At 40.8% G+C, this 72,089-nt stretch overlaps 1 long non-coding RNA gene across 1 annotated transcript; it reads left to right on the top strand.

Moving 5' to 3' along the window:
* The first annotated feature begins 35,171 nt into the window (after positions 1-35,171).
* On the top strand, positions 35,172-52,557 carry LOC117077665. Its single transcript, XR_004434829.1, has 4 exons — positions 35,172-35,318; positions 40,603-40,608; positions 50,174-50,183; positions 52,529-52,557. It is a non-coding gene; the product is annotated as an uncharacterized LOC117077665 (long non-coding RNA).
* The last annotated feature ends 19,532 nt before the right edge of the window (positions 52,558-72,089 follow it).

Here is a 72,089-nt window from a genome sequence, read left to right as displayed (position 1 = left end):
ATTGTGATATTAAAGTGTCAATTTTAGATCTGTCCTGCTTTCCCTGGTGGGCATTTAGTGCTACAAATTTCCCTCTACACACTGCTTTAAATGTGTCCCAGAGATTCTGGTATGTTGTATCTTGGTTCTCATTGGTTTCAAAGAACATCTTTATTTCTGCTTTCATTTCGTTATGTACCCAGTAGTCATTCAGGAGCAGGTTGTTCAGTTTCCATGTAGTTGAGTGGTTTTGATTGAGTTTCTTAGTCCTAAGTTCTAGTTTGATTGCACTGTGGTCTGAGAGACAGTTTGTTATAATTTCTGTTCTTGTACATTTGCTGAGGAGTGCTTTACTTCCAATTATGTGGTCAATTTTGGAATAAGTGTGATGTGGTGCTGAGAAGAATGTATATACTGTTGATTTGGGGTGGAGAGTTCTATAGATGTCTATTAGGTCCGCTTGGTGCAGAGATGAGTTCAATTCCTGGATAACCTTGTTAACTTTCTGTCTCGTTGATCTGTCTAATGTTGACAGTGGAGTGTTGAAATTTCCCATTATTATTGTATGGGAGTCTAAGTCTCTTTGTAGGTCTCTAAGTACTTGCTTTATGAATCTGGGTGCTCTGTATTGGGTTCATATATTTAGGATAGTTAGCTCTTCCTTTCAATTGATCCCTTTAACATTATGTAATGGCCTTCTTTGTCTCTTTTGATCTTTGATGGTTTAAAGTCTGTTTTGGGGGTTGGAGCAAGATGGCCGAATAGGAACAGCTCCAGTCTTCAACTCTCAGAGGGAGTGACACAGAAGACCGGTGATTTCTGCATTTTCAACTGAGGTACTGGGGTCATCTCTCTAGGGAGTGCCGGACAATCGGTGATGGTCAGCTGCTGCAGCCTGACCAGCGTGAGCTGAAGAGGGTGAGGCATTGCCTCACCTGGAAGCGCAAGGGGGAAGGGAATCCCTTTCCTAGCCAGGGGAACTGAGACCACAACACCTGGAAAATTGGGTAACTCCCACCCTAATACTGCGCTTTAAGGAAACAGGCACACCAGGAGAATATATCCCACACCTGGCCGAGAGGGTCCAAAGCCCACAGAGCCTCCCTCACTGCTAACACAGCCGTCTGCGGCGATCTATCCGCAAGGTAGCAGCGAGGCTGGGGGAGGGGCGCCCGCCATTGCTGAGGCTTAAGTAGGTAAACAAAGCCGCTGGGAAGCTCGAACTGGGTGGAGCTCACAGCAGCTCAAGGAAGTGTGCCTGTCTCTGTAGACTCTACCTCTGCGGACAGCTCACAGCTGAAGTCCAACAGGGGAAAGAGCGGGGGCCGGTGAACGACTCTGTCGGACAGCTTTGGGGAGAGCCGTGGATCTCCTAACACGGAGGTTGAGATCTGAGAACGGACAGACTGCCTGCTCAGGTGGGTCCCTGAACCCTGAGTAGCCTAGATGGGAGACATCCCCCACTAGGGGCAGTCTGACACCCCACACCTCACAGGGTGGAGTCACCCCTGAGAGGAAACTTCCAAAGAAAGAATCAGACAGTACACTCGCTGTTCAGCAATATTCTATCTTCGGCAACCTCTGCTGCTGATACCCAGGCAAACAGGGTCTGGAGTGGACCTCAAGCAATCTCACAGACCACAGACAGTCCTTCTGACTGTCAGACGGAAAACTATCAAACAGGAAGGACACCTATACCAAACCCCATCAATACGTCACCATCATCAAAGACCAGAGACAGATAAAACCACAAAGATGGGGAAGAAAGCAGGGCAGAAAAGCTGGAAATTCAAAAAATAAGAGCGCATCTCCCCCTGCAAAGGAGCACAGCCCATCACCAACAACGGATCAAAGCTGGTCAGAGAATGACTTTGACGAGATGAGAGAAGAAGGCTTCAGTCCATCAACCTCTCAGAGCTAAAGGAGGAATTACGTACCCAGTGCAAAGAAACTAAAAATCTTGAAAAAAAAGTGGAAGAATTGACAGCTAGACTAATTAATGCAGAGAAGATCATAAAAGAAATGACAGAGATGAAAACCATGACACGAGAATACGTGACAAATGCACAAGCTTCAGTAACCGACTGATCACTGGAAGAAAGAGTATCAGCGATTGAGGATCAAATGAATGAAATGAAGCGAGAAGAGAACCAAAAGAAAAAAGAAGAAAAAGAAATGAACAAAGCCTGCAAGAAGTATGGGATTATGTAAAAAGACCAAATCTATGTCTGATTGGGGTGCCTGAAATTGAGGGGGAAAATGGAACCAAGTTGGAAAACACTCTTCAGGATATCATCCAGGAGAACTTCCCCACCTAGTAGGGCAGGCCAACATTCAAATTCAGGAAATACAGAGAACGCCACAAAGATACTCCTCCAGAAGAGCAACTCCAAGACACATAATTGCCAGATTCACCAAAGTTGAAATGAAGGAAAAAATCTTAAGGGCAGCCAGAGAGAAAGGTCGGGTTACCCACAAAGGGAAGCCCATTAGAATAACAGCAGATCTCACGGCAGAAACTCTACAAGCCAGAAGAGAGTGGGGGCCAATATTCAATGTTCTTAAAGAAAAGAATTTTAAACCCAGAATTTCATCCAGCCAAACTAAGCTTCATCAGTGAAGGAGAAATAAAATCCTTTACAGATAAGCAAATGCTTAGAGATTTTGTCACCACCAGGCCTGCCTTACAAGAGACCCTGAAGGAAGCCCTAAACATGGAAAGGAACAAGCGGTACCAGCCATTGCAAAAACGCAAAGCAAACCATCGCTAGGACCATCGAGGCTAGGAAGAAACTGCATCAACTAACGAGCAAAATAACCAGTTAATATCATAATGACAGGATCAAGTTCACACATAACAATATTAACCTTAAATGTCATGGACTAAATGCTCCAATTAAAAGACACAGACTGGCAAACTGGATAAAGAGTCAAGACCCATCAGTCTGCTGTATTCAGGAGACCCATCTCACATGCAGAGACACACATAGGCTCAAAATAAAGGGATGGAGGAAGATCTACCAAGCAAATGGAGAACAAAAAAAAGCAGGGGTTGCAATCCTAGTCTCTGATAAAACAGACTTTAAACCATCAAAGATCAAAAGAGACAAGAAGGCCATTACATAACGGTAAAGGGATCAATTCAACAGGAAGAGCTAACTCTCCTAAATATATATGCACCCAATACAGGAGCACCCAGATTCATAAGCAAGTCCTTAGAGACCTACAAAGAGACTTAGACTCCCATACAATAATAATGGGAGACTTCAACACTCCACTGTCAACATTAGACAGATCAACGAGACAGAAAGTTAACAAGGATATCCAGGAATTGAACTCATCTCTGCACCAAGCGGACCTAATAGACATCTATAGAACTCTCCACCCCAAATCAACAGAATATACATTCTTCTCAGCACCACATCGCACTTATTCCAAAATTGACCACATAATTGGAAGTAAAGCACTCCTCAGCAAATGAAAGAACAGAAATTATAACAAACTGTCTCTCAGACCACAGTGCAATCAAACTAGAACTCAGGACTAAGAAACTCAATCAAAACCGCTCAACTACATGGAAACTGAACAACTGCTCCTGAATGACTACTGGGTACATAACGAAATGAAAGCAGAAATAAAGATGTTCTTTGAAACCAATGAGAACAAAGATACAACATACCAGAATCTCTGGGACACATTTAAAGCAGTGTGTAGAGGGAAATTTATAGCACTAAATGCCCACAAGAGAAAGCAGGAGAGATCTAAAATTGACACTCTAACATCACAATTAAAAGAACTAGAGAGGCAAGAGCAACACATTCAAAAGCTAGCAGAAGGCAAGAAATAACTAAGATCAGAGCAGAACTGAAGGAGATAGAGACACAAAAAACCCTCCAAAAAATCAATGAATCCAGGAGTTGGTTTTTTGAAAAGATCAACAAAATTGACAGACCGCTAGCTAGACTAATAAAGAAGAAAAGAAGAGGAATCAAATAGACGCAATAAAAAATGATAAAGGGGATATCACCACCGACCCCACAGAAATACAAACAACCATCAGAGAATACTATAAATGCCTCTACGCAAATCAACTAGAAAATCTAGAAGAAATGGATAATTTCCTGGACACTTACACTCTCCCAAGACTAAACCAGGAAGAAGTTGAATCCCTGAATAGACCAATAGCAGGCTCTGAAATTGAGGCAACAATTAATAGCCTAACCACCAAAAAAAGTCCAGGACCAGATGGATTCACAGCTGAATTCTACCAGAGGTACAAGGAGGAGCTGGTACCATTCCTTCTGAAACTATTTCAATCAATAGAAAAAGAGGGAATCCTCCCTAACTCTTTTTATGAGGCCAACATCATCCTGATACCAAAGCCTGGCAGAGACACAACAAAAAGAGAATTTTAGACCAATATCCCTGATGAACATCGATGCAAAATTCCTCAATAAAATACTGGCAAACCGGATTCAGCAGCACATCAAAAAGCTTATCCACCATGATCAAGTGGGCTTCATCCCTGGGATGCAAGGCTGGTTCAACATTCGCAAATCAATAAACGTAATCCAGCATATAAACAGAACCAAGGACAAGAACCACATGATTATCTCAATAGATGCAGAAAAGGCTTTTGACACAATTCAACAGCCCTTTATGCTAAAAACGCTCAAGAAATTCGGTATTGATGGAATGTACCTCAAAATAATAAGAGCTATTTATGATAAACCCACGGCTAATATCATACTGAATGGGCAAAAACTGGAAAAATTCCCTTTGAAAACTGGCGCAAGACAGGGATGCCCTCTCTCACCACTCCTATTCAACATCGTGTTGGAAGTTCTGGCTAGGGCAATCAGGCAAGAGAAAGAAATCAAGGGTATCCAGTTAGGAAAAGCAGAAGTCAAATTGTCCCTGTTTGCAGATGACATGATTGTATATTTAGAAAACCCCATTGTCTCAGCTCAAAACTCCTTAAGCTGATAAGCAACTTCAGCAAAGTCTCAGGATACAAAATTAATGTGCAAAAATCACAAGCATTCTTATACACCAGTAACAGAAAAGCAGAGAGCCAAATCAGGAATGAACTGCCATTCACAATTGCTTCAAAGAGAATAAAATACCTAGGAATCCAGCTTACAAGGGATGGAAAGGACCTCTTCAAGGAGAGCTACAAACCACTGCTCAGTGAAATCAAAGAGGACACAAACAAATGGAAGAACATACCATGCTCATGGAAGGAAGAATCAATATCGTGAAAATGGCCATACTGCCCAAGGTGATAGATTCATGCCATCCCCATCAGCTACCAATGACTTTCTTCACAGAATTGGAAAAAACTGCTTTAAGTTCATATGGAACCAAAAAAGAGCCCGCATTGCCAAGACAATCCTAAGTCAAAGGACAAAGCTGGAGGTGTCACGCTACCTGACTTCAAACTATACTACAAGGCTACAGTAACCAAACAGCATGGTACTGATACCACAACAGAGATATAGACCAATGGAACAGAACAGAGTCCGCAGAAATAATACCACACATCTACAGCCATCTGATCTTTGACAAACCTGAGAGAAACAAGAAATGGGGAAAGGATTCCCTATTTAATAAATGGTGCTGGGAAAATTGGCTAGCCATAAGTAGAAAGCTGAAACTGGATCCTTTCCTTACCCCTTATACGAAAATTAATTCAAGATGGATTAGAGACTTAAATGTTAGACCTAATAGCATAAAAACCCTAGAAGAAAATCTAGGTAGTACCATTCAGGACATAGGCATGGGCAAGGACTTCATGTCTAAAACACCAAAAGCAACGGCAGCAAAAGCCAAAATTGACACATGGGATCTAATTAAACTAAAGAGCTTTTGCACAGCTAAAGAAACTACCATCAGAGTGAACAGGCAACTACAGAATGGGAGAAAATTTTTGCAACCTACTCATCTGACAAAGGGCTAATATCCAGAATCCACAAAGAACTCAAACAAATATACAAGAAAAAACAAACAACCCCATCAAAAAGTGGGCAAAGGATATGAACAGACATTTCTCAAAAGAAGACATTCATACAGCCAACAGACACATGAAAAAATGCTCATCATCACTGCCATCAGAGAAATGCAAATCAAAACCACAATGAGATACCATCTCACACCAGTTAGAATGGCAATCATTAAGAAGTCAGGAAACAACAGGTGTTGGAGAGGATGTGGAGAATAGGAACACTTTTACACTGTTGGTGGGGTATGTAAACTAGTTCAACCATTATGGAAAACAGTATGGCGATTCCTCAAGGATCTAGAACTAGATGTACCACATGACCCGCCATCCCACTACTGGTATATACCCAAAGATTATAAATTACTCTACTACAAAGACACATGCACACGTATGTTTATTGCAGCACTATTCACAATAGCAAAGACTTGGAATCAACCCAAATGTCCATCTGTGACAGACTGGATTAGAAAATGTGGCACATATACACCATGGAATACTATGCAGCCATCAAAAAGGATGAGTTTGCGTCCTTTGTAGGGACATGGATGCAGCTGGAAACCATCATTCTTAGCAAACGATCACAAAAGAGAAAACCAAACACCACATGTTCTCACTCATAGGTGGGAACTGAACAATGAGATCACTTGGACTCGGGAAGGGGAACATCACACACTGGGGCCTATCATGGGGAGGGGGGAGGAGGGAGGGATTGCATTGGGGAGTTATACATGATATAAACGTCATGCACATGTACCCTAGAACTTAAAGTATAATAAAAAAAAAATTAATTAAAATAAATAAATAAATAAAGTCTGTTTTATCAGAGAGTAGGATTGCAACCCCTGCTTTTTTTGTTCTCCATTTGCTTGGTAGATCTTCTTCCATCCCTTTATTTTGAGCCTATGTATGCTCTGCATGTGAGATGGGTCTCCTGAATACAGCAGACTGATGGGTCTTGACTCTTTATCCAGTTTGCCAGTCTGTGTCTTTTTATTGAAGCATTTAGTCCATTGACATTTAAGGTTAATATTGTTATGTGTGAACTTGATCCTGTCATTATGATATTAACTGTTATTTTGCTCATAGTTGATGCAGTTTCTTCCTAGCCTCGATGGTGTTTACATTTTGGCATGTTTTTTGCAATGGCTGGTACCGGTTGTTCCTTTCCATGTTTAGGGCTTCCTTCAGGGTCTCTTGTAAGGCAGGCCTGGTGGTGACAAAATCTCTAAGCATTTGCTTATCTGTAAAGGATTTTATATCTCCTTCACTGATGAAACTTAGTTAGGCTGGATATGAAATTCTGGGTTTAAAATTCTTTTCTTTAAGAACGTTGAATATTGGCCCCCACTCTCTTCTGGCTTGCAGAGTTTCTCCCGAGAGATCTGCTGTTAGTCTGATGGGCTTCCTTTTGTGGGTAACCCGACCTTTCTCTCTGGCTGCCCTTAAGATTTTTTCCTTCATTTCAACTTTGGTGAATGTGGCAATTATGTGTCTTGGAGTTGCTCTTCTGGAGGAGTATCTTTGTGGCTTTCTCTGTATTTCCTGAATTTGAATGTTGGCCTGCCCTACTAGGTTGGGGAAGTTCTCCTGGATGATATCCTGAAGAGTGTTTTCCAAGTTGGTTCCATTTTCCCCCTCACTTTCAGGCACCCCAATCAGACGTAGATTTGGTCTTTTTACATCATCCCATACTTCTTACAGGCTTTGTTCATTTCTTTTTCTTCTTTTTACTTTTGGTTTCTCTTCTCGCTTCATTTCATTCATTTGATCCTCAATTGCTGATACTTTCTTTCTTCCAGTTGATCGAGTCGGTTACTGAAGCTTGTGCATTTGTCACGTATTTCTCGTGTCATGGTTTTCATCTCTGTCATTTCGCTTATGATCTTCTCTGCATTAATTAGTCTAGCTGTCAATTCTTCCACTCTTTTTTCAAGATTTTTAGTTTCTTTGCGCTGGGTACGTAATTCCTCCTTTAGCTCTGAGAAGTTTGATGGAGTGAAGCCTTCTTCTCTCATCTCGTCAAAGTCATTCTCTGACCAACTTTGATCCGTTGTTGGCGATGGGCTGTGCTCCTTTGCAGGGGAGATGCGCTCTTTATTTTGAATTTCCAGCTTTTCTGCCCTGCTTCTTCCCCATCTTTGTGGTTTTATCTCTCTCTGGTCTTTGATGACGGTGACGTACTGATGGGGTTTTGGTATAGGTGTCCTTCCTGTTTGATAGTTTTCTGTCTGACAGTCAGAAGGACTGTCTGTTGGTCTGTTGGAGATTGCTTGAGGTCCACTCCAGACCCTGTTTGCCTGGGTATCAGCAGCAGAGGTTGCCGAAGATAGAATATTGCTGAACAGCGAGTGTACCTGTCTGATTCTTCCTTTGGAAGTTTCCTCTCAGGGATGACTCCACCCTGTGAGGTGTTGGGTGTCAGACTGCCCCTAGTGGGGGATGTCTCCCAGCTAGGCTACTCAGGGGTCAGAGACCCACCTGAGCAGGCAGTCTGTCCGTTCTCGGATCTCAACCTCCTCGTTGGGAGATCCACGGCTCTCCCCAAAGCTGTCAGACAGAGTCGTTTGCCTCTGCACCGGCCCCGCTGCTTTCCCTATTGGACCTCAGCTGTGGGCTGTCCCCAGTGGTGGAGTCTACAGAAACAGGCAGGTTTCCTTGAGCTGCTGTGAGCTCCACCCAGTTCGAGCTTCCCAGCGGCTTTGTTTACCTACTTAAGCCTCAGCAATGGCGGGCGCCCCTCCCCCAGCCTCGCTGCTACCTTGCGGATAGATCGCCACAGACTGCTGTGTTAGCAGTGAGGGAGGCTCCGTGGGCGTGGACCCTCCCGGCCAGGTGGGATATATTCTCCTGGTGTGCCTGTTTCCTTTAAGCGCAGTATTGGGGTAGGAGTTACCCGATTTTCCAGGTGTTATGTGTCTCAGTTCCCCTGGCTAGGAAAACGGATTTCCTTCCCCCTTGCGCTTCCAGGTGAGGCGATGCCTCGCCCTGCTTCAGCTCACGCTGGTCAGGCTGCAGCAGCTGACCAGCACCGATTGTCCGGCACTCCCTAGAGAGATGACCACAGTACCTCAGTTGAAAATGCAGAAATCACCGGTCTTCTGTGTCACTCGCGCTGGGAGTTGGAGACTGGAGCTGTTCCTATTCGGCCATCTTGCTCCGCCCCCCGTGTCCAGGAACTTATCCATTTATTTGAGATTTTCTAGTTTATTTATGCAGAGATGTTTATAGTGTTCTCCAATAGAAGATTTTATTTCTGTGGCATCAGTGGTGATATCCCCTTTACCATTTTTTATTTTGCCTATTTGATTCTTCTCTCTTTTCTATTAATCTGGCTAGCAGTCTACATATTTTGTTAATCTTTTCAAAAAAAGAAATATTCATTGAAGTTTGGAATAGCTTTTCATGTCTCTAAGACTTTCAGTTCTGCTTTGATCTTAGCTAATTTTTTGTCTTCTGCCAGCTTTTGAATTTGTTTGCTCTTGCTTCTCTAGTTGTTTTAATTGTGATATTAGGTTGTTGATTTTAGATCTTTCCTGCTTTCTCATGTGGGCATTAAGTGCCATAAATTTCCCTCTAAACACTGCTTTAGTTATGTTGCAGAGATTCTGGTACATTGTGTCTTTGTTCTCATTGGTTTCAAAGAACTTATTTATTTCTGCCTTAATTTCCTTATGTATCCAGTAGTCATTCAGGAGGAGGCTGTTCAGTTTCCATGTAGTTGTGTGGTTTTGGCCGAGTTTCTTAATCCTGAGTTCTAATTTGATTGCACTGTGGTCTGAGAGACTGTCTCTTATGATTTCCATTATGTTACATTTTCTGGGGAGTGTTTTACTTCAAATTATGTGGTCAATTTTAGAATAAGTGCTACGTGGTGCTGACAAGAATGTATATTCTGTTGCTTTGGGGTGGAGAGTGTTGTAGATGTCTATTATGTCCACTTGGTCCAGAGCTGAGTTCAAGTCCTGAATATTCTTGTTAATTTTCTAGGCTGAGTGCAGTGGCTCATGCTTGTAAACCCAGCACTTTGGGAAGCTGAGGCTGGCAGATCATGAGGTCAGGTGTTTGAGGCCGGCCTGACCAACATGGTGAAACCTTGTCTCTACTAAAAATACAAAAATTAGCCAGGTGTGGTGGCACACACCTGTAATCCAAGCTACTCAGGGGGCTGAAGCAGAAGAATCATTTGAACCCAGGAGGCAGAGGTTGCAGTGAGCTGAGATCACACCACTGCACTCCAACCTGGGTGACAGAGCAAGACTTCATCTCAAAAAAAAAAAAATTCTGTCTCGCCAAACTGTCTAATATTAACAGTGAGGTGTTAAACTCTCCCACTATTATTGTGTGGGAGTCTAAGTATCTTTGTAGGTCTCTAAGAACTTGCTTTATGAAACTGGTGCTGCTGTATTGGGTGCATATATATTTAGGATAGTTAGCTCTTCTTGTTGCATTGATCCCTTTACCACTATGCAATGCCCTTCTTGTCTTTTTTGATCTTTGTTGGTTTAAAGTCTGTTTTATCAGAGACTAGGATTGCAACCCCTCCTTTTTTTTTCTTTCCATTTGTTTGGTAAATATTCATCCATCCTTTTGTTTTGAGCCTATGTGTGTCTTTGCACATGAGATGGGTCTCCTGAATACAGCACACTGATGGGTCTTGATTCTTTATCCAATTAGCCAGTCTGTGTCTTTAATTGGGGCATTTAGCCCATTTACATTTAAGGTTAATATTGTTATGTGTGAATTTGATCCTGTCATCATGATGCTAGCTGGTTATTTCACACACTAGTTGATGCAATTGTTTCATAGTGTCATTGGTCTTTATATTTTGGTGTGTTTTTTGAAGTTGCTTGTACCGGTTATTTTGTTTTGTTTTTGTTTTTTCTATATTTAATGTTTCCTTCAGGAGCTCTTGTAAGGCAGGCCTGGTGGAGACAAAATCCCTCAGCATTTGCTTCTCTGTAAATGATTTTATTTCTCCTTCACTTATGAAGCTTAGTTTGGCTGGATATGAAATTCTGGGTTGAAAATTCTTTTCTTTAAGAATGTTGAATATTGGCCCCCACTAACTTCTGACTTGTAGGGTTTCTGCAGAGATATCCACTGTTAGTTCAAAGGGCTTCCCTTTGTGGGTAACTTGACCTTTTCTGTGGCTGCCCTCAAAATTTTTCCTTCATTTCAACTTTGATGAATCTGACATTATGTGTCTTGGGGTTGCTCTTTTTGAGGAGTATCTTAGTTGTGTTCTCTATTTCCTGAATTTGAATGTTGGCCTGTCTTGCTAGATTGAGGAAGTTCTCCTGGATAATATTTTGAAGTGTGTTTTCCAACTTGGTTCCATTCTCCCTGTCACTTTCAGGTACACTTGTCAATCGTAGGTTTGGTCTTTTCACATAATCTCATATTTCTTGGAGGCTTTGATCATTCCTTTTCATTCTTTTTCTCTAATCTTGTCTTTATTCTTTATTTCATGAAGTTGATCTTCAATCTCTGATATTCTTTCTTCTTCTTGATCATTCAGCTATTGATACTTCTGTATGCTTCACAAAGTTGCTGTGCTCTGTTTTTCAGTCACATCTTGTCATTTATGTTCTTTTTTAAGTTGCTTATTCTAGTTAGCAGCTCCTGTAACCTTTTATCAAGGTTCTTAGCTTCCTTGCATTGAGTTAGAACGTGCTTCTTTAGCTCAGAGTTTTTTATTGCTCACCTTCTGAAGCCCACTTATTTCAATTCATCAAACTCATTCTCCATCCAGTTTTGTTCCATTGCTCGTGAAGAGTTGTGATCCTTAGGAGAAGAGGCATTCTGGTTTTTGGAATTTTCAGCTTTTTTGCATGTTTCTTTCTCAACTCCATGGATTTATCTAACTTTGATCTTTGATGCTGGTGATCTTTGGATGGGGTTTTTGTGTGGGCATCCTCATTGTTGATGTTGATATTATTGCTTTCTGTTTGTTAGTTTTTCTTCCAACAGTTAGGCCCCTCTTTTGCATGTCAGCTGGAGTTTGCTGGAGGTCCACTCCAGACCCTGTTTGCCTGGGTATCACCAGCAGATGCTGCAAAACAGCAAAGATTGCTGCCTACTTCTTCCTCTGGAAGCTTTGTCCAAGAGGGGCACCCACCAGATGCCAGCTGGAGCTCTTCTGTGTGAGGTTTCTGTCGATCCCTGCTGAGAGGTGTCTCCCAGTCAGGAGGCACGGGGGTCAGGGACCCACTTGACGAGTCACTGCATCCCTTAGCAGAGCTGAAGTGCTGATCTGGGAGATCCACTGCTCTTTTCAGATTCAGCAGGCAGGGACGTTTAAGTCTGTTGAAGCTGTTCTCACAGCCACCCCTTCCCTCAGATGTTCTGTCCCAGGGAGATGGGAGTTTTATCGATAAGCCCCTGACTGGGTTGCTGCCTTTCTTTCAGAGATGCCCCACCCAGAGAGGAGGAATCTAGAGAGGCAGTCTGGCTACAGTGACTATGCCACCCTGCAGTGGTCTCTGTGCAGTCTGAACTTCCAGGCAGCTTTGTTTACATTGTGAGGGGAAAACTGCCTGCTCATGCTTCAGTAATGGCAAATACCCCTCCTCCCACCAAGCTCAAGCTTCCCAGGTCAACTTCACACTCCTGTGCTGGCTGCAAGAATTTCAAGAAAGTGGATCTTAGCTTGCTGGACTCCATGAGGGTGGGACCTGCTGAGCAAGACCCCTTGGCTCCCTGGCTTCAGCCCCTGTCCAGGGGAGTAAATGGTTCCCTCTCACTAGAGTTCCAGGTGCCACTGGGGTATGGGAAAAAAATATAACTCCTGAAGCTAGCTCAGTGTCTGCCCAAAGAGCCACCCAGTTTTGTCCTTGAAACCCAGTGCCCTGATGGTGTAGCCACCCAAGGGAATATCATGGTCTGCTGGTTGCAAAAATTATTGGAAAAGTGTAGTATTTGGGCTGGATAGCATTGTTCCTCATGGAAGAGTCTCTCAAGAGCCCCTTGGCTAGGGGTGGGAGTTCACCAACCCCTCGCACTTACCGGGTGAGGTGACACCTGATCCTGCTTCTGCTCACCCTCTGTTGGCTTCACCCACTGTCTAACCAGTCCCAGTGAGATGATCCAGGTACTTCACTTAGAAATGCAGAAATCGTCCAACTTCTGTGTTCATCTCACTGGGAGCTACAGACCGGAGCTGTTCCTATTCACCATCTTAAAGACAGAATTTTAAAAGCAGGAAGAGGAAAGTGTCAAGTGACACATAGGGAAATCCTTATTATATTCTAAGCAGATTTCTCAGCAGAAATCCTTATAGGCCAAGAGAGAATAAAATGATAAATTCAAAGTTGTGAAAGATAAACTGACTGCCAAAAACACTATAACCAGCAAAGCTGTTATTCCAAAATAAAGGAGAAATATTCTTTCCCAGGCAACAAAAGTTGAGAGAATTCATCACCACTAGACCTTCTTTACAAGAAATGCTGCAGGAAGTTCTTAAAGTGGAAACAAAAGGATGCTAATTACTAACATGAAAGCACAAAACTATAACATTCATTGATAAAGGTAAATATAGAGTCAAATCTGGAATACTCTAATACTGTTAGGGTGCTCTGTACATCATATAAATCTCTAGTATGAAGGTTAAAATTCAAAACAGTCAAATGTGATAGCTACAATAACTTCTTAAGAAATATATAATACAAGGAGGAGGGGCCAAGATGGCAGACTATAAGCAGCTCATGTGTGTCACTCTCACAGAGAGGAAACAAAATGGCTAAATAACACTGACCCTGCCAGTCAATCATCTGAGAAACCACATCAGAATCCATCAAGGCAGCAGTAGGACAAAGAGAACAGAGAGGAGTGAAGCTGGTCTTCAGCCTCTCTGGGCTCAGCATGGAGCCAGGAGAACTTCTCCAGCATGGGAAAGAGGTGAGTGAGCGAGAGTCCCCTAGGATATTCACACTCTTCAGAGGGACCGGTATAAGACTAGGAATGGGAGACTCCCTCTGCACCCCTGCACCCTCCACACTGCATTTCTAGACTGAGGCAGAGAGCCGCCTGGATGGTTTGCAGAGGCAACTTTCAAGTGCAAGGGGATCTCTACAAGTCTTAGGCCCCAGAGCAGACCAGTACCAGCACCATAGTCCCAACAGAGGCTGCAATCACAGTTCTGGTAGTAGTAAGATTCCTCCACCCACTCCCACTTGCTAGTCAGGCCCTCAGCACCAGCTTCCAGCCCAGTGGTCCAGCTTCTGCCTGAACTCAGCTGGCAGTTGCAGCCTCCTGTTGTCCTGAGAAGTACACAGACAACAGGACAAGTGACTCCACACACCTGCATCACTGGTAGTCAGGTGAGTAACACCTGCTAAAGGATACAGCCCAGTGTTTCCACTTCTGTGTGAACTAAGCAGAAAGGCACAGCCTCCTGTTGTCCCAGAAAACATCTTGATGGCAAGGTGAGTAACCCCACCCACCCCTACCACTGCTAGCCAGGCAGCAATACCTGCTAAAGCTTCCAGTCCAACAGTCCCACTTCTGTGTGGACTCAGTCAGCAGATGCAGCCTCCTGTTGTCCCAGGAAGCACCTGGACAGCAAGGCAGGTGACCCCACCCATTGCCAAAACTGATAGCCAGGTGGGCAATACCCACTAGAGCTCCCAGCCCAGAGATTGAGCTTTTGGAACTCAGAGAGAGGGTTCAGCCTCCTGCTGTACCAGGAAACACCAAGAAGGCAGGGTGGGCAACATTATCCACCCCCACCACTGATAACAAGGAATTGATGCCTTCTAGAGTTTTCATTCCAGTGGGCCCACTTCTGTGTAGACTCATTTGGTGGTCAAAGCCTCCTGTTTTCCTGGGAAGCACTTAGATGTCAAGGCAGGAAATCCCACAACCCCACCCACCCACGCCTCTGGTAGCCAGTAGGACAATATCTGCTACAGCTTCCAGCCTAGCAATCCCACTTCTGTGTAAACTCAGCCAGAGAGTGCAGCCTCTTGCTTTCCCAGGAAATGCCCAGACCGCAGAGCAGGAGACCCCACAGACCCCTGCCCCAGGTAGCCAGGCAAACGACAAATACTAGAGCTTCCAGCCCAGTGGTCCTGCTTCTGTGTGAACTCAGCCAGAGGGTGGAGACTCCTGTTGTCCCAGGAAATACCTAGATGGCAGGTGGTTGGCCCCACCCACCCCACCACTGGTAGCCAGGTGAGCAATGCCTGCTAGAGCTTCCAGCCCAGTGGTCCCATTTCCATGTGAACTCAGGCAGACAGCACAGCCTCCTGTTGTCCAGGGAAGCACCTGGATGGCAGGGCAGGTGATCCCACCCACTGCCAACACTGGTAGCCAGGTGAGCAATGCCTGATAGAGCTTCTGACTCAGCAGTTCCACTTCTGTGTCAACTGAGCCAGAAACACAGCCTCCTGTTGTCCCAGGAAACTGACCCTCACCACTGCTACAGCTTGTGGTCAATGCCTGCTAGAGCTTCTGGCTCAGTGGTCCTATTTCTGTGTAAACTCAGCCAGAGGGTGCAGCCTATTGTTGTCCCAGGAAGCATCCAAATGGTAGGGTGGGAGACCCCAACCACCCGCATCTTTCATAAAAAGATAAACTATTCCTGCTAGAGGTTCCAGACCAGTGGCCACTCTTCTTCCTGAATTTGATGAGGGGTGCAGATTTATATTGCCATGAAAACACCCAGTAGGAAGGGCAGCCAACTCCACTCACCCCTGCCTCTGGTAGCCCAATGGGCCCAAAGCACTAGAGCATTCAACCCAAGTGTACCACTTCTGTCTAAATTCTGCAGGCAGGTGCAACAACATGTTCTTTTGGGAAGCATGTAGACAGCAGATTAGGGCTGAATCAGCAAAGATATAGCCTCTTTGCCAACTGTAACCCCTGCCTGAGGGAGCTCTGTGACCCAAAACATCAAAAAAAAAAAAGAAAAATGAGCATGGAGACATTAATAGAAAGACATTAATAAGAAGGGTCTCCTCCAAGACCCAGTACCTAATTAAAATCAAAGCCTGTTTACTGAACCCACCTTATACCATGATCAAAATCCAAAGGATATCAAAGGTGATAAAAGCAAAAAAAAAAAAAATTCACCAAAAGAATACCAACTGCAGCGATTGAAAAAAAATTCAGCCCACACAGTTGAGGAAAAACCAGTGCAAGAACTCTAGGAACTCAAAAAGTTAGAGTGTAGCCTCACCTGCATATGACAACACTAGTTCCCCAGCAATGGTTCTTAAGGATGGCATGGCTGAAATGTCAGAAATAGAATTCACAACATGAATAGGAATGAAGATCATCGAACTTCAGGAGAAAATCAAAACCAATTCCAAAAATTCTAAGGAATTCAATAAAAACATGGAGATAAAAGACAAAATGAGCAGTATAAAAAAGAACCAAATTGATCTGAAAGAGCTGAAAATCTCATTTCACCCAAGTTCAGGAAAGAATCTCAAAGGTCAAAGACTGATTCTCCAAAATAAATCAGTCAGACAAAAATAAAGAGAAAAACAGGTCAAGTGTGGTGGCTCATGCCTGTAATCCCAGCACTTTGGGAGACCAAGGTGGGAGGATCACAAGGTCAGGAATTTGAGACCATCCTGACCAACATGGTGAAACACCATCTCTACTAAAAATACAATAATTAGCCAGGCATGGTAGCACACACCTGTAATCCCAGCTACTCAGCAGGCTGAGGCAGGCGAATTGCTTGAATCTGAGAGGTGGAGCTTGCAGGGAGCCAAGATTGTGCCACTACACTCCAGCCTGTGTGACAGAGCAAAACTTTATCAAAAAAAAGAAAGAAGAAAGAACTAAAGAGAGAGAGAGAAGAAAGAAGGAAGGAAAGAAAGAAGAAAAGAAAGATAAATAAATAAAGGAAGAAAGAAGAAAGAAAGAAAGAGAAAAAATTAAAAATAAACAAGAATGAAGAAAACCTCTGAGAAGTTTGGGATTATGTAAAGAGACCAAATCTATGACTCTTTGACATCCCAGAAAGAGACAGAGAGAGAGCAAGCAACTTGGAAAACATATTTTAAGATATAATGTAGGAAAACTTCCCCAACCTCACTAGAAGCCAACATGGAAATTCAGGAAATGCAGATAACCGCTGTGAAATACTATAAAAGATCAACATCAGCATCCCCAATATTGGGGGAATCCACCCCCAATATTTCAATGTAGGTTCTTTCTATTTTCCATAAGTGTTGGCTGTCTGAGAAATAAAAAGAGACAGTACAAAGAGAGGAATTTTACAGCTGGGCTGCAGTGGGTGACAGTACATATCAGTAGGACCATGATGCCTGCCTGAATCTCCAACCAGCAAGATTTTATTAAGGATTTCAAAAGGGGAGGGGGTGTAAGAATAGGGAGTAGGTACAAAGATCACATGCTTCAAAGGGTGAAAGTAGAGCCGCTGATAAGGGTCTGTGTTCAGCAGTGCACATATTGTCTTGATAAACACCTTAAACAACAGAAAACAGGATTTGAGAGCAGAGAACCGGTCTGACCACAAATTTACTAGTGTGGTCATATCTCAGTCCTTATCTCAACTGCATAAGACAGACATTCCCAGAGCAGCCGTTTATAGACCACCCCCCAGAAATGCATTCCTTTCCCAGGGCATTAATATTAATATTCCTTGCTAAGAAAAGAATTTAGTGATATCTTTCCTACTTGCACATCCATTTATAGACTCTCTGCAAGAAGAAAACTATGGCTTTTTTTGCCTGACCCCACAGGCAGTCAAGACCTTATGGTTGTCTTCCTTGTTCCCTAAAAATCGCTGTTATTCTGTTCTTTTTCAAGGTGCACTGTTTTCATATTGTTCAAACATACATGTTTTACAATTAATCTGTACAGTTAACACAATTATCACAGTGGTCCTGAGGTGACGTACATCCTCAGCTTACAAAGATAACAGGATTAAGAGATTAAATAAAGACAGGCATAAGGAATTATAAAAGTATTATTTGGGAACTCATAAATGTCCATATTACGATGAAATCTTCACAATTTATGTTTCTCTGCTGTGACTCCAGCCAGTCCCTCCATTTGGGGTCCCTGACTTCCTGCAACACTGAAGACACATAGTCATCAGATTCTCCAAGGAAGAAATAAAAGGAAAAATGTTAAATGCAGCTAGCAAGAAGGAGAAGGTTATGTACAAAGGGAGCTTCATCAGGCTAACAGCAGAACTTTTAGCAGAAACCCGAAAAGCCAGAAGAGACAGGGATCCTATATTCAGCATTGTTGAAGAAAAAAAATTTCAACTAAGAATTTCATATCCAGCAAAACTAAGCTTCATAAGCAAAAGAGAAACAAAATCCTTTTCAGATAAGCAAATGCTAAGAGAATTTGTTACCACCAAACCTGTCTTACAAGAGACCCTGAAGGGAATGCTAAATATGGAAATGAAAGGCCATTACTGGTCACTGCAAATTACACTTAGGTACATAGGTAATTGTCTAAGGTACATTGACAATGGTCTATGTACCTAAGTGTGTTTTTGCAGTGCACATTTAAAGCAACCACACAAACAAGTCTGCGTATTAACCAGCTAACAACATGATGACAGAATCAAACCTCCTAATATTAATATTAACCTTGAATGTAAATGGGCTAGATGCTTTAAATTAAAAGCCATGGAGTGCAAGTTGGTTAAATAATCAAGACCCAAATGTTTAGAAAAGACCCATCTCATGTGTAATTACATGCATAGGCTTAAATTAAAGGAACAGAGAAAAATCTACCAAGCAAACAGAAAGCAGAAAGCAGAAAAAAGCAGGTGTTGCTATTCTAATTTCAGGCCAAACAGACTTTAAACCAACAATGATCAAAAAAGACAAGGAAGGCTGGGCATGGTGGCTCACGCCTGTAATCCAGCACTTTGGGAAGCTGAGATGGGCTGATTACAAGGTCAGGAGATCGAGACCATCCTGGCTAACATGGTGAAGTCCCGTCTGTACTAAAAATACAAAAAAAAAAAAAATTAGCCAGGAGTGGTCGCAGGAGCCTGCAGTCCCAGCTACATGGGAGGCTGAGGCAGAATGGTGTGAACCAGGGAGGCAGAACTTGCAGTGAGTGGAGATTGCACCACTGCACTCCAGCCTGGGTGACAGAGAGAGACTCCATCTCAGAAAAAAAAAAAAAAAAAAAAGGAAAAGACAATGAAGGGCATTACATAATGGTAAAACTTTCAATTCAACAAGAAAACCTAACTATCCTAAATATGTATGCACCAAACACAAGAGCACCCATTTTCATAAAGCAAGTTATTATAGACATACAAACAGACTTAGATGATCACACAGAAATAGTGGGGAACTTCAACTCCTCACTAACAGTATTAGACAGATCATCGAGGAGAAATCCAACAAAAATATCTGGGGCCAGAACTCAACATTAGACCAACTGGGATTAACAGACATCTACAGAACTATCCACGCAAACGTAACAGAAAGTACATTGTTTGCATCTGCATATGGCACATACTCTACAATTGACCACATTATAAGCCATGAAAAAGCCTTCAACAAATTTAAAAATAAAAAAATTGTACCACACTCACTCATGGACTGTAGCACAATAAAAATAAAAACTAATACTAAGAAAATCACTCAGAAGCATACAATTACATGGGAATTAAACAATCTGGTCCTGAGTGATTTTTGAACAAGCAATGAAATTAGAGCAGAAACCAAGAAATTCTTTGAAGCTGATAAGAGCAATGATTCAACATACCAGAATCTCTGCAACTCAGCAAAAGCAGTGTGAAGAGGGAAATTTATAGCAGTAAGCACCAACATCAAAAAGTTAGAAAGATCACAAATTAGAAGCCTAATATCACACTAAAAGGAACTAGAGAAATAAGTGCAAACCAATTCCAAAGCTAGCAGAAGACAAGAAATATCCAAACTCAGAGATGAACTGAAAGAAATTGAGATGAAAAAAAAAAACACACACAAAAGGTCAACATATCTAAGAACTGGTATTCTGAAAGAATACATGAGATCGATAGATTGTTAGCTAGAATAATAAAGAAAAAAAAGAAAATCCAAATAAACACAATCACAAATGACAAGTGTTTCTAATCACACAGAAATACAAAAAAAAAAAAAAAAAAACCTCTTAAAAGTAGTATGACTAGCTTTATGCACACAAACTAGAAAACCTTAAAATTGATACATTTCTTAAAACATAATTTTCCATAATAAAACAAGGGAGAAATTGAATCCCTGGACAGACTAATATCAAGTTCCAAAACTGAATCAATAATAAAAAGCCAACCAACCAGGAAAAGCTCAATACCAGATGGGTTCACAGTCAAATTCTACCAGACATGTAAAGAAAAATGGAAAAAATTCCTACTGAAACTCTTCCATAAAATTGAGGAGGGACTCCTCCCTTACTCATTCTATGAGGCCAGCAGCATCCTGATACCAAAACCTGGCAGAGGCACAACAAAAAATGTTTAGGCCAATATTATTGATGAACATAGGCGCAAAAATCTTCAACAAAATATTAGCAAACCAACTCCAACAACAAAAAATATAATCCTCCAAGATCAGGAAGGCTTTATGCTTGGGATGCAAGGTTCATTCAACATACACAAATAAATAAATGTGACTCACCACATAAACTGAACTAAAAATATAAACATGATTATCTCAATAGATATAGAAAAGGATTTCAATGAAATTCAACATGTATTCATTTTAAAAGCTGTCAACAAACTAGGCATTGAAGAAACATATCTCAAAATAATAAGAGCCATGTGTGACAAACCCATAGTCAACGTCATACTGAATGGGCAAAACACTGGAAGCATTCCCCTTGAGACCTGTAATAAGACAAGGATGCCATTCAACATAGTACTGGAAGCCCTTGCCAGAGCAATCAGACAAAGGGAAAGAAATAAAAGGCACCCAAATAGGAAGAGGGGAAGTCAAACTATCTCTTTTTGCAGACAACATGATTCTATACCAGGTAAGCCACATAGTCTTCACTCAAAAGCTCCTAGATCTGATAACCAACTTCAGCAAAGTTCCAGGTTACAAAATGAATAAGCGAAACTCCGTAGCATTTCTATAAACCAATAACCTCCAAGCTGACAGCCAAATAAAAAATGCAATCCAATTAATAATCATGATAAAATGAATAAAATACCTAGATATAGCTAACCAAGGAGGTGAAAGAACTGTACAATGAGAATTACAAAACAATGTTCAAAGAAATCAGAGATGATGAAAACAAAAGGAAAAACATTCTATATTCATGGATTGGAAGAATCGATATTGTTAAAATGGCCATATTGCCCAAAGCAATCTATGAATTTGACACTGTTCCTATCAAACTACCAATGTCATTTTTAGCAATTAAAAAAACTATTTCAAAATCCATATGGAACTAAAAAAAGAGCCTGAATAGCCCAAGAAATCCTAAGCAAAAACAACAAAGCTGAAAGTATCACATTACCTGACTCCAAATGATATTACAAGGCTAAAGTAACCAAAATAGCACAGTACTAGTACTTAGACACACAGACCAATGGAACAGAATAGAGATCTCAGAAATAAAGCTACACACATAAAACCATCTGAAGTTTCATAAAGTTGACATAAACAAGCAATGAGGAAAGGGCTCACTATTCAATGAATTGCACTGGGATAACTGGCTAGCCACAGGCAGAAGGTTAAAGCTGGACTCCTTCCTTACATCATATATAAAAATCAACTCAAGATGGGTTTAAGACTTAAATGTAAAACCTACAACTATAGAAAGCCTGAAAGATAACCTAGGCAATACTATTCTGGACATAGGACTTGGCAAAGATTTTATAATGGGATGCCAAAAGTAATTTCAACAAAACAAAAATTGACAAATGTGATCTAATTAAACTAAAAAAAATTTTCCTCACAGCAAAATAAGCTATCAACAGAGTAAATAGACAACACACAGAATGGGAGAAAATATTTGCAAACTACAAGTCTGACAAAGGTCTGACATCAAGAATCTATAAGAAACTTAGATGAATTAACAAGCAGAAAACAAACAACCCCACTAAAAAGTGGGCAAAGGACATGAGCAGACACTTTTCAAAAGAAGACATACATGCGGCCAACAAGCATATGAAAAAATGCTTAACATCACTAATCATTAGAGAAATGAAATTCAAAACCACAATTAGATGGTATCTCATACCAGTCAGAATGACTATTATTAAAAGTAAAAAAAATAGCAGATGTTGGTGAGGCTGTAAAAGCATAGGTAGGCTTATACACTGCTGGTGAGAATGTAAATTAATTCAACCATTGTGGATAGCAGGGTGGTGATTTCTCAGAGACGTAAAAACAGAAGTACCATTTGACGACCCAGCAATCCCATTATTGGGTATATATCCAAAGGAATAAACATCTTTCTACCATAAAAATCCTTCTGCCACAAAGACATATGTTCATTGCAGCACTATTCACAATAACAAAGTCATGGAATCAACCTAACTGCCCATCACTGGTGGTCTGGATAAAGAAAATGTGCTACATTTCTTTATCCAACCACAAAAAAGAATAATGAGATCATGTCCTTTGTGGCAACATAGATGGAGCTAAAGGCCATTGTCCTAAACAAACCTATGCAGAAACAGAAAACCAAATACCACAAGTTCTCACTTTTAAGTGGGAGCTAAACATTGAGCACACATGGACACAAAGAGGGAAGAAACAGACACCAGGGCTTACTTGAGGCTGGAATGTCGGAGGAGGAAGTGGATTGAAAAGCTACCTATTGGGTACTATACTTAATACCTGGGTGGTGAATTAATCTGCACACCAAATCTTTATGATATGCAATTTAGTGATACAACAACCCTGCATATGTAGCCCTGAGCCTAAAATAGAAATTAAAAATTAAAATAATAAAATAAAATTTTAAAAAAGAAATATATGATACAAAAAGATATAAACTCTGGCACCAAAATGACAAGTTATCAGGGGGAAGGTAACATTCTAGAATTTTTGTATGCTACTGAAGTTAATTTGTTATTACTGTAAAATATTCTATTATAACTATATTTTATGTAAGCCTCATGGTAACCATAAAGCAAAAACTATAGCATATACACAAAAAAAATAATGAAAGGAATCAAAACAGCACTACAGAAAATAACCAAATCACAAAGATGAACAAGAGAGGAAGAAACAAAGGTTCTACAAAACAAGTAGAAAATCATTAACAAAATGACAGTAGTAAGTCCTTACATGTATGCTGCCTACAAGAGATTCACGTTAGCCTTAAGGACATAGGCTGAAAATGAAGGGATGGAAAAAGATATTCCATGAAAATGATAATCAAATGAGGGTAGAAGTGGCTATAGAAAATAGACTTCAATTCTAAAACTGTCAAAAGAAACAAAGATGGTCATTATTTAATGATACAGGGCTCAATTCATCAAGAAAACATAACAAATGTACATATAGATCCACTCAATGCTAGAACACCTAAGTATATAAAGCAAACATTAATAAATATAAAGAAAAAATAGATAGCAGTACAATAATATTAGGGGGTTTTAATACCTCACTTTCAACAATGAACAGATCAACCAAACATAAAATTAATAAGGAACTACTGAAATTAAACTGCATTTTAGACAAAATGGACCTAATGGATGTATACAAAACCTTCTATCCAAATGCAGCAGAATACATATTTTTCTCTAGTGTACATGTTACATTCTCCTGTATGGACTGTATGGTATGTCACAAAACAAGTCTTAAAAAACTTAAGAAGATCAAAATATATCATATACTGTTTTCCACCACAATGGCATAAAACTAGAAATCAGTAACAATTTTGGAAAATTCACTAATGTGTAAAAATTTAAAAACATGCTCCTGAGTAACAAATGTGTCAAGAAGGAAATCAAAAGGGAAATTTTTAAAATCTTGAGAAAAATGACAGTGGAAACATAACATGCCAAAACCTATAGATGCAGAAAAAGCAGTTCTAGGAGGGAAATTTATAATGATAAATGTCTTCATTTAAAAAAGAGAAGATCTCAACTAAATAATCAAACCTTATGTCTCATGGAAATAGCAAAACAAGAACAAACTAACAGAAAGTGGAGAAATTACAGCAGACAAATTAGAAATAAAAAGGCTCATATGGTCCTTCTGATCTCAACTGGGCAAATGAAAAAGGGTTATATGAAACTGTCATAAATAATTATATGCCAAAAAATCTGATAACGTAGAGAAAACGTATAAATTTCTAGAAAAAATACAACCTATAAAGGTAGAATCGGGAAGAAACAGAAAGCCTGAATAAACCACTAGCAAAGAGATTGTAATATTAATTGTAAATCTCCCCTCAAAGAGAAGCCCTGGACCAGATGATTTCACAGCTGAAATCCACCAACCATTCAGAGTAGAATTAATACAAAATTTCTTAAACTACTCCAAAAAATAGAGGTGGAGAGAATACTTCCTAACACATCTTATAAGGCCAGCATAACATTGAAACCTAAGCCAGACAAAGACACCACAATGAAAGAAAACTAAAGGCCAATATTTCTTATAAACATTGATGCGGAAATCCTTAATACAATATTAGCATATTGAATTAAACAGTACATCAAGAAAATTATACACCATGATCAAGTGGGATTTACCCTGGTATGCACAGTTGGTTTAATATATGCAAATCAATCAATGTGTTGCATCACATCAACAGACTGAAAGACAAAAACCGCATGATCATCAATTGACACAAAAATATTCAACAAAGTTTAATATTCTTTATTGATAAAGACCCTTAACAGTTTAGATATGGAAGGAAATTTCCTCAACATAATAAAGGGCATTTATGAAAAACCCACAGCAAACATCATAATCAATGGGGAGAAACTAAAAGCCTTTCTTTCCTCTGCTACCTGATGCAAAACAAGGATGGCCACTTTTGCCACCTATTCAGCATAGTAGTGGGAGTGCTATCAAGAGCAAATAGACAAAAATAAGACCTAAAAAAAAATCAGAAAGAAAGAAAGAAAATTATCTCCATTTGCAGATGAAATTATCGTATATGTAGAAACCCCCAAAGACACCATCAAAAAGCTATTAGGTCTAATAAATAAATTCAGTAAAGTTGCAGGATATAAAATCAACGTACAAAAATCTATGGCATTTGTATATACATAAGGAATTGACTGAAAAGAAAATCAAGAAACCAATCCCATTTACAATAGCACCAGAGAAAATAGAATACTTACAAATAAATTTATCCAAAGAGGTAAAAGACCTGTACACTGAAAATTACAAAACATTAATAAAATAAATTGAAGAGGACACAATTAGAAGTAAAGATATTCCATGCTCATTGATCAAAAGAAGAAATATTGTTAGAATGTTTATACTACCTAAAGCGATATAAAAATTCAATGCAATCTGTATCAAAATTCCAATGGCATTCTTCACAGAAATAGAAAAAAAAAAACCTAACATTCAAATGGAACCACAACACAAAAGACTTCAAATAGCCAAAACAATTTTAAGAAGAAAAAACAAAGTTGGAGGCATCGTACTTCCTGATTTCAAGTTATATTACAAAATTGTAATAATCAAAACACTATGGTACTTATATAAAAACAGACACATAGATCAGTGGAATAGAATAGAGAGACCATAAATAAATAAAAAGCAATTATCAACTAATTTCAACAAGGGCACCCAAAAGACACAATGAGAAAAGGATAGTCTCTACAATAAATGGTGCTGAGAAAACTGGATTTCCATATGCAAAAAGATGAAATTAAACCTTTATCACTCACCATATACAAAAGTTAATTCAAAATGGATAAAAAACCTAAATGTAAGACCTGAAACCATAAAACTCTTAGAAGAAAACATAGGGGAAAATCTCCTTGACATTGGTATTGGCAACAATTTCTTGGATATCACATCAAAATCTCAAGCTACAAAACAAAAATAAATAAATGGGAGTATATCAAACTAAGCTTCTGCATAGCATCAAAAACAGCCAACAAAAGGAAAGGGCAGCCTATATATTGGGAGAGAAATACTTATAAACCATAAATAAAATGAGATTAATAGTCATTATTTATAAAGAACACAAGCAACTCAATAGACAAAAAATATATAGCCAAATTTTAAAATGGGCAAAGAACTTAAATAGACATTTTTCCAAAGATGACACAGAAATGGCCAACAGGTACATGAAAAGGTGCTCACCATTATTCATTATCAAGGAAATGCAAATAAAAAACACACACCCATAAGGATAGCTATTATCAAAAAGACAAGAGATAACAAGTGTTGGTGAGAATATGGAGAAACGGGAACTCTTGTATACCAATGGTGGGAATGTAAATTGGTGCGGTTATTATGGAAAACAGTATGGAGGTTACTAATAAATAAAATTAGAACTGCTGTATGACTCAGCAATCTTATTCTGGGTACATACCAAAAGGAAGTGAAATCACAACTTCATAAAGATGTTTGCACGTTCATGTTCACTGCAGCATTATTCACAGTAGCCAAGATATAAAAACAACCTAGGTATCCATCAGTGGACAAATGAATAAAGAAACTGTGATATACAGTTATGCATTGCATAATGGCCTTTTGATCAACAATGAACTATATATATAATGGTGGTACCATAAGACTTTAATACCATATTTTTACTGTACTTTTCTATGGTTAGGTACACAAACACCATTGTGTAACAATTGCCTACAGTATTCAGTACACTGCCAGGCTGTACATGTTTATGGCCTAGGAACAATAAGTTATACAATATAGCTTAAGTGTGTAGTAGGTTACACCATCTAGGTTTGTGAAAGTACAGTCCATGATATTCACACAATGATGAAATCACCTAACAACACATGTATCAGAATGAATTCCCGTCATTAAGCAATACATGGCTGTACATATACAATGGGATATATTCAGCCTTAATAAAGGAGGAGATCCTGCCATTCCCACAACATGGATGGAACTGGAGGACATTATGCTAAGTAAAATAAGCCAGACACAGAAATAAGAATATTGCATAATCTCATTTATACATGGGATTTAAAAAATAGGTCAAGTATATAGAGATATAGAATAAAGTATTGGTTACCAGGGTGAGAGAGAAGTAGGAAATAGGGAGATGTAGATCAAAGGATATAAGTAGCAAATATGTAGGATGAACAATTTGAAAGATCTAATGTACAGCATGAGGGCTATAGTTTATAATAATGTATTTTATTCAGTACTTTAGCTAAATGAATAGTTTATAGTTGTTCTTGCCAGGGGTAGAGGAGGGAATGAGTAACCATGTTAGATGATGGGTAGGTTGACTTATTCCACTATAGTAGCCATGTATCTTATTACATCACGCTGTACATCTTAAATAAAAACAATAAATTTATTTTTTTTAAAAAAAGAGGAAGTAAAGAAAAGCAACACAAACGTTTTAGACATCGTTGCCACTGGCCAGAACCTAGTCAAATGGTAACTCCTAGCAGAAAGAGAGGCTTGGAAACACAGTCTTGAGCTGGGCAGCCTTGCATTTGGTTAAAACGTTCATTACTACAGAATAGAAGAACTAATATTGAACAAGTAGCAGGCTATACCTCACACAACAAAGAAAGTAAAAAACTCGTGTGTGGTTTACAAGCAGTCTATAGCCTGACTCTTCCACTACTTATCTTCTAACACACATATAGCTGTGAGAAACAGACCAGCCTCTCTTCCCAGCAAATTATAATAAGCCCAATAAAATTAAATCTTTCCATTTGTGTAGTCTTTTTTAGAATTGAGAAACCTATAAATCCCAGTTCTGTGTTACCTTAGCAAAGTGACACGGTATTTTTGAGCCTGTTTGTTCACCCTCAAATGAATTTCTGAATTTCAAATAAAATAGGAGATATAAAAATGATCTGTAAACTGCATTTCCTTATACAACTGAGAGTCATTATTATAACAAGAGAAATCCTCAGTCAGATCCTCACAGCCAAGCTCTGAGAAAGGCAGCCTTTCCTCTGCAGCTGCCCCCTAAGATAGGATTCAAACATGGAATTTCCATTGTACTAGCCTTTTTTTTCTGACCTGGCCTCTATTACAAATGACTATTTCAGCTGCCAGGAGAAGAGGACTAAGATAAGGCAATGCATAGAAATTTGTTCCATTCTGTAAATCTATGAACTGCTGAAAAGCTATTGCCTTAATGAGTCATTGATAACATCATTATTTAAGTGTTAAACTTTTGTTGGGTATCCTATAATGTAGAGAATAGGGAAGCAGATCTTGTTCTCAAGTAACCATGGTCTGGGTTAGTTCAATACAGCAGGTATGTTTTAGAATCACACAAGGTTAGATTCAAATCCCAGCTTCTGAACTTTACCACTTAAATTCCAGCTTTACCACTTAATGGTTGTGTGGTCTTTGGCAAATGACTTAGCCTCTCTGATCTTCAGTTCCCTAATCCATAAAATAAGGATAATCATAGTTTCCACTGGCATAGGGTAGGTACTAAAGATTTAACTGGTGAATGAATGCATTGTATGTGGATAGTTTAGGGGCATGCCTGGCACACAGCAGATGCCAGGCCCCTTCCTCCAAGATTAAGGTCCTATTACTAGTAAACATGCCCTAAATATTCACTGAGAATGATAACCAGAAGGCTAAATGACTATCTTTATATTCCAATATGTTGCTTCCAAGTAGAAAAAACACTAGGGTGCAGGGTGGGTGACATGGCATTCATCATTCATTTATTCTCACATTTCTTCATGCATTCATTCATCCACTTAATCAAGAAATACCTATAAGCATCCATTTTGCACCATGCCCTATGCAAGGTGCCGGAGACATTGTTGACAGTTAAAATTGACATGATTCTTGATCTTATGGCACTCACAATCTGCTGGAAAATACTTATCAATGGATGATTATAATATCGCATAATAACAGCTATATTAACAAGAAGTTCTGGGTGTCACAGAAGTTCAGAGAAGGGGCACTTAACTCAACTTGGGTAGAAAGAAATCTCAGTGAAAATTTCCCTGAGAAGGCAATGCTGGAGACAAGTCTTGAAGGACAAGTAAAAGGTTGCCAAGTAAAGAGGAGTGGGGAATAGAGTATGGTAGGCAGAGGGAATAGGAAGTGCACAGATAAGAGTAAGAAGAAAGCCAAGAATCTTCAAAAACCTCAAAAATGTCAAAGTTATTGGACAGAAGAATGCAAAGGAGGGGTGGAAAGAGATAGAGATGGAGAGTTAAGCTAGTAAGACCACGTGGAGATGTCTAGGCTCAAGGAAGCCTGCCTGCCTTGTACACTCCACTTCTGGGGTCAGGGCACAGCTGAAGGTTCAAGCATAGGTTCAAGAGATTGTTGTTTATCCTAAGAGCAACTGGAAAGGTAATAAATAGGAAAGTGTCATGACCAGCTTTACATATTAGAAAGACTACTCTGACTGCTGCATAGAAAATAGATTGAAGGGTGGACTGAAGGGCTTGGGGTACAGTGACAATGACAATGCAGGAAAGTGGACTGATCAAGACAAGGTAGGTACACAGTCAGAATAACTATTATTAAAAAGCCAAAAAAAAAAAACAAAAAAAGCAGATGTTGACCAAGATGCAGAGAAAAGGGAACATTTATACACTGTTGGGGGGAACGTAAATTAGTACAACTTCTATGGAAAACTATATGGGAATTTCTCAAAGAACTAAAAATACAACTATCATTTGGTCCAGCAATCCCACTACAGGGTATCTACCCAAAGGAAAATAAATCATTATATCAAAAAGATATCTACATTCACATGTTTATCACAACACTGTTCACAATAGCAAAGATATGAAATCAAACTAAGTGTCCATCAATGGAGGATTAGATAAAGAAAATGTAGTATACGTATAACATGAAATACTATTCAGTAATAAAAGAGAATAAAATAATGGTTTTTGCAGAAATATGGATGGAATTAGTGGCCATTATTTTAAGTGAACAACATAGAAACAGAAAGTCAAATACCACATTTTTTTCACTTATATTCAGGGGCTATATAGGTTGGTGCAAACATAAGTGTGATTTTTGCCATTAATAAATAATGTGCACACATGGACATAGAGTGTGGAATAGTAGACATTGGAGACTTGAAGTGTGAGAAGTGTTGAGGGATAAGAAATTACTAACTGGGTATAATGTACACTATTCATGTGATGGTTACACTAAAAGCCTAGAGGTCACCACTAACAATATATCCCTATATCAAAACTGCATTATACTCCCTAAATTTATACAAAAAAGGAAAAAAACAGAACAACAGAAGAAAGGGAATCACCCAAGACTTGACAGTAGACTGGAAATAGTGGGAAAGGAGGAAAACATGTTGTCCAAACTTGTTCAATTATCAACCTGACAATATCATTTAATAACTAGGGGCTCTTCCCCATCACTTTATCTTGCCAAGTATCAGTATCTTTATGTGTCAAAAAAATATGACAAATCTTGTCCTATTTCTCTCCACAATATTGGACAACTCAAGTGAAAGAAGGGCTATGAATGCTCTTTCCAATGTACAAAGGGCTATGAACCAGGAGGTCAGAAGATAACCCATGGGCTTACTGTCACTGCAAAGGTAAGTGTGTCCTCACCAGAAAATATGAAACCTAGTCCAATAAGACTCTCCCAACTTTTCTTTTCTTTCTTTAAAAAAAAAAAAATCATAAAAGAGTTCTTTAGTGCTGGGGAGGTTCCAAGATGGCTGAATAGGAACAGCTCCGGTCTACAGCTCCCAGCGTCGGCGACGCAGAAGACGGGTGATTTCTGCATTTCCAGCTGAGGTACTGGGTTCATCTCACTGGGACTTGTCAGACAGTGGATGCAGGACAGTGGGTGCAGCCCACCAAGCGTGAGCGGAAGCCGGGTGAGGAATCATCTCAACTGGGAAGCACAAGGGGTCAGAGAATTCCCTTTCCTAGCCAATGGAAGAAGAGATACACAGCACCTGAAAAATCGGGTCATTCTCACTCTAATACTGGCTTTTCCAAGAGTCTTAGCAAATGGCACACCAGGAGATTATATCCCGTGCCTGGCTCGGAGGGTCCCACGCCCACAGAGCATCGCTCATTGCTAGCACAGCAGCTTGAGATTGAACTGCAAGGTGGCAGTGAGCAGGGGGAGGGGCGTCCACCATTGCTGATGCTTCAGTAGGTAAACAAAGTGATCAGGAAACTCGAACTGGGTGGAGCCCACCACAGCTCAAGGAGCCCTGCCTGCCTCTGTAGATTTCACTAGTGGTTCTCCCAGCATGGAGTTTGAGATCTGAGAACGGACAGACTGTCTCCTCAAGTGGGTCCCTGACCCCTGAGTAGCCTAAATGGGAGGCACCTCCCAGTAGGGGCAGACTGACACCTCACATGGTCAGGTCCCCCTCTGAGATGAAGCTTCCAGAGGAATGATCAGGCAGCACCATTTACTGTTCTGCAATATTCGCTGCTCTGCAGCCTCCGCTGGTGATAACCAGGAAAACAAGGTTTGGAGTGGACCTCCAGCAAACTCCAACAAACCTGCAGCTGAGGTTCCTGACTGTTGGAAGGAAAACTAACAAACAGAAAGGACATCCACACCAAAACCCCATCTGTACATCAGCATCATCAAAGACCAAAGGTAGATAAAACCCCAAAGATGAGGAGAAACCAGAGCAGAAAACCTGAAAATTCTAAAAATCAGAGAACCTCTTTTCCTCCAAAGGAACGCAGATCCTCGCCAGCAATGGAACAAAGCTGGACAGAGAATGAATTTGGTGAGTTGAGAGAAGAAGGCTTCAGACAATCAAACTTCTCCGAGCTAAAAGAGGATGTTTGAACCCATCACAAAGAAGCTAAAAACCTTGAAAATGATTAGATGAATGGCTAACTAGAATAATCAGTGTAGAGAAGTTCTTAAACGACCTGATGGAGCTGAAAACCATGGCACGAGAATTACATGACACATGCACAAGCTTCGGTAGCTGATTCAATCAACTGGAATAATGGTTATCAGTGAATGAAGATCAAATTAATGAAATGAAGTGAGAAGAGTAGTTTAGAGAAAAAAGAGTAAAAAGAAATGAACAAAGCTTCCAGGAAATATGGGACTACGTGAAAAGACAAAATCTATGTCCAATTGCTGTACATGAAAGAGACGAGGAGAACGGAACCAAGTTGGAAAACACTGTGCAGGATATTATCCAGGAGAACTTCCTCAACCTAGCAGGGCAGGCCAACATTCAAATTTAGGAAATACAGAGAATGCCACAGAGAAACTGCTTGAGACACATCATTGTCAGATTCATCAAAGTTGTGAAAAAAAGATGTTAAGGGCAGCCAGAGAGAAAGGTCGGGTTACCCACAAAGGGAAGCCCATCAGACTAACAGTGGCTCTCTTGGCTGAAACTCTGCAAGCCAGAAGAGAGTGGGGGCCAATATTCAACATTTGCAAAGAAAGGAATTTTCAACCAAGAATTTCATATCCAACCAAACTAAGTTTCATAAGTGAAGGAGAAATAAAATATTTTACAGACAATCAAATGCTGAGAGATTTTGTCACCACCAGGCCTGCCTTACAAGAGCTCCTGAAGGAAGCACTAAACATGGAATGGATCAACCAGTACCAGCCACTGCAAACACATGCCAAATTGTAAAGACCATCAATGCTAGGAAGAAACCGCAAAAACTAATGAGCCAAATTACCAGCTAACATAATAATGACAGGATCAAATTCACACATAACAATATTAACCTTAAATGTAAATGGGCTAAATGCCCCAATTAAAAGACACAGACTGGCAAATTGGATAAAGAGTCAAGACCCATCAGTGTGCTGTTCAGGAGATCCATCTCATGTGCTGAGACACACATAGGTTCAAAATAAAGGGATGGAGGAAGATCTACCAAGCAAATGGAAAACAAAAAAAAAAAAGGCAAGGCCTGCAATCCTAGTCTCTGATAAAACAGACTTCAAACCAACAAAGATCAAAAGAGACAAAGAAGGCATTTACATAATGGTAAAGGGATCAATTCAACAAGAAGAGCTAACTATCCTAAATATATATGCACCCAATACGGGAGCACCCAGACTCATAAAGTAAGTCCTTAGAGACCTACAAAGAGACCTAGACTCCCACACAATAATAATGGGAGACTTTAACTCCCCACTGGCAACACTAGACAGATCAACGAGAGAGAGAGTTAACAAGGATTTCCAGGAATTGGACTCAACTCTGCACCAAGCAGACCTAATAGACATCTACAGAACTCTCCACCCCAAATCAACAGAATATACATTCTGCTCAGCACCACGTCACACTTATTCCAAAATTGACCGCATAGAAAGTACTCCTCTGCAAACGGAAAAGAACAGAAATTATAACAAACTGTCTCTGAGACCACAGTGCAATAAAATTAGAACTCAGGATTAAGAAACTCACTCAAAACCGCTCAACTACATGGAAACTGAACAACCTGCTCCTGAATGACTACTGGATACATAACGAAATGAAGGCAGAAATAAAGATGTTCCTTAAAACCAATGAGAACAAAGACACAACATACCAAAATGTCTGGGATACATTTAAAGCAGTGTGTAGAGGGAAATTTATAGCATTAAATGCCCACAAGAGAAAGCAGGAAAGATCTAAAATTGAGACCCTAACAGCACAATTAAAAGAACTAAAGGAGCAAGAGCAAACACATTCAAAAACTAGCAGAAGGCAAGAATAACTAAGATCGGAGCAGAACTGAAGGAGATAGACACACACACACACACACACACACACACACACAAACCCTTCAAAAAAACAATGAATCCAGGAGCTGGTATTTTGAAAAGATCAACAAAATTGATAGACCGCTAGCAAGACTAATAGAGAACAGAGAGAAGAATCAAATAGATGCAACAAAAAATGATAAAGGGGATATCACTGCTGATCCCATAGAAATACAAACTACCATCAGGGAATACTAGAAACACTTCTACGCAAATAAACTAGAAAATCTAGAAGAAATGGATAAATTCCTGGACACATAAACCCTCCCAGGACTAAACCAGGAAGAAGTTGAATCCCTGAATAGACCAATAACAGGCTCTGAAATTGAGGCAATAAATGAGGGCCTACCAACGAAAAAAGTCCAGGACCAGATGGATTCACAGCTGAATTCTACCAGAGGTACAAGGATGAGCTGGTACCATTCCTTCTGAACTATTCCAATCAATAGAAAAAGAGGGAATCCTCCCTAACTCATTTTATGAGGCCAGCATCATCCTGATACAAAAGCCTGGCAGAGACACAACAAAAAAAGAGAATTTCAGACCAATATCCCTGATGAACATCGATGCAAAAATCCTCAATAAACTACCGACAAACCGAATCCAGCAGCACATCAAAAAGCTTATCCACCATGATCAAGTGGGCTTCATTCCTGGGATGCAAGGCTGGTACAACATATGCAAATCAATAAACATAATCTGCCATATAGACACAACCAAAGGCAACAACCACATGATTATCTCGATAGATGCAGAAAAGGCCTTTGATAGAATTCAACAGGCCTGCATGATAAAAACTCTCAATAAATTAGGTACTGATGGAACGTATCTTAAAATAATAAGAACTATTCATGGCAAACACACAGTCAATATCATATTGAATGGGCAAAATCTAGAAGCATTCCCTTTGAAAACCAGCAGAAGACAAGGATGCCCTCTCTCACCACTCGTATTCAACGTGGTGTTGGAAGTTCTGGCTAGGGCAATCAGGCAGAAGAAAGGAAAAAAAGGGTATTCAATTAGGAGAAAAGAAAATCAAATTGTCCCTGTTTGCAGATGACACGATTGTATATTTAGAAAACACCATCATCTCAGCCCAAAATCTTCTTAAGCTGATAAGCAGCTTCAGCAAAGTCTCAGGATACAAACTCAATGTGCAAAAATCAAAAGCTTTCCTATACACCAATAACAGACAAACAGAGAAACAAATCATGAGTGAACTCCCATTCACAATTGCCTCAAAGGGAATAAAATACCTAGGAATCCAACTTACAAGGGATGTGAAGGACCTCTTCAAGGAGAACTACAAACCACTGCTCAGTGAAATAGAAGAGGACACAAACAAATGGAAGAACATACCATGCTCATGGATAGGAAGAATCAATATTGTGAAAATGGCCTTACTGCCCAAGGTAATTTATAGATTCAATGCCATCCCCATCAAGCTACTAATGACTTTCTTCACAGAATTGGAAAAAACTACTTTAAAGTTCATATGGAACCAAAAAAGAGTGCGAATTGCCATGACAATCCTAAGCCATGTTTATTGCGACACTATTCACAATAGCAAAGACTTGGAACCAACCCAAATATCCATCAATGACAGACTAGATTAAGAAAATGTGGCACATATACAACATGGAATACTACACAGCCATAAAAAAGAATGAGTTCATGTTTTTTGTAAGGACATGGATGAATCTGGAAACTATCATTCTGAGCAAACTATCACAACGACAGAAAACCAAACACCTCATGTTCTCACTCATAGGTGGAAATTGAACAATGAGAACACTTGGACACAGGGTAAGGAACATCACACACTGGGGCCTGTTGTGGGATGGGGGGAGGAGGGAGGGATAACATTAGGAGATATACCTAATGTAAATGACGAGTTAATGGGTGCAGCACACCAACGTGGTACTTGTATACATATGTAACAAACCTGCACGTTGTGCACATGTACCCTAGAACTTAAAGTATAATAATAAAATTTTAAAAAAGAGTTATTGTAAAGAATAAGCAGCTTACTCTACTCCTGGGTGTATGTGAGCTCTCAGATCTCACAGAAAAGCTGTGCTTTCTTAAGCCATCTGCTATAGATTGAATATTTGACTGATCAAACTCATGTTAAAATTTGATTCCCAATTTTGGAAGTGATGCCTAATGTGAGGTGTTTGGGTCATGGGGGAAGATCCCTCATGAATGGTTTGGTGCTGTCCTCACAATACAAAGAACTTAAACAAATTTACAATTTAAGTTTGTTCTATTCATTCCCATGAAAACTGGTTGTTAAAAAGAGCCTAGAATATCTCACCTCATTTTCTCTTGCTTGTTTTTTCACTATATGATCCCTGAACATACTGGCTCCCCTTCTCTTTCTACCGTGATTGGAAGCAGCCTGAAGCTCTCACCAGAAGCAGATGATGGTACCATGCTTTTTGTACAACCTGCAGAACCATGAGCCAAATAAACCTGTTTTCTTTATAAATCACACAACTTCAGGTATTTCTTTATAGCAACACAGACTAAGAGAGAAAATTGGTACCAAGAGTGGGGTATTACTATAAAGAAAACTGAAAATGGGCAAACAGCTTTGGAACTGGGTAATGGGCAGAGGTTGAAAGAGTTTGGAGGACTCAGAATAAGACAGGAAGACCAGGAACTTCTTTTTCTTTTTTCGCTTCTGAGATTTATTTACGTAAGTATTTTTTTTTATTATTATACTTTAAGTTCTAGGGTACATGTGCATAACGTGCAGGTTTGGTACATATGTATATTTGTGCCATGTTGGTGTGCTGCACCCATAAACTCGTCAGCACCCATGAAGTCATCATTTATATCATGTATAAGTCCCCAATGCAATCCCTCCCCCCTCCCTCCTCCCTATGATGGGCCCCAGTGTGTGATGTTCCCCTTCCCGAGTCCAAGTGATCTCATTGTTCAGTTCCCACCTATGAGTGAGAACATGCGGTGTTTGGTTTTCTCTTCTTGTGATAGTTTGCTAAGAATGATGGTTTCCAGCTGCATCCATGTCCTACAAAGGATGCAAACTCATCCTTTTTGATGGCTGCATAATATTCCATGGTGTATATATGCCACATTTTCTTAATCCAGTCTGTCACAGATGGACATTTGGGTTGATTCCAAGTCTTTGCTATTGTGAATAGTGCTGCAATAAACATACGTGCATGTGTCTTTATAGCAGCATGATTTATAATCCTTTGGGTATATACCCAGTAGTGGGATGGCTGGGTCATATGGTACATCTAGTTCTAGATCCTTGAGGAATCGCTATACTGTTTTCCATAATGGCTGAACTAGTTTACAACCCCACCAACAGTGTAAAAGTGTTCCTATTTCTTCACATCCTCTGCAGCACCTGCTGTTTCCTGACTTTTTAATGATTGCCATTCTAACTGGTGTGAGGTGGTATCTCATTGTGGTTTTTTTTTTTTTTTTTTTTTTATTATACTTAAGTTCTAGGGTACATGTGCATGACGTTTATATCATGTATAACTCCCCAATGCAATCCCTCCCTCCTCCCCCCTCCCCATGATAGGCCCCAGTGTGTGATGTTCCCCTTCCCGAGTCCAGAGATCTCATTGTTCAGTTCCCACCTATGAGTGAGAACATGCGGTGTTTGGTTTTCTCTTCTTGTGATAGTTTGCTAAGAATGATGGTTTCCAGCTGCATCCATGTCCCTACAAAGGACGCAAACTCATCCTTTTTGATGGCTGCATAGTATTCCATGGGTATATGTGCCACATTTTCTAATCCAGTCTGTCACAGATGGACATTTGGGTTGATTCCAAGTCTTTGCTATTGTGAATAGTGCCGCAATAAACAACGTGTGCATGTGTCTTTGTAGTAGAGTAATTTATAATCCTTTGGGTATATACCAGTAGTGGGATGGCTGGGTCATATGTACATCTAGTTCTAGATCCTTGAGGAATCGCCATACTGTTTTCCATAATGGTTGAACTAGTTTACAATCCACCAACAGTGTAAAAGTGTTCCTATTTCTCCACATCCTCTCCAACACCTGTTGTTCCTGACTTCTTAATGATTGCCATTCTAACTGGTGTGAGATGGTATCTCATTGTGGTTTTGATTTGCATTTCTCTGATGGCCAGTGATGATGAGCATTTTTTCATGTGTCTGTTGGCTGTATGGATGTCTTCTTTTGAGAAATGTCTGTTCATATCCTTTCCCCACTTTTTGATGGGGTTGTTTGCTTTTTTCTTGTATATTTGTTTGAGTTCTTGTAGATTCTGGATATTAGCCCTTTGTCAGATGAGTAGGTTGCAAAAATTTTTTCCCATTCTGTAGGTTGCCTGTTCACTCTGATGGTAGTTTCTTTGGCTGTGCAAAAGCTCTTTAGTTAATTAGATCCCATGTGTCAATTTTTGCTTTTGCTGCCGTTGCTTTTGGTGTTTTAGACATGAAGTCCTTGCCCATGCCTATGTCCTGAATGGTACTACCTAGATTTTCTTCTAGGGTTTTTATGGTATTAGTCTAACATTTAAGTCTCTAATCCATCTTGAATTAATTTTCGTATAAGGGGTAAGGAAAGGATCCAGTTTCAGCTTTCTACTTATGGCTAGCCAATTTTCCCAGCACCATTTATTAAATAGGGAATCCTTTCCCCATTTCTTGTTTCTCTCAGGTTTGTCAAAGATCAGATGGCTGTAGATGTGTGGTTTATTCTGAGGACTCTGTTCTGTTCCATTGGTCTATATCTCTGTTGTGGTACCAGTACCATGCTGTTTTGGTTACTGTAGCCTTGTAGTATAGTTTGAAGTCAGGTAGCGTGACGCCTCCAGCTTTGTCCTTTTGACTTAGGATTGTCTTGGCAATGCGGGCTCTTTTTTGGTTCCATATGAACTTTAAAGCAGTTTTTTCCAATTCTGTGAAGAAAGTCATTGGTAGCTTGATGGGGATGGCATTGAATCTATAAATCACCTTGGGCAGTATGGCCATTTTCACAATATTGATTCTTCCTATCCAAGCATGGTATGTTCTTCCATTGTTTGTGTCCTCTTTGATTTCACTGAGCAGTGGTTTGTAGTTCTCCTTGAAGAGGTCCTTTACATCCCTTGTAAGCTGGATTCCTAGGTATTTGATTCTCTTTGAAGCAATTGTGAATGGAAGTGATTCCTGATTGGCTCTCTGCTTGTCTGTTACTGGTGTATAAGAATGCTTGTGATTTTTGCACATTAATTTTGTATCCTGAGACTTTGCTGAAGTTGCTTATCAGCTTAAGGCATTTTGGGCTGAGACCTGGGTTTTTCTAAATATACAATCATGTCATCTGCAAACAGGACAATTTGACTTCTTCTTTTCCTAACTGGATACCCTTGATTTCTTTCTCTTGCCTGATTGCCCTAGCCAGAACTTCCAACACTATGTTGAATAGGAGTGGTGAGAGAGGGCATCCCTGTCTTGTGCCAGTTTTCAAAGGGAATTTTTCCAGTTTTTGCCCATTCAGTATGATATTAGCTGTGGGTTTGTCATAAATCTCTTATTATTTTGAGGTACGTTCCATCAATACCAAATTTATTGAGCGTTTTTAGCATAAAGGGCTGTTGAATTTTGTCAAAAGCCTTTTCTGCATCTATTGAGATAATCATGTGGTTCTTGTCTTTGATTCTGTTTATATGCTGGATTACGTTTATTGATTTGCGAATGTTGAACCAGCCTTGCATCCCAGGGATGAAGCCCACTTGATCATGGTGGATAAGCTTTTTGATGTGCTGCTGAATCCGGTTTGCCAGTATTTTATTGAGGATTTTTGCATCGATGTTCTCAGGGATATTGGTCTAAAATTCTCTCTTTTTGTTGTGTCTCTGCCAGGCTTTGGTATCAGGATGATGTTGGCCTCATAAAAAGAGTTAGGGAGGATTCCCTCTTTTTCTATTGATTGAAATAGTTTCAGAAGGAATGGTACCAGCTCCACCTTGTACCTCTGGTAGAATTCAGCTGTGAATCCATCTGGTCCTGGACTTTTTTTGGTGGGTAGGCTATTAATTGTTGCCTCAATTTCAGAGCCTGTTATTGGTCTATTCAGGGATTCAACTTCTTCCTGGTTTAGTCTTGGAGAGTGTAAGTGTCCAGGAAATTATCCATTTCTTCTAGATTTTCTAGTTGATTTGCGTAGAGGTGTTTATAGTATTCTCTGATGGTAGTTTGTATTTCTGTGGGGTCGGTGGTGATATCCCCTTTATCATTTTTATTGCGTCTATTTGATTCCTCTCTCTTTTCTTCTTTATTAGTCTAGCTAGCGGTCTGTCAATTTTGTTGATCTTTTCAAAAAACCAACTCCTGGATTCATTGATTTTTGGAGGGTTTTTTGTGTCTCTATCTCCTTCAGTTCTGCTCTGATCTTAGTTATTTCTTGCCTTCTGCTAGCTTTTGAATGTTTTGCTCTTGCCTCTCTAGTTCTTTTAATTGTGATGTTAGAGTGTCAATTTTAGATCTCTCCTGCTTTCTCTTGTGGCATTTAGTGCTATAAATTTCCCTCTACACACTGCTTTAAATGTGTCCCAGAGATTCTGTATGTTGTATCTTTGTCTCATTGTTTCAAAGAACATCTTTATTTCTGCTTTCATTTCGTTATGTACCCAGTAGTCATTCAGGAGCAGGTTGTTCAGTTTCCATGTAGTTGAGCGGTTTTGATTGAGTTTCTTAGTCCTGAGTTCTAGTTTGATTGCACTGTGGTCTGAGAGACAGTTTGTTATAATTTCTGTTCTTGTACATTTGCTGAGGAGTGCTTTACTTCCAATTATGTGGTCAATTTTGGAATAAGTGCGATGTGGTGCTGAGAAGAATGTATATTCTGTTGATTTGGGGTGGAGAGTTCTATAGATGTCTATTAGGTCCGCTTGGTGCAGAGATGAGTTCAATTCCTGGATATCCTCGTTAACTTTCTGTCTCGTTGATCTGTCTAATGTTGACAGTGGAGTGTTGAAGTCTCCCATTATTATTGTATGGGAGTCTAAGTCTCTTTGTAGGTCTCTAAGGACTTGCTTTATGAATCTGGTGCTCCTGTATTGGGTGCATATATATTTAGGAGAGTTAGCTCTTCCTGTTGAATTGATCCCTTTACCATGATGTAATGGCCTTCTTTGTCTCTTTTGATCTTTGATGGTTTAAAGTCTGTTTTATCAGAGACTAGGATTGCAACCCCTGCTTTTTTTTGTTCTCCATTTGCTTGGTAGATCTTCCTCCATCCCTTTATTTTGAGCCTATGTATGTCTCTGCATGTGAGATGGTCTCCTGAATACAGCAGACTGATGGGTCTTGACTCTTCATCCAGTTTGCCAGTCTGTGTCTTTTAATTGGAGCATTTAGTCCATTGACATTTAAGGTTAATATTGTTATGTGTGAACTTGATCCTGTCATTATGATATTAACTGGTTATTTTGCTCGTTAGTTGATGCAGTTTCTTCCTAGCCTCGATGGTCTTTACATTTTGGCATGTTTTTGCAATGGCTGGTACCGCTTGTTCCTTTCCATGTTTAGGGCTTCCTTCAGGGTCTCTTGTAAGGCAGGCCTGGTGGTGACAAAATCTCTAAGCATTTGCTTCTGTAAAGGATTTTATTTCTCCTTCACTGATGAAGCTTAGTTTGGCTGGATATGAAATTCTGGGTTGAAAATTCTTTTCTTTAAGAACGTTGAATATTGGCCCCCACTCTCTTCTGGCTTGTAGAGTTTCTGCCGAGAGGTCTGCTGTTATTCTGATGGGCTTCCCTTGTGGGTAACCCGACCTTTCTCTCTGGCTGCCCTTAAGATTTTTTCCTTCATTTCAACTTTGGTGAATGTGGCAATTATGTGTCTTGGAGTTGCTCTTCTGGAGGAGTATTTTGTGGCGTTCTCTGTATTTCCTGAATTTGAATGTTGGCCTGCCCTACTAGGTTGGGGAAGTTCTCCTGGATGATATCCTGAAGAGTGTTCTCCAACTTGGTTCCATTTTCCCCCTCACTTTCAGGCACCCCAATCAGACGTAGATTTGGTCTTTTTACATAATCCCATACTTCTTGCAGGCTTTGTTCATTTCTTTTTCTTTTTCTTCTTTTTTTCTTTTGTTTCTCTTCGCTTCATTTCATTCATTTGATCCTCAATCGCTGATACTCTTTCTTCCAGTTGATCGAGTCGGTTACTGAAGCTTGTGCATTTGTCACGTATTTCTCGTGTCATGGTTTTCATCTCTGTCATTTCGTTTATGATCTTCTCTGCATTAATTAATCTAGCTGTCAATTCTTCCACTTTTTTTTCAAGATTTTTAGTTTCTTTGCGCTGGGTACGTAATTCCTCCTTTAGCTCTGAGAGGTTTGATGGAGTGAAGCTTCTTCTCTCATCTCGTCAAAGTCATTCTCTGACCAGCTTTGATCCGTTGCTGGCGATGGGCTGCGCTCCTTTGCAGGGGGAGATGCGCTCTTATTTTTGAATTTCCAGCTTTTCTGCCCTGCTTTTTCCCCATCTTTCTGGTTTTATCTGTCTCTGGACTTTGATGATGGTGACGTACGGATGGGTTTTGGTATAGGTGTCCTTCCTGTTTGATAGTTTTCCGTCTGACAGTCAGAAGGACTGTCTGTTGGTCTGTTGGAGATTGCTTGAGGTCCACTCCAGACCCTGTTTGCCTGGGTATCAGCAGCAGAGGTTGCAAGATAGAATATTGCTGAACAGCGAGTATACCTGTCTGATTCTTTCTTTGGAAGTTTCCTCTCAGGGATGACGCCACCCTGTGAGGTGTGGGGTGTCAGACTGCCCCTAGTGGGGTATGTCTCCCAGCTAGGCTACTCAGGGGTCAGGGACCCACCTGAGCAGGCAGTCTGTCCGTTCTCGGATCTCAACCTCCGCGTTAGGAGATCCACGGCTCTCCCCAAGCTGTCAGACAGAGTCGTTCGCGTCTGCACCGCCCCCGCTCTTTCCCCTAATGGGCTGCAGCTGTGCGCTGTCCGCAGAGGTAGAGTCTACAGAGACAGGCAGGCTTCCTTGAGCTGCTGTGAGCTCCACCCAGTTCGAGCTTCCCAGCGGCTTTGTTTACCTACTTAAGCCTCAGCAATGGCGGGCGCCCCTCCCCCAGCCTCGCTGCTGCCTTGCGAATAGATCGCCGCAGACGGCTGTGTTAGCAGTGAGGGAGGCTCCGTGGCGTGGGACCCTCCCGGCCAGGTGTGGGATATATTCTCCTGGTGTGCCTGTTTCCTTAAAGCGCAGTATTGGGGTGGGAGTTACCCGATTTTCCGGGTGTTGTGTGTCTCAGTTCCCCTGGCTAGGAAAAAGGGAATCCTTTCCCCCTTGCGCTTCCAGGTGAGGCGATGCCTCGCCCTGCTTCAGCTCACGCTGGTCAGGCTGCAGCAGCTGTCCAGCACCGATTGTCCGGCACTCCCTAGCGAGATGACCCCAGTACCTCAGTTGAAAACGCAGAAATCACCGGTCTTCTGTGTGCTCGCTCGCGCTGGGAGTTGGAGACTGGAGCTGCTCCTATTCGGCCATCTTGCTCCGCCCCTTCATTGTGGTTTTGATTTGCATTTTTCTGATGGCCAGTGATGATGAGCATCTTTTCACATGTCTATTGGCTGTATGCATGTCTTCTTTTGAGAAATGTCTGTTCTATCCTTTGCCCACTTTTTGATGGGGTTGTTGTTTTTTTTTCTTGTATATTTGTTTGAGTGCTTTGTAGGTCCTGGATATTAGCACTTAGTCAGATGAGTAGATTGCAAAAATTTCTCCCATTCTGTAGGTTGCCTGTTCACTCTGATGGTAGTTTCTTTTGCTGTGCAGAAGCTCTTTAGTTTAATCATATCCCATTTGTCAATTTGGCTTTTGCTGCCGTTGCTTTTGGTGTTTTAGACATGAAGTCCTTGCCCATGCCTATGTCCTGAATGGTACTACCTAGATTTTCTTCTAGGGTTTTTATGGTATTAGGTCTAACATTTAAGTCTCTAAAGGAACTTCTTTTAGATTGGTTATGTAGTTGTGACCAAAATGCTAATGGAAATACAGATAGTAAAGGTCATGCTGACAAGGTCTCAGATGAAAATGAGGAACTTATTTGGATCTAGAGCAAAGGTTATCCATGCTACACATTAGCAAAGAACTTGGCTGCATTGTGTCCATGCCCTAAGGCTTTGTGGAAGGACAAACAAGAGTAATGACCTAGGAGATCTGTCAAAAGATATTTCTAAGCATTCTAAGTGTTCAAGAAAGTGTATGGTTGCTTTTAGCAGCTTACAATCAGATATAGAAGCAAGAGGATAATCTAAAATTGGAATTTATAATTAAAATGCTAGCAGAATCTTAAAATTAAAAAAATTGCAGCCTGGCCATTTGGTGGAGATGGAAAGAGCATTCTCTCTCTCTCTCTCTTTCTCTCTCTCTCTCTCTCTCTCTCTCTCTCTCTCTTTTGAGATGGAGTTTCACTCTTTCACCCAGGCTGTAGCTCACCGCAACCTCTGCCTTCAGGGTTCAAGCAATTCTCCTATCTCAGCTTCCCGAGTAGCTGAGATTTCAGATACCCACCACCACACCCGTCTAATACTTGTATTTTTAGTAGAGATGGGATTTTACCATGTTGGCCAAGGTGGTCTCAAACTCCTCACCTCAAATGATCCACCCATCTCAGCCTCCTGAAGTGTTAAGATTATGGGCATGAGCACTGTGCCTGGCCAGAAAAAGCATTTTCAAGAGACAAATCCAAAGGTGCTGCTGAGTAACCACTTACTATAAGATTATCACAGATAAAAGGGAGCCAGATGCTGATAGTTAAGACAATGGGGGAAAGGTCCAAAAGGCATTTCAGATATCTTCAAAGCCACTGCTCCAATCACAGACCCAGATATCATAGAGGAAGAATGGCTTCAGGAGAAGAGCCTGGGACACTACTGACCTGTACCACCTTTGGACACTGCTCCCCAAATCCCAACCACTGGGTCTTTAATCACTGTGTAAATGGTCTCAGGTACTGCTTGGGTCGCTGCTTCAGAGGGCACATAGAGTAAGTCTTGGTGCCATCCACATGGTGCTAAGTCTTTAAGTGCTCAGAATGCAAGAGTGGTGGGAACTTGGCAGCACTCTCCACCTTCCTGGTGGATAATAAGATTTTCGGGTATCCTCACTTTCATTCCAAGTTATGTTACCACTTTTACAACCATTTTTCCCCTTGCCTTCAGATTCTAAATCCCTGGAGACTTTCCCATACCCTGCTGTCTTAGTTCACTTTTCATTGCTGGAAAGGAATACTTGAGACTGGGTAATTTATTTTTAAAAAGAGGTTTATCTGTCTCACACTTCGGCAGGCTGTAGAAGAAGAATGCACAGCATCTGCTTCTGGTGAGGGCCTCAGAATCTTCCACTTATATTGAGGGAGGGGTCCGGACTGGAAATAAGAGAAATGTGGTCTCCTTGCTTTGTCCTTCAAAGGACCTCAACCTGGGCCATGTCTGAAACCTGAAGGAAGAGCAGAGAGAAGCAAGCATGTTACATGGTGAGAGGAAGGAAGAGAAGAGGAGGGAGGTGCCAGTCTTTTTTAACATCAGTTCTTGCAGGAACTAATAGAGTAAGAACTCATTTATTAGTGCAAGGTGGCACAAGCCCTTCATAAAGGATCTATCCCTATGACTCAAATATTTCCCACTAGGCCCCACCTCCAACACTGGGGATCAAATTTCAACATGAGATTTTGAGGGGAAAAATATCTAAATTATGTCACCTGACATTCTGCCAACACCATGGGACAGTGTGAAAGGAAAGAAGTACAACTAGTTTAGTTCCCTGGGTCAGACGAGAAGTAAGAATAAATTCTTAGTATTCCTTCATTTCCTCTAGCACATTCATCAATGTCCCTCACACCCTATTCTTACTCCATATATGTGAACAGCAGGTATTAGTATTTCCACTTTAAAGGGAAGAAGCTGAAATACAGAGAGGTGATGGCTGACTTTCCTGAAGCCAAAATGCAAGTTGATGGCAGATCCGAGACCTAACCCCAGTTCTCTTGCAACCTAGCCAGTTAGAGTTTCTGTCCAAGGAAATCTGCTTCTTCATCAGAAGATGACTTCTTCCTATTGGAAGGCAATCAATTAAAGAAATACAACCAGCTGCAAGCAGAGATCCACCAGCAGGGTCCTGTTCCATGAGCCCCTCTTCGCTACCTCTGACCCCAACCACAGAGTTCCAATTCCAGGCCTGAAAAATGTAATCACCACCCAGGCTTGGAGACGGTGGCAGTACAGAATCTGGTCCTCTCCTCCTTTTCCCCTCCAAATCCCTGGAGCTTGAGCCTTGGAATAGTCATGCACTGCAGGGAGGGGGCTGCCCCGTGACAGCTGCAAGCAGGTTATTCCAGAGAATGTTGAGATGGCAGGAATTTTCCAGTTGAAATCAACTCAATTCCCTTTGCATTTGAGTCTTGGGAACATTCATGATGAAAATCTAGACAGCATGACATTGTATGAACTCTGAAAGGCAGGCTGATGCTACTTGGTTAGTGTTGCCTTTGGCTCACACTGAAGACACAGTCAGAGTCCTAGAAAAGACCAGCCAAAGCAGCTTAAGCCAAAGACCCTGTGCCATCCATATTTTAAAAGCTGTCTGTATGTAGTGCTGATCTGGTCTCTGAGGTAACGCCTGACTATTGTACTGCCCAAGGAAGATCTGGGATTGTGAGCCTCACCATTAGAGTACCCCAAGGAAGGGGGGGGCCTTCGCTGCACCCTTGCCCCAGAGACCCAAAGCAAGGGGAAAAATGGTAAAAAGGAAACTGCAGACTAAGGTGACACATTCTCACCTAGAGTATCACTGGCATCAGACAGGGGGAAGGCACAGGGATGTGGGCAGGCAGGGCCAGGGATTTTCCCACCAGGGTCGAGGGAGGCAATATGATATTGAGGGAAAGGGCCTGGATTGGAAGTAAAGAGAAATCTTGTCTCCTGACTTTTTCCTTCCATGCCCTGTCAGAAATCTGAGACAACTTTTGGTATGCTCATAAAAATGACCACCACAACCCCAACAACACAAAAGGATGCATGGAATGTTGCCTGGAAGGCAGAAGAAGTGAGCTGTGCCACTCACTGGGCTGCTTGACAATTTACTTTGCCGACCCCTGTATTCAGTTTCATTCCATTAAATTATGAGTATAAGTCTTGCCCACCTCACAATGCTGTTGTGAAAACCAAATGAAATAATGAGTATAGATGAGCCTTAGAAGCTGTAAACTATAAGGCCCTTTGTTGTAGCTAGGGTCTCTTGGAGCAGACTGGGTGATGAAACTGGCATGGTGACATGTACAAGCAGTTTCCTAGAGCCTGGGGCTTTGTGAGAGAAGTAAAGGGTGGAGCTGGGTACTCCCTAAACTCTGGCCCCTGGACTCATAGCACATAGAAACTTAAGTGCAAAGTGAAATCAGAGAGCAGCACTGAGCTTTAGCAAGGGCTGGTCTAAGTGTAGTTCAGGGAGGAGACATCCACAGCATTATGTTCCAGGGCAGGAAGGCTCAAACTCCCAAATATCCCCATCACTAATGGCTGAAATCCCAGAAGAAAAGCTGGATTTTTCAGCTAAATCATTTCTTCCATTAAAAATACAAATGAACACATGACATGGAAAAGGGGAGCAGGTCTGTGGCATTTCCACCCACATCTGGGGCTACTTATTAGTTGCTTTACTCCCTCGAAATACTTTCTCACTCCAGTCTGTCAGGTACTGCTGCCTATCTCCATTAGAGTAATCTTCCTAAATTGTAGATGGTGCCACACCTCAGCTGTAGAACCTTCAACAGCATCTCATTACCTACAGGAAATAATTGAAAAGCTTCAGCTTGGCATTCCAAGTTCTCTGTAGTCATGCCTTAGCCTCCTTCCAGCTGTACCTTTGTATTTTTGCCAAACTGCTTCATTCCAGAAGCCTCAGAGCAAATACAGATTACAAGGGAAACATACGGGACCAGAAGTCAGAAGAACTGGGTTTCAGTCCCAGCTCAGTCATTAACTTTCCATATGACCTTATATAAGTAATTTATTCAACGATAATTTGGGGAGTATTTAGATTATTTGGGAAATGTATCAAATCAATTTGTTACTAAATTAAAGTATAAATGTTTTTTGAATGACTTCTAGTCTAGATCCTCCATATAATGTCAACCATATTCACTTTTCAAAAGAATATGTTTTCCAGAGTGGAAAAAATGACTGGAGTTACAGCCAACACTCACATAATCACCCAGAATTTTTGATAAATATAAGGCTCCTTCCATATTTAAGACTATAGTACGTCAAGGTCACATGCTTTTTTCTGCCACTGTGCCTTCCCCTTTACATTCACTTCTTCTAACGTTCTCTTGCCTTCCTGAAAAGTGTTTAAATCTTCCCCATACTTCAAGACCTAACTCAAGACCCTACCACCACCACTAATACAAGGAATTCTTTCAAATGCCACAACTCCCCAGTCCACAGTGAAATTTCACTTCCCTTTAATCTCTAACACTAGCTGTATCTATTTACCAGCTGTTCAAGAGTCATCCTGTGACTTCCTCTCTGTCAACCATCTGGAAGAGCTTGTCTTATCTAACTTACCTATTCACACCATGTATAACTCCTGAAGGTATCTCTCTATCTTATAGGCTTTGAGAGAAACTCCATAGGGGATGAGGAATGAAGGGAGCTACGCTGCCCAGGTGGCAGTGATGGAGTACAGTGCCATGACAGATGAGCAAGGTGGCATAGAGTAGGAACCTGGCTGCTAAGGTATGGCAAAATCAACAGGAACATCATTTTATCATCCTCGTCAACACCACCATATCCCTGAAATATTTAGGGTGTGATTTAAAATGTATTTTTACATTTGTTATCTTACACATTCAGATAATCAAAGCTGCAAAGGCATTAGGTGATTTCAGTCCAGTGGCTCACCTTACCTGGAGCGTTTGTTAAAACATACATTTCTGGAACCCACTCCCAGAGTGTCTGGTTCACTTGGTATAGGGCAAAGCTTGAGAACTGGCATTTCTAAAAAGTTTGCAGGTGACACTGCTGCTGCTGCTGTGAGGATCACACATTGAGAACCACTGATCTGATCCAATCTTACTATCTTACTTTATTGGTCCACGTTACCAGTGAGTCACAGAAAGAGGAAGAGAGTTCTCCAAGGTTACCTCACAAGTCAGTGACCAAGCTGTGGTTCCTGACTCTTAAGCCAGAGGTCCTTTTTCACTACCACAGCTAAACCTCCTCCTTTTCTTTCTTCCCTCCCAGTGGTGCTGTGAAGACGAATTACATGCTCTCTGGAAAAGCTCTTTGTATTCTGCAAAACTAAGATGCTCATATCCAGGTGGCAGGGTTATTGCTCTGCAGAGATGTCTTATCACAATTAGGCCTCCTCTCCTTTGCCTGTACTCTGATATTTGTATGATCCCATTTGCCCCTCCCCTCTTCCAGCTGTGTGGAAAACAAAGAGCCACCTTACTTGACCCCAAGCCAGTTTAGGTCCTGTAACTAGCTGTGCTTTCCCTAAGGCTATCTGCCCATGAAATGGCCCAGCTCAGCCAAGGAGATTGTGGGGGAGGGGCATTAGGTTGCTTCAAGCATAACCCCAGATGGTCCTGAGTCTCAGAGTCCACCAGTGACCTGCACCTACTTGCATCTCCAGGCCCAGCCAAGAGTAGTTTGGAAACTACAGGCTATACACAGGTCCTGTTGGGGATCGAGGATGGTCTATCTCCCCACTGTGCACCTGGCCATGTGTACAGGGGTCTTAGTGCTTGGGTCACACCATAGATTATCTAGGAATTGACAACTTATGGCCCACAGGCTCAATTTTGTCTAGGTCCTGGTTTTGTAATGCCTATGAGCTAAGAATGGTTTTTTACACTTTTAGTGGAATTTTAGGAGGTGGAGGAGGAGGAGTAGAATGGGTGGAGGAGGATGAGGCAGCAGCAGTGATGAGAGACACAAAATGACCCACAAAGCTCATATATTTACTATATTTCCCTTTGCAGAAAATATTTGCTGACCCCCTGGATCAGCAAACTGATCAGCAAATTGGATCAACAAACTGATGCCAAGGGAACCCTCAAACTACAGAATATCAGTACTAAAAGGAACTAGAGAACTAAGCTGAGAATCAAACTGCATTCCTTGGTGTCATGGGGTTCTAGAAGTGACTCAGGGGATGCCTCTGAGGTGGCCTGCGCTTCCACCCCCCCCATCTATTCAATTTGCTTTTCCAACCACAGAAACTAAATGAATTTCATTTTTTAATGGGTTTCTCCACTTTTAAAAATATTGAAAGTCACTGTCAGAAAGCAAAGCCCCACACGTTATAGATGTGAAACTGAGGACCAAAGAAGATAAAGTAAGATTTAAGGTGGCATATTGACTCAGAGCCAGAGCCAGGAGAGGAACCTAGATGTGCTGACTCCCCAGTCAGTGATCTTACACATCAATATCCATAAATAAATTAGGACATAACCATAAAAATGGCAGTTACCATTTGCATAGGATTTGTCTGAGTTTTGCAGAACTCTCTTTTCTCTATACACTTAGACCCTAATTTATCTCATCAGTTCTGATAGCTTAAAATGCCATCTATTTGCCAAACACTCCAAAATTATATCTCCAGCCAAAACTGTTTCCAAATCCTAGATTCATATATCCAATTTCCTATTCAATATTTCCATTTAGATGTTGAATAGACCTCAAATTCAACATGTCCAAAACTAAACTCCTGATCTCTTCCACCTTCCAAAAAGAGCACCTGCTTCACCCACAGGGAAGAAACACCAATAACTTGGAGGCCACTTGAACCAACCCAAAGAATAAACATTGTTGGTAAGTATAGTGATAATGAGAGGTTGACTATATGGTGTAAACTAGGTTCTTTTCCAAAAAGAAGCTGGCCTTTAGTTGTCTCCTTCTCCACCAGAGCATTCTGGGAGAGCACAAAATCATTAATTTAAAACAGCATGAAATAAAGCAATACAAAAGTGGTTTATGAGATGTTTTGCTCCTTTTAAAGTAACTATGATCTATGGCCATACTACCCTGGATGTGCCCAATCTTGTCTGATATCTGAAACCAAGCAGGGTCAGGTCTGCTTAGTACTTGGATGAGAGACCTCCTGGAATACTGGTGTTGTAGGTTTTTTAAATAAATAAATAAAAAGTGACTATGAGGAATGTTAATAAAAAAGAGGGAAACCAGCCCCGAGACTGATGATCTCTGCGAGTAGAAGGAGGTGGGCTAGGAATGAAAGCAGTTATGAGAGGAGAGACAGTATGATCAGGAAGCAACTAGAATGGAAGAAAGTGAGAATAAAGAGTCCCTGAGCCCCCACACATCTTGGGGCTTAGACCCAAGGAAATCCCCAAAAGACTCAGATGGGGTGTGTGGAGACAAATGTGCACCGCCCCCACCCCCCCACCCTTCCCTCAAAACTCTAAACCCTCCTCCCTCATAATGGCCACCTGCAAACACTTTGGCATATCTTAAAACTGTAATCTATGTATATAGATTCCTGAGCTTTTAATCTTGGAACTGCCCTCAACAGGACATACCCAGCTCAGTGAAGCAGTATGGGTGTGTGGAAAGTACTGGGCATAGAGTCAGAAGACCTAGGTTCTAGACCCAAAGCCTCACTAACATTCTGTAAGAATTATTCCCATTCCCAGCTCAGGCCTCAGTTTCATCACATTAAAAATAAGATGGTCACACTGGGAGTATGTATCTGTTCCTCAGCCGGTAGGAAGCCTTCAGAGTCTCAGTGCCCACTATGTTTTTTCACCACTTTCTAGCAGGCTTGTTCAGATCCCTGTACTCCACTACAACAAATGTACAAAAAAGCAAACTACTATGAAAGTTAGTGGTTCTGTGCCCCTCTTGATAAGGCTTATATATAAAAATCTATTAGTTAACTCCCACTCATTTAAGATGGAGAAACTAAGAACTAAGGTCCAGAGAAGAAATGTAATTTTCCTAAAGTCACACAGAGAGCTAATGGCAATAAGTATTGTTGTTTAGCATCAAAAGGGAACCACTGTGAGTGAATTGAGGTTAGTGGGATTCCTCACAGGAGATAAAAGGGGCAATTGGGACATGCAAAGGCCACAAAACAACCTTGTAAAAAGGTCACTGGAATGAGAGAGTTCAAGAGTCTGTCTTAGGATTGTCTTGGCAATGCAGGCACTTTTTTGGTTCCATATGAACTTTAGTTTTCTCCAATTCTGTGAAGAAAGTCATTGGTAGCTTAATGGGGATAGCATTGAAACTATAAACTACCTTGGGAGGTATGGTCATTTTCACGATATTGATTCTTCCTATCCGTGAGCATCGTATATTCTTCCATTTGTTTGTGTCTGCTTTTATTTCATTGAGCAGTGGTTTGTAGTTCTCCTTGAAGAGGTCCCTCATATCCCTTGTAAGTTGCATTCCTAGATATTTTATTCTCTTTGAAGCATTTGTGGATGGGAGTTCATTCATGATTTCACTCTCTGTTTCTCTGTTATTGTGTATAGGAATGCTTTTGATTTTTGCACATTGATTTTGTATCCTGAGACTTTGCTGAAGTTTCTTATCAGCTTAAGGAGATGTTGGACTGAGACGATGGGGTTTTCTAAATATACAATCATGTCACCTGCAAACAGGGACAATTTGACTTCCTCATTTCCTAATTGAATACCCTTTATTTCTTCTCTTGCCTGATCACCCTGGCCAGAACTTCCAACACTATGTTGAATAGGAGTGGTGAGAGAGAGCAGGCATCATGCTACCTGACTTCCAACTATACTACAAGGCTACAGTAAAAAAAAAATCATGCTACTGGTACCAAAACAGAGATATAGACCAATGGAACAGAACAGAGCCCTCAGAAATGATACCACACATCTACTATCATCTGATTCTTGACAAATCTGACAAAAACAAGCAATGGGGAAAGGATTCCCTATTTAATAAATGGTGCTGGGAAAACTCGCTAGCCATAAGTAGAAAGCTGAAGCTGGATCCCTTCCGTACACCTTATACAAAAATTAATTCAAGATGGATTAGAGACTTAAATGTTAGACCTAAAACCATAAAAACCCTAGAAGAAAACCTAGGGAATACCATTCAGGACATAGGCATGGGCAAGGACTTCATGTCTAAAACACCAAAAACAATGGCAACAAAAGCCAAAATTGACAAATGGAATCTCATTAAACTAAAGAGCTTCTGCACAGCAAAAGAAACTACCATCAGAGTGAAGAGCCAACCTACAGAATGGGAGAAAATTTTTGCAATCTACTCATCTGTCAAAGGGCTAATATCCAGAACCTACAAAGAACTCAAACAATTTACAAGAAAAAAACAAACGACCCCATCAAAAAGTGGGCAAAGGATATGAGCAGACACTTCTCAAAAGAAGACATTTATGCAGCCAACAGACACATGGTGCTCATCATTACTAGCCATCAGATAAATGTAAATCAAAACCACCAGGAGATACCATCTCACACCGTTAGAATGGTGATCATTAAAAAGTCAGGAAACAACAGGTGCTGGAGAGGATGTGGAGAAATAGGAACACTTTTACACTATTGGTGGTACTGTAAACTAGTTCAACCACTGTGGAAGACAGTGTGGTGATTCCTCAAGGATCTAGAACTAGAAATACCATTCGACCCAGTCATCCCGTTACTGGGTACACACCCAAAAGATTATAAATCATGCTGCTATAAAGACACATGAACATGTATGTTTATTGCGACACTATTCACAATAGCAATCACTCGGAAGCAAACCAAATGTTCATCAATGACACACTGGATTAAGAAAATGTGGCACGGGGGGACAGAGCAAGATGGCCGAATAGGAATAGCTCCAGTCTCCAACTCCCAGCGCGAACGAAACAGAAGACCGGTAATTTCTGCATTTTCAACTGAGGAACTGGGGTCATCTCAATAGGGAGTGCCGGACAATCGGTGCTGGTCAGCTGCTGCAGCCTGACCAGCAAGAGCTGAAGCAGGGCGAGGCATCACCTCACCTGGAAGCGCAAGGGGGAAGGAAATCCGTTTTCCTAGCCAGGGGAACTGAGACACACAACACCTGAAAATCGGGTAACTCCCACCCCAATACTGTGCATTAAGGAAACAGGCACACCAGGAGAATATATCCCACATCTGGCCGGGAGGGTCCCACGCCCACGGAGCCTCCCTCACTGCTAACTCAGCAGTCTGCGGCGATCTATCAGCAAGACAGCAGCGAGGCTTGGGAAGGGGCGCCCGGCATTGCTGAGGCTTAAGTAGGGAAACAAAGCCGCTGGGAAGCTCCAACTGGGTGGAGCTCACAGCAGCTCAAGGAAGCCTGCCTGTCTCTGTAGACTACACCTCTGGGACAGCCCACAGCTGAAGTCCAATAGGGGAAGCAGCAGGGGCCGGTGCAGACGCGAACGACTCTGTCTGACATTTTTGGGGAGAGCCGTGGATCTCCCAAGGCAGAGGTTGAGATCCGAGAACCGACAGACTGCCTGCTCAGGTGGGTCCCTGACCCCTGAGTAGCCTAGCTGGGAGACATCCCCCACTAGGGGCAGTCTGACACCCCACACCTCACAGGGTGGAGTCACCCCTGAGAGGAAACTTCCAAAGGAAGAATCAGACAGGTACACTCGCTGTTCAGCAATATTCTATCTTCGGCAACCTCTGCTGCTGATACCCAGGCAAACAGGGTCTGGAGTGGACCTCAAGCAATCTCAAACAGAACAACAGACAGTCCTTCTGACTGTCAGACGGAAAACTATCAAACAGGAAGGACACCTATACCAAAACCCCATCAGTACGTCACCATCATCAAAGACCAGAGACAGATAAAACCACAAAGACGGGGAAGAAGCAGGGTAGAAAAGCTGGAAATTCAAAAAATAAGAGCTCATCTCCCCTGCAAAGGAACGCAGCCCATCGCCAGCAACGGATCAAAGCTGGTCAGAGAATGACTTTGACGAGATGAGAGAAGAAGGCTTCACTCCATCAAACTTCTCAGAGCTAAAGGAGGAATTACGTACCCAGCGCAAAGAAACTAAAAATCTTGAGAAAAGAGTGGAAGAATTGACAGCTAGACTAATAATGCAGAGAAGATCATAAACGAAATGACAGAGATGAAAACCATGACACCAGAAATACGTGACAAATGCACAAGCTTCAGTAAACGACTCGATCAACTGAAGAAAGAGTATCGCGATTGAGGATCAAATGAATGAAATGAAGCGAGAAGAGAAAACCAAAAGAAAAAAAAGAAGAAAAAGAAATGAACAAACCTGAAAGAAGTATGGGATTATGTAAAAAGACCAAATCTACCTCTAATTGGGGTGCCTGAAAGTGAGGGGGAAAATGGAACCAAGTTGGAAAACACTCTTCAGGATATCATCCAGGAGAACTTCCCAACTAGTAGGGCAGGCCAACATTCAAATTCAGGAAATACAGAGAACGCCACAAAGATACTCCTCCAGAAGAGCAACTCCAAGACACATAATTGCCACCATTCACCAAAGTTGAAATGAAGGAAAAATCTAAGGGCAGCCAGAGAGAAAGGTCGGGTTACCCACAAAGGGAAGCCCATCAGACTAACAGCAGATCTCTCGGCAGAAACTCTACAAGCCAGAAGAGAGTGGGGGCCAATATTCAACGTTCTTAAAGAAAAGAATTTTAAACCCAGAATTTCATATCCAGCCAAACTAAGTTTCTTCAGTGAAGGAGAAATAAAATCCTTTACAGATAAGCAAATGCTTAGAGATTTTGTGACCACTAGGCCTGCCTTACAAGAGACCCTGAAGGAAGCCCTAAACATGGAAAGGAACAACCGGTACCAGCCATTGCAAAAACATGCCAAAATGTAAAGACCATCGGGCTAGGAAGAAACTGCATCAACTAACGAGCAAAATAACCAGTTAATATCATAATGACAGGATCAAGTTCACACATAACAATATTAACCTTAAATGTAAATGGACTAAATGCTCCAATGAAAAGACACAGACTGGCAAAAGGATAAAGAGTCAAGACCCATCAGTCTGCTGTATTCAGGAGACCCATCTCACACGCAGAGACACACATAGGCTCAAAATAAAGGGATGGAGGAAGATCTACCAAGCAAAGGAGAACAAAAAAAAGCAGGGGTTGCAATCCTACTCTCTGATAAAACAGACTTTAAACCATCAAAGATCAAAAGAGACAAAGAAGGCCATTACATAACGGTAAAGGATCAATTCAACAGGAAGAGCTAACTCTCCTAAATATATATGCACCCAATACAGGAGCACCCAGATTCATAAAGCAAGTCTTAGAGACCTACAAAGAGACTTAGACTCCCATACAATAATAATGGGAGACTTCAACACTCCACTGTCAACATTAGACAGATCAACGAGACAGAAAGTTAACAAGGATATCCAAGAATTGAACTAATCTCTGCACCAAGCGGACCTAATAGACATCTATAGAACTCTCCACCCCAAATCAACAGAATATACATTCTTCTCAGCACCACATCGCACCTATTCCAAAATTGACCACATAATTGGAAGTAAAGCACTCCTCAGCAAATGTCAAAGAACAGAAATTATAACAAACTGTCTCTCAGACCACAGTGCAATCAAACTAGAACTCAGGACTAAGAACTCAATCAAAACCACTCAACTACATGGAAACTGAACAACCTGCTCCTGAATGACTACTGGGTACATAACGAAATGAAAGCAGAAATAAAGATGTTCTTTGAAACCAATGAAAACAAAGATACAACATACCAGAATCTCTGGGACACATTTAAAGCAGTGTGTAGAGGGAAATTTATAGCACTAAATGCCCACAAGAGAAAGCAGGAAAGATCTAAAATGGACACTCACATCACAATTAAAAGAACTAGAGAGGCAAGAGCAAACACATTCAAAAGCTAGCAGAGGGCAAGAAATAACTAAGATCAGAGCAGAACTGAAGGAGATAGAGACACCAAAAAACCTCCAAAAAATCAATGAATCCAGGAGTGGTTTTTTGAAAAGATCAACAAAATTGACAGACCGCTAGCAAGACTAATAAAGAAGAAAAGAGAGAGGAATCAAATAGACGCAATAAAAAATGATAAAGGGGATATCACCACTGAGCCCACAAAAATACAAACAACCATCAGAGAATACTATAAATGCCTCTACGCAAATCAACTAGAAAATCTAGAAGAAATGGATAATTTCCTGGACACTTACACTCTCCCAAGACTAAACCAGGAAGAAGTTGAATCCCTGAATAGACCAATAACAGGCTCTGAAATTGAGGCAACAATTAATAGCCTACCCACCAAAAAAAGTCCAGGACCAGATGGATTCACAGCTGAATTCTACCAGAGGTACAAGGAGGAGCTGGTACCATTCCTTCTGAAACTATTCCAATCAACAAAAAAAGAGGGAATCCTCCCTAACTCTTTTTATGAGGCCAACATCATCCTGATACCAAGTCTGGCAGAGACACAGCAAAAAAAAGAGAATTTTAGACCAATATCCTGATGAACATCGATGCAAAAATCCTCAATAAAATACTGGCAAACCGGATTCAGCAGCACATCAAAAAGCTTATCCACCATGATCAAGTGGGCTTCATCCCTGGGATGCAAGGCTGGTTCAACATTCGCAAATCAATAAAGTAATCCAGCATATAACAGAACCAAACACAAGAACCACATGATTATCTCAATAGATGCAGAAAAGGCTTTTGACAAAATTCAACAGCCTTTATGCTAAAAAACCTCAATAAATTCGGTATTGATGGAACGTACCTCAAAATAATAAGAGCTATTTATGACAAACCCACAGCTAATATCATACTGAATGGGCAAAAACTGGAAAAATTCCCTTTGAAAACTGGCACAAAACAGGGATGCCCTCTCTCACACTCCTATTCAACATAGTGTTGGAAGTTCTGGCTAGGGCAATCAGGCAAGAGAAAGAAATCAAGGGTATCCAGTTAGGAAAAGAAGAAGTCAAATTATCCCTGTTTGCAGATGACATGATTGTATATTAGAAAACCCCATTGTCTCAGCCCAAAACCTCCTTAAGCTGATAAGCAACTTCAGCAAAGTCTCAGGATACAAAATTAATGTGCAAAAATCACAAGCATTCTTATACACCAGTAACAGACAAGCAGAGAGCCAAATCAGGAATGAACTTCCATTCACAATTGCTTCAAAGAGAATAAAATACCTGGGAATCCAGCTTACAAGGGATGTAAAGGACCTCTTCAAGGAGAACTACAAACCACTGCTCAGTGAAATCAAGAGGACACAAACAAATGGAAGAACATACCATGCTCATGGATAGGAAGAATCAATATCGTGAAAATGGCCATACTGCCCAAGATTATTTATAGATTCCATGCCATCCCCATCAAGCTACCATGACTTTCTTCACAGAGTTGGAAAAAACTGCTTTAAAGTTCATATGGAAGCAAAAAAAGAGCCCACATTGCCAAGACAATCCTAAGTCAAAAGGACAAAGCAGGAGGCGTCACACTACCTGACTTCAAACTATACTACAATGCTACAGTAACCAAAACAGCATGGTACTGGTACCACAACAGAGATATAGACCAATGGAACAGAACAGAGTCCTCAGAAATAATACCACACATCTACAGCCATCTGATCTTTGACAAACCTGAGAGAAACAAGAAATGGGGAAAGGATTCCCTATTTAATAAATGGTGCTGGGAAAATTGGCTAGCCATAAGTAGAAAGCTGAAACTGGATCCTTTCCTTACCCCTTATACGAAGATTAATTCAAGATGGATTAGAGACTAAATGTTAGACCTAATACCATAAAACCTAGAAGAATATCTAGGTAGTACCATTCAGGACATAGGCATGGGCAAGGACTTCATGTCTAAAACACCAAAAGCAACGGCAGCAAAAGCCAAAATCGACAAATGGTATCTAATTAAACTAAAGAGCTTTTGCACAGCAAAAGAAACTACCATCAGAGTGAACAGGCAACCTACAGAATGGGAGAAAATTTTTGCAACCTACTCATCAGACAAAGGGCTAATATCCAGAATCTACAAAGAACTCAAACAAATATAGAAAAAAAACAAACAAACCCATCAAAAAGTGGGCAAAGGATATGAACAGACATTCTCAAAAGAAGACATCCATACAGCCAACAGACACATGAAAAAATGCTCATCATAACTCGCCATCAGAGAAATGCAAATCAAAATCACAATGAGATACCATCTCACACCAGTTAGAATGGCAATCTTTCGAAATCAGGAAACAACAGGTGTGTGGAGAGGATGTGGAGAAATAGGAACAGTTTACACTGTTGTTGGGATTGTAAACTAGTTCAACCATTATGGAAAACAGTATGGCGATTCCTCAAGGATCTAGAACTAGATGTACCATATGACCCAGCCATCCCACTACTGGGTATATACCCAAAGGATTATAAATTACTCTACTACAAGGACACATGCACACGTATGTTTATTGCGGCACTATTCACAATAGCAAAGACTTGGAATCAACCCAAATGTCCATCTGTGACAGACTGGTAAGAAAATGTGGCATATATACACCATGGAATACTATGCAGCCATCAAAAAGGATGAGTTTGGTCCTTTGTAGGGACATGGATGCAGCTGGAAACCATCATTCTTAGCAAACTATCACAAGAAGAGAAAACCAAACACCACATGTTCTCACTCATAGGTGGGAACTGAACAATGAGATCACTTGGACTCGGGAAGGGGAACATCACACACTGGGGCCTATCATGGGGAGGGGGGAGGGGGTGGGATTGCATTGGGGAGTTATGCATGATATAAATGATGAATTGATGGGTGCTGACGAGTTGATGGGTGCAGCACACCAACATGGCACAAGTATACATATGAAACAAACCTGCACGTTATGCACATGTACCCTAGAACTTAAAATATAATAAAAAAAAAAAAAGAAAGAAAATGTGGCACATATACACCATGGAATACTATGCAGCCATTAATAAAAAGGATGAGTTCATGTCATTTGTAGGGACATGATTGCAGCTGGAAACCATCATTCTCAGCAAGCTATCATAAGAACAGAAAAGCAAACACGCGTGTTCTCACTCATAGGTGGGAATGAATAATGAGAACACGTTGGACACAGCAGGGGGAACATCACACACTGGGGCCTGTTTGGATGTGGGGGGAGGGGGGAGGGATAGCATTAGGAGATATACCTAATGTAAATAATGAGTTAATGGGTGCAGCACAACAACATGGCACTTGTATACATATGCAACAAACCTGCACGTTGTGCACATGTATCCTGGAATATAAAGTATAATTTAAGAAAATAAAAGAGTCTGTCTACCTCTGCTACTAACCAGCTATGTGGCCTTGGACAGTTCCTTCACCTTTTAGGGTTTCAAAGTCCTCATCAGTGATATAAATTATCTAGACATTTGCTAAAAGACATAGTGTATACAGTGGCCATTTCCAAGAAAAAATGCCTTGAATTGGCTTATGTCAGCAAACTATAGAAGAAACACGATATATTAGGCCCCTGCTTGGATAGCCAATGCTTGCTTGCCAGCCTCCCCATTCCCTCCACCTTAGTTGCCTTCACCTGAACCAAAGAGTTTAGTCTAAGATGGAAGTTTACTGGACTACAAAATAGTTCATTTTTCGTCCTTATCAGCCTGCCCAGCTACTTAGGTCACAAGTCATATACTTGAAGACCCCGTGAGCTACCTAGGATTGCAATGCATTGTGGGCTGCAACAAAATGCAGCAAGATAACTCCCCCAAAAATAAAAATAAAAAAACACCTGAAGCCCCTACCCACAATCAATAGACCACCTCCAGGAAGATTGTGACCCTATATACTCAGTCTATGAGGAAACAGGAGAGGGACCTGCACACTAGGGGATAAATTGCTTGTTGAAACTGTGCTGGGTGTACCTGCTCATCAGACACCCAATCTTGCAAGAACATCATTAAAAGTCTCACTTTCACTGTTCTCTGAGTCTCTCTGAATCCATTGTTTGGGTTTGGATGGATGAGTGTTTCTCACAACCTGGTGGCCCGTATGGGGATCTCTCTATCTGTGTGGAGTGAGACACCGGCTGAGAGGGGAGATGTGTCCCACCAATTTAGGTGACCCAATCTGCCCAGGTGTCCCAGCTCCCCATAGAAGCCATAGAAAAAGCCAATACTGTTATTCAGGAAATAACAAAAGTGACACCGGGAGAAAAGCAGGCACCATGGCAACCAGGCAATCTCGTGCATGAGCCAAGGTAGGAAAATTGGACTATAAGTACTACCTTGGTTGTTGGGCATTTTTGGAGGTCTCAGGGTGTGCAGAAAACCTCCAGTAAGGGGAGTTGAGTACACAGGGGTGTGCAAGAAACCTCCAGTTAGGGGGGCTGAGTACACAGGGAAAGACTCAGACACAGAGACTAACAAAAATGGGAAACAGGAATTCTAGGCCTAGGAAACAAAGGAAAGAGGGAACTAAAAAGACCCCTTCTGACATTCTCCCAGATAGTTCATTGAGGAGAATGTTGCAGATTTGAAGGGATAATCCTCAAACCAGGGACAAGAAAAAGAAAAATGATAAAATATTGCTGTTTTATCTGGTCCAAAAAGCCCATTCGTCAGCGTTTGGTCTTTTGGCCTAAGTTTGGCTCAGATGAGGATTGGGTGTGCCAAGCTTTAATCCTCTATGTGAATAACAAAACCCCATCCTCACAAGAGGGGATGGGTTATGCTCTTTGCTGGATTAGTGAATTAACCCTCATGTTCCCCCTTAAAAAGAAAGGAAAAGAGCATAGTAAAAAGCTCTTACCAATAAAAGCCCTGGAATCTCTAACATGCTTGCTTCCTCCCCCAATACATCTCACAAAGTAGAGGACAGGGAAATCAGAGGGCAACAGAAAGGTCAGAGAAAGAGGAATCTGGGGGTTGTGAAGGAGCTAAACCCAATGCTTTCTTAAACCCTTGTCCAAACTTGAGGAAAGAATTAGAACAATACAAGAAGGATATTACAAATTTCCCTATTCCTTCTAAACAGCAGGTGTCTAACATGTACCCTTTTAGAGAAGGCCCTATGGAACAGGGAGAAGTTGGATTCTTGAGTAACAAGTACCGAGGTTAGGAACTTTAGAAAAAGGAAATGAGGCTACTCTTGGAAAATCCCCTCAGTTTAGCAGGGCAGCTAAATCAATTTTTAGGACTCAATTTTATACTTGGAATGAGATGATGTCAATCGTGAATATTCTGTTTACTGGAGAAGAGAGGAGAGTGATTAGAAGGACAGCCATAACGATTTGGAGAGGCAGCATCTTTAAGGCAAGTAATCCTGCCAGCTAAGTAGAAATTCCCAAATGTAAATCCCAGATGGGATAACAATAACCCCAGAGATCAGGCCCAAATGCAGAACCTAAGGAAACCAATACTTAAAAGATTAAAAAGTCCACTCCTAGAACAAAAAAATCTCAAAAGCGTTTGAGATCCAACAAGAAAAGAGGAGACTCCCTTTGCATTTCTGCAGAGGTTCATAGACCAAAAGAGAAAATATTCAGGATTAGAAGCAGAGGATCCAGTAAGGCAAGGCCTTTTAAAGATTAATTTTGTGACTGAAAGCTGGTCTAATATTACTAAGAAACTGCAAAAGATCAATGATGGAATCAAAAGCCCATAAGAAATTACTGAGGGAAGCCCAAAAGGTTTTGTAAGAAGAAAGAAAAGAGAAACTGAGAAATGAAGAAGGAGAAAAAGTAAATAAGGAAATTGGAAAGAGAAAGAGGAGGAAACAGCAAACACAGAGGACCAGAGAGAGAAAGAGGTAAGCTACTGACCTGAAAGCAGCAGAGAGCTGGCCATGCAGCTGCAGGCATGGGGCTGGCAGAAGCTGCAGAGCTGGACCAGACAGTTGAGATAAAAGTGGACAGTGTGAGAAAGCTGTTAATAAAAGTTGCTGCTGAATCTTTGTCATTTCGGCAGAGTTGTCTGTCTTTGCAGACAGATGAGGGGAGCCAGGGCACAGCACTGCTGAGCTCGTGCCCAGAGAGCAAAAGAGGAAGAAACTAACTGTAAGGAAGAAAGAAAACAGGGGTTGACAGAGAGAGATAGAAAAAGAAAATGAGCGAGAGAGAGACCAGAAAGACAGAGATCAAAGAGAGACACAGAAGGTGAGACTGGGGAGAAAGATAATGTAAAAGGAAGAAAGAGTACAAGAGGAAGTGAGAGGATGCGGAGATGCTGGCAGGGCTGAGAAAAGGATCTAGAGGCTCAAGCAACAAGGAGGTGCAGGGAAAGGGTGGAGTGTGGCCACTGAGGAGGGGCAGAGCCAGAAAACTGGGGGATGCAAGTGAGAAAGGGATGTGGAGGAGAGTGTAGAATCAGGCTGCTTGAGGGGTAGTGGGCTGCCTATAGCAAAGACTAGATGGCTGTATGTCAGGAGGCAAATAGAGAGGATTCAGGTTATGAAAGGGTAAATGGATAAGATGACCATTAAGGTTTTGTTGTTTTACTGAGAGGCTGTAAGTCCACCAGGGGAAGCTGTCAGTAAGGCTGCAGAGGTGCTGGGGAGCTACATGAGGAAGATCAGAACTAGTGTTGTAAACTCGAGTATAGAGCCAGCAAATCATGAGGAGGAGGGCTGCAGGGCTGTGTGGGGACTGTGGTTAACCGAAGAGGGTACACCCTGAAGAGGGGCCATGGCTGTTCAGCTGTTTCTACAGTACTGGCCCTGTGTTGCCAAATTGCATGCTTTGTCAGAGGCCAGAGTTCTGACGTTTTATGTGAAATGGAATTTTTTTTCTTTATTTCTTCTAAAAAAATGTGAGGGTTACATGTGCAGAATATGCAGGTTTGTTACATAGGTATACATGTGCCATGGTGGTTTGCTGCAACTAATGACCAATCCTCTAAGTTCCCACCCCTCATCCCCACCCCCCAACTAGTCCTGGTGTGTGTTGTTTCCCTCTGTGTCCATGTGTTCTCAATGTTCAACTCTCACTTACGAATGAGAACATGTGGTGTTTGGTTTTCTGTTCCTGTGTTGAGTTTGCTAAGGATAATGGCTTCCAGCTTCATCCATGTCCCTACAAAAAAAAATCTCATTCCTTTTTATTTCTCCACAGTATCTCATGGTGTGTATGTACCACATTTTAATTATCCACTCTGTCATTGATGGGCATGTGGGTTGGTTCCATGTCTTTGCTACTGTAAATAGTACTGCAATAAACATACATGTCCATGTGTCTTTATAGTAGAATGATTTATATTCCTTTGGGTATATACCCAGTAATGGGATTGCTGGGTCAAAAGGTTTTTCTGGTTCTAGATCCTTGAGGAATTGCCACACTGTCTTCCACAATGGTTGAACTAATTTACATTCCAACCAACAGTGTAAAAGTGTTCCTATTTCTACACAGCCTCGCCAGCATCTATTGTTTCCTGACTTTTAATAATTGCCATTCTGACCGATGTGAGATGGCATCTCATCGTGGTTTTGATTTCCATTTCTCTGATGATCAGTGATGTTGAGCTTTTGTTCATATGATTGTTGGCCACGTAAGTGTTTTCTTTTGAGAAGTATCTGTTCATATCCTTTGCCAACTTGTTGATGGGGTTGCTTTTTTTTCTTATAAACATGTTTAATTTCCTTGTAAATACTGGATATTAGACTTTGTCAGATGGGTAGATTGCAAAAGTTTTCTTCCATTCTATAGGTTGCCTGTTTATCCTGATGCTGGTTTCTTTTGCTGTATGGAAGCTTTTTATTTAATTAGATCTCATTTGTCAATTTTGGCTTCTGTTACAATGACTTTGGTGTTTTTGTAATTAAGTCTTTGTCCATGCCTATGTCCTGAATGGTATTGCCTATGTTTTCTTCTAGTTATTTTATTTTATTTTATTTTTATGGTTTTGGGTTTTACCTTTAAGTCTTCAATCCATCTTGAGTCAATTTTTGTATAAGGTGTAAGGAAGAGGTCCAGTTTCTGTTTTCCGCATATGGCTAGCCAGTGTTCCCAGCACCATTTATTGAATGGTAGATCCTTTTCCCATTGCCTTTTTTTTTTTTGTCAGGTTTGTTGAAGATCAGATGATTGTAGATGTGTGGTGCTGTTTCTGAGGCATCCGTTCTGCTCCACTGGTGTATACATCTGTTTTGGTGCCAGTACCATGCTGTTTTGGTTACTGTAGTCTTATAGTATAGTTTGAATTCAGGTAGTGTGATGCCTCCAGCTTTGTTCTTTTTGCTTAGGATTTTCTTGGCTATATGGGGCCTTCTTTGATTCTGTATAAAATTTAAAGTAATTTTTTGTAATTCTGTGAACAATATCAATGACAGTTTGATGGGAATAGCACTGAATTTATAAATTACATTGAGCACTATGGCCATTTTGACAATATTGATTCTATTTATGGAGATGGAATGCTTTTCCATTTGTTTGTGTCCTCTTCTTTCCTTGAGCAGTGGGTTGTATTTCTCCATGAAGAGGTCCTTTACATCCCTTGTTAGCTATAATCTTAGGTAATTTATTATCTTTGTAGTGATTGTAAAGGGGAGTTCCTTAACGATTTGGCTCTCTGCTTGCCTATTGTGGGTGTAAAGGAATTCTTGTGATTTTGGCACACTGATTTTGTATCCTGAGACTGCTGAAGTTGTTTATCACCTCAAGAAGTTTTTGGACTGAGATGATACGGTTTCCTAAATATAAAAGTATGTCATCTGCAGAGACAACTTAACTTCCCCTCTTCCTATTTGCATACCCTTTATTTCTTTCTCTTGCCTGACTGCCCTGGTCAGAACTTCCAATACTATGTTGAATAGGAGTGGTGAGAGAGGGCATCCTGTCTTGTACCAGTTTTCAAAGGGAATGTTTCCAGCTTTTGCCTATTCAATGTAACATTGGCAAGGGGGGGTTGTCATAAATAGCTCTTATTATTTTGAGATATGTTCCATCAGTACCTAGTTTATTGAGAGTTTTCAACATGAAAGGATATTGAAATTATCAAAGGATTTTTCTGCATCTCTGAGATAATTATGTGGTTTTTGTCTTTGGTCCTGTTATGTAATGGATTATGTTATTGATTTGCATATGTTGAACAAGTCTTCCATCGCAGGGATGACGCTGAATTGATCATGGTGGATAAGTTTTTGATGTGCTGCTGGTTTCAGTTTGCCAGTACTTTATTGAATATTTTTGCATGAACGTTCATCAGGGATATTGGCCTGAATTTTTTTATTGTTGTTGTGTCTCTGCCAGGTTTTCGTATCAGGATGATGCTGGCCTCGTAAAACGAGTTAGGGAGGAGTCCTTTCTTTTCAATTGTTTGGAATGGTTTCAGAAGGAATGGTACCAATTTCTCTTTGTATTTCTGGTACAATTCAGATGTGAATCCATCTGGCTGTGTGTGTGTGTTGTTGTTTGGCTTTTGTTTGTTTGTTTGCTTTGGTGGTAGGCTATTAATTACTGGCTCAATGTCAGAACTTGTTATTGGTTTATTCAAGGATTCAAATTCTTCTTCCTAATTTAGACTTGGAAGGGTATATGAGTCCAGGAATTTATCCATTTCTTTTTTTAATTATTATTTTTAATTATGGATACCTAACTTGAACATATTATGGGGATACATGTGATAATTTGATACAAGCCTGCAATGTATAATGATCAAGTCAAGAAAGCTGGGATATTCATCATCTCAAGCATCTCTCACTTCCTTGTGTTAGAACATTCTTTCTTTCTTTCTTTCTTTCTTCTTTTCTTTCTTTCTTTCTTTACTTATTTATTTTATTTACTTCAAGTTCTAGGGTACATGTGCATAACGTGCAGGTTTGTTCCATATGTAATACTTGGCCATTTGGTGTGCTGCACCCATCAACTCGTCAGCACCCATCAATTCATCTTTATATCATGTATATCTCTCCAATGCAATCCCTGCCCCTCCCCCCTCCCCATGATAGGCCCCAGTGTGTGATGTTCCCCTTCCCGATCAAGTGTCTCATTGTTCAGTTCCCACCTATGAGGAGAACATGCGTGTTTTGGTTTTCTGTCTTGTGATAGTCGCTAGAATGATGGTTTCCAGCTGCATCCACGTCCCTACAAGGACACCAGCCATCCTTTTTTAGGCTGCATGCATTCCATGGTGTATATATGCCACATTTCTTTTATTCATTTATTTATTTATTTATTTATTATACTTTAAGTTCTAGGGTACATGTGCATACGTTTATATCATGTATAACTCCCCATGCAATCCCTACCTCCTCCCCCCTCCCCCTGATAGGCCCCAGTGTGTGATGTTCCCCTTCCCGAGTCCAAGTGATCTCATTGTTCAGTTCCCACCTATGAGTGAGAACATGCGGTGTTTGGTTTTCCTTCTTGATAGTTTGCTAAGAATGATGGTTTCCAGCTGCATCCATGTCCCTACAAAGGACGCAAACTCATCCTTTTTGATGGCTGCATAGTATTCCATGGTGTATATGTGCCACATTTTCTTAATCCAGTCTGTCACAGATGGACATTTGGGTTGATTCCAAGTCTTTGCTATTGTGAATAGTGCCGCAATAAACATACGTGTGCATGTGTCTTTGTAGTAGAGTAATTTATAATCCTTTGGGTATATACCCAGTAGTGGGATGGCTGGGTCATATGGTACATCTAGTTCTAGATCCTTGAGGAATCGCCATACTGTTTTCCATAATGGTTGAACTAGTTTACAATCCCACCAACAGTGTAAAAGTGTTCCTATTTCTCCACATCCTCTCCAACACTGTTGTTTCCTGACTTCGTAATGATTGCCATTCTAACTGGTGTGAGATGGTATCTCATTGTGGTTTTGATTTGCATTTCTCTGATGGCCAGTGATGACGAGCATTTTTTCATGTGTCTGTTGGCTGTATGAATGTCTTCTTTTGAGAAATGTCTGTTCATATCCTTTGCCCACTTTTGATGGGGTTGTTTTTTTTTTCTTGTATATTTGTTTGAGTTCTTTGTAGATTCTGGATATTGGCCCTTTGTCAGATGAGTAGGTTGCAAAAATTTTCTCCCATTCTGTAGGTTGCCTGTTCACTCTGATGGTAGTTTCTTTGGCTGTGCAAAAGCTCTTTAGTTTAATAGATCCCAGTTGTCAATTTTGGCTTTTGCTGCCGTTGCTTTTGGTGTTTTAGACATGAAGTCCTTGCCCATCCTATGTCCTGAATGGTACTACCTAGATTTTCTTCTAGGGTTTTTATGGTATTAGGTCTAACATTTAAGTCTCTAATCCATCTTGAATTAATTTTCGTATAAGGGAGTAGGAAAGGATCCAGTTTCAGCTTTCTACTTATGGCTAGCCAATTTTCCCAGCACCATTTATTAAAAGGGAATCCTTTCCCCATTTCTTGTTTCTCTCAGGTTTGTCAAAGATCAGATGGCTGTAGAGTGTGGTATTATTTCTGAGGACTCTGTTCTGTTCCATTGGTCTATTTCTCTGTTGTGGTACCAGTACCATGCTGTTTTGTTACTGTAGCCTTGTAGTATAGTTTGAAGTCAGGTAGCGTGACGCCTCCAGCTTTGTCCTTTTGACTTAGGATTGTCTTGGCAATGCGGGCTCTTTTTGGTTCCATATGAACTTTAAAGCAGTTTTTTCCAATTCTGTGAAGAAACTCATTGGTAGCTTGATGGGGATGGCATTGAATCTATAAATCACCTTGGGCAGTATGGCCATTTTCACGATATTGATTCTTCCTATCCATGAGCATGGTATGTTCTTCCATTTGTTTGTGTCCTCTTTGATTTCACTGAGCAGTGGTTTGTAGTTCTCCTTGAAGAGGTCCTTTACATCCCTTGTAAGCTGGATTCCTAGGTATTTTATTCTCTTTGAAGCAATTGTGAATGGAAGTTCATTCCTGATTTGGCTCTCTGCTTGTCTGTTACTGGTGTATAAGAATGCTTGTGATTTTTGCACATTAATTTTGTATCCTGAGACTTTGCTGAAGTTGCTTATCAGCTTAAGGAGATTTTGGGCTGAGACGATGGGGTTTTCTAAATATACAATCATGTCATCTGCAAACAGGGACAATTTGACTTCTTCTTTTCCTAACTGGATACCCTTGATTTCTTTCTCTTGCCTGATTGGCCTAGCCAGAACTTCCAACACTATGTTGAATAGGAGTGGTGAGAGAGGGCATCCCTGTCTTGTGCCAGTTTTCAAAGGGAATTTTTCCAGTTTTTGCCCATTCAGTATGATATTAGCTGTGGGTTTGTCATAAATAGCTCTTATTATTTTGAGGTACGTTCCATCAATACCGAATTTATTGAGCGTTTTTAGCATGAAGGGCTGTTGAATTTTGTCAAAAGCCTTTTCTGCATCTATTGAGATAATCATGTGGTTCTTGTCTTTGGTTCTGTTTATATGCTGGATTACGTTTATTGATTTGCGAATGTTGAACCAGCCTTGCATCCCAGGGATGAAGCCCACTTGATCATGGTGGATAAGCTTTTGATGTGCTGCTGAATCCGGTTTGCCAGTATTTTATTGAGAATTTTTGCATCGATGTTCATCAGGGATATTGGTCTAAAATTCTCTTTTTTTGTTGTGTCTCTGCCAGGCTTTGGTATCAGGATGATGTTGGCCTCATAAAAGAGTTAGGGAGGATTCCCTCTTTTTCTATTGATTGGAATAGTTTCAGAAGGAATGGTACCAGCTCCTCCTTGTACCTCTGGTAGAATTCAGCTGTGAATCCATCTGGTCCTGGACTTTTTTTGGTGGTAGGCTATTAATTGTTGCCTCAATTTCAGAGCCTGCTATTGGTCTTTCAGGGATTCAACTTCTTCCTGGTTAGTCTTGGGAGAGTGTAAGTGTCCAGGAAATTATCCATTTCTTCTAGATTTTCTAGTTGATTTGCGTAGAGGCATTTATAGTATTCTCTGATGGTTGTTTGTATTTCTGTGGGGTCGGTGGTGATATCCCCTTTATCATTTTTTATTGCGTCTATTTGATTCTCTCTCTTTTCTTCTTTATTAGTCTTGCTAGCGGTCTGTCAATTGTTTGATCTTTTCAAAAAACCAACTCCTGGATTCATTGATTTTTGGAGGGTTTTTTTGTCTCTATCTCCTTCAGTTCTGCTCTGATCTTAGTTATTTCTTGCCTTCTGCTAGCTTTTGAATGTGTTTGCTCTTGCCTCTCTAGTTCTTTTAATTGTGATGTTAGAGTGTCCATTTTAGATCTTCCTGCTTTCTCTTGTGGGCATTTAGTGCTATAAATTTCCCTCTACACACTGCTTTAAATGTGTCCCAGAGATTCTGGTATGTTGTATCTTTGTTCTCATTGGTTTCAAAGAACATCTTTATTTCTGCTTTCATTTCGTTATGTACCCAGTAGTCATTCAGGAGCAGGTGTTCAGTTTCCATGTAGTTGAGCGGTTTTGATTGAGTTTCTTAGTCCTGAGTTCTAGTTTGATTGCACTGTGGTCTGAGAGACAGTTTGTTATAATTTCTGTTCTTGTACATTTGCTGAGGAGTGCTTTACTTCCAATTATGTGGTCAATTTTGGAATAAGTGCGATGTGGTGCTGAGAAGAATGTATATTCTGTTGATTTGGGGTGGAGAGTTCTATAGATGTCTATTAGGTCCGCTTGGTGCAGAGATGAGTTCAATTCCTGGATATCCTTGTTAACTTTCTGTCTCGTTGATCTGTCTAATGTTGACAGTGGAGTGTTGAAGTCTCCCATTATTATTGTATGGAGTCTAAGTCTCTTTGTAGGTCTCTAAGGACTTGCTTTATGAATCTGGGTGCTCCTGTATTGGGTGCATATATATTTAGGAGAGTTAGCTCTTCCTGTTGAATTGATCCCTTTACCATTATGTAATGGCCTTCTTTGTCTCTTTTGATCTTTGATGGTTTAAAGTCTGTTTTATCAGAGACTAGGATTGCAACCCCTGCTTTTTTTTGTTCTCCATTTGCTTGGTAGATCTTCCTCCATCCCTTTATTTTGAGCCTATGTATGTCTCTGCATGTGAGATGGGTCTCCTGAATACAGCAGACTGATGGGTCTTGACTCTTTATCCAGTTTGCCAGTCTGTGTCTTTTAATTGGAGCATTTAGTCCATTGACATTTAAGGTTAATATTGTTATGTGTGAACTTGATCCTGTCATTATGATATTAACTGGTTATTTTGCTCGTTAGTTGATGCAGTTTCTTCTAGCCTCGATGGTCTTTACATTTTGGCATGTTTTTGCAATGGCTGGTACCGGTTGTTCCTTTCCATGTTTAGGGCTTCCTTCAGGTCTCTTGTAAGGCAGGCCTGGTGGTGACAAAATCTCTAAGCATTTGCTTATCTGTAAAGGATTTTATTTCTCCTTCACTGATGAACTTAGTTTGGCTGGATATGAAATTCTGGGTTTAAAATTCTTTTCTTTAAGAACGTTGAATATTGGCCCCCACTCTCTTCTGGCTTGTGAGTTTCTGCCGAGAGATCTGCTGTTAGTCTGATGGGCTTCCCTTTGTGGGTAACCCGACCTTTCTCTCTGGCTGCCCTTAAGATTTTTTCCTTCATTTCAACTTTGGTGAATCTGGCAATTATGTGTCTTGGAGTTGCTCTTCTGGAGGAGTATCTTTGTGGCGTTCTCTGTATTTCCTGAATTTGAATGTTGGCCTGCCCTACTAGGTTGGGGAAGTTCTCCTGGATGATATCCTGAAGAGTGTTTTCCAACTTGGTTCCATTTTCCCCTCACTTTCAGGCACCCCAATCAGACGTAGATTTGGTCTTTTTACATAATCCCATACTTCTTGCAGGCTTTGTTCATTTCTTTTTCTTCTTTTTTCTTTTGGTTTCTCTTCTCGCTTCATTTCATTCATTTGATCCTCAATCGCTGATACTCTTTCTTCCAGTTGATCGAGTCGGTTACTGAAGCTTGTGCATTTGTCACGTATTTCTCGTGTCATGGTTTTCATCTCTGTCATTTCGTTTATGATCTTCTCTGCATTAATTAGTCTAGCTGTCAATTCTTCCACCTTTTTTCAAGATTTTTAGTTTCTTTGCGCTGGGTACGTAATTCCTCCTTTAGCTCTGAGAAGTTTGATGGACTGAAGCCTTCTTCTCTCATCTCGTCAAAGTCATTCTCTGACCAGCTTTGATCCGTTGCTGGCGATGGGCTGCGCTCCTTTGCAGGGGGAGATGCGCTCTTATTTTTTGAATTTCCAGCTTTTCTGCCCTGCTTCTTCCCCATCTTGTGGTTTTTGTGTCTCTGGTCTTTGATGATGGTGACGTACTGATGGGGTTTTGGTATAGGTGTCCTTCCTGTTTGATAGTTTTCCGTCTGACAGT

This window comes from Trachypithecus francoisi, unplaced genomic scaffold (assembly GCF_009764315.1).
Source record: "Trachypithecus francoisi isolate TF-2019V2 unplaced genomic scaffold, Tfra_2.0 Lachesis_group6, whole genome shotgun sequence".
In the NCBI taxonomy this organism is placed as follows: Eukaryota; Metazoa; Chordata; class Mammalia; order Primates; family Cercopithecidae; genus Trachypithecus; species Trachypithecus francoisi.
Note: the sequence above shows the minus strand (reverse complement) of the source record. Positions and strands in the feature narration are given on the sequence as shown.